At 47.1% G+C, this 70,774-nt stretch overlaps 3 protein-coding genes across 9 annotated transcripts in view; all 3 read right to left on the bottom strand.

Moving 5' to 3' along the window:
* Positions 1–34,338, bottom strand: part of WWOX (WW domain containing oxidoreductase) — a 471,276-nt gene extending 436,938 nt beyond the window's left edge. For 3 of the 4 annotated variants that reach the window (XM_009090740.4, XM_050979040.1, XM_050979039.1), the window contains exons 1-5: positions 34,191–34,338; positions 31,837–31,901; positions 30,539–30,596; positions 29,871–30,049; positions 13,198–13,304 (exon numbers count right to left, since the gene is read on the bottom strand). In XM_009090740.4, coding sequence (XP_009088988.1) covers positions 13,198–13,304; positions 29,871–30,049; positions 30,539–30,596; positions 31,837–31,901; positions 34,191–34,297 — 516 coding nt within the window. In that variant the 5' untranslated portion in view covers positions 34,298–34,338. The remainder of the gene's footprint in view (positions 1–13,197; positions 13,305–29,870; positions 30,050–30,538; positions 30,597–31,836; positions 31,902–34,190) is intronic. The other variant, XM_050979041.1, reaches the window with a different exon arrangement.
* Positions 34,339–36,946: 2,608 nt separating this feature from the next.
* NDRG4 (NDRG family member 4) lies at positions 36,947–55,588 on the bottom strand. Of its 4 annotated transcripts, XM_030227591.2 has the most exons (17): positions 55,529–55,588; positions 51,646–51,737; positions 51,233–51,277; positions 45,173–45,278; positions 43,861–43,981; positions 43,535–43,597; positions 43,280–43,340; positions 42,885–42,971; positions 42,734–42,790; positions 42,301–42,404; positions 41,718–41,774; positions 41,571–41,622; positions 40,951–40,998; positions 40,675–40,710; positions 40,441–40,492; positions 39,842–39,880; positions 36,947–39,243 (listed from the first exon to the last, which is right to left on the bottom strand). In XM_030227591.2, the coding sequence occupies exons 1-17, from the start codon at positions 55,563–55,565 to the stop codon at positions 39,089–39,091; spliced, it is 1,212 nt and encodes a 403-aa protein (XP_030083451.1). In that variant the 5' UTR covers positions 55,566–55,588; the 3' UTR covers positions 36,947–39,088. The 4 variants fall into 4 exon arrangements, with proteins under 4 accessions (XP_030083451.1, XP_030083452.1, XP_009088986.1 ...); XM_030227592.2 differs by lacking the exon at positions 39,842–39,880; XM_009090738.3 differs by lacking the exons at positions 51,233–51,277; positions 51,646–51,737; positions 55,529–55,588 and adding an exon at positions 47,439–47,569.
* Positions 55,589–65,144: 9,556 nt separating this feature from the next.
* Positions 65,145–70,469, bottom strand: GINS3 (GINS complex subunit 3). Its single transcript, XM_009090888.4, has 3 exons — positions 70,236–70,469; positions 69,491–69,724; positions 65,145–67,016 (listed from the first exon to the last, which is right to left on the bottom strand). The coding sequence occupies exons 1-3, from the start codon at positions 70,407–70,409 to the stop codon at positions 66,786–66,788; spliced, it is 639 nt and encodes a 212-aa protein (XP_009089136.2). The 5' UTR covers positions 70,410–70,469; the 3' UTR covers positions 65,145–66,785.
* Positions 70,470–70,774: the final 305 nt, after the last annotated feature.

Here is a 70,774-nt window from a genome sequence, read left to right as displayed (position 1 = left end):
AGGCAAAACATCAGGGTCAGAACATGCAGTACCTCTCTTCTTGCAATTTTTCATGTGGTGAGAAACATTCCCAGACTTTACTAAAGGGAAACAATTAGAAAAATTGGAAAATGCAACAGTAAGTTGACAGGATGTAAGCAACATCCATTCTGAGTTCAGCAACATCATCCCAGCAGGGAGAGCAGCTTCAGGATTAAATCTGTTTAAACACCTCTGACCTCCCCAGGCAGCTGCCAATTCTGCACAAAGTTTGTCTGTAGAACACCAAAATTAAGAAGCAAAGTCAGGCACTTACAAAGAGTGGATTTTGCTCTTTTATTTTGGTTTTGGAGTCACAAGACTTTCACCAGTTTGGTGGGATTTCAGCACCATGGGGAAAGGAGGTCTTTTGAAGCCATTAATGTTTTCTTACTAATGAAATGAATTCCTTTATACAGATGGAAACCCTCTTCTACTTCATAAAATTTGGTTGGAAAAAAAAGCCCCTCCCAGTCTCCTCAGATGCCACAGAGGCACCCAGATGAACCAAACTAAACCCAACCTCTATGAAAGATCTTTCTGCTCCAAGAGAAGACAACGGAGGAGTTTTTAAGCTTTACCATTTCCTTGAGACCCACCACATTTATGGAAAACACCACAGCCTGACATTTTTAAATTATTAACAAGTTTCAGACTTGCTTTGCTTTTTCTGAAGGTGAACTTTCAGCCCTGTAAGGAGCACCAAAAGGAAGAATTTTATCCCAAAGTATGACAACTGTAACAAGCTAGGTCTTAGAATAGTACATCTTTAATCTAACACCACAGTCCTAAATCTGTTCTGGTTCTACAAATGCCTCTAGTTATTTCCTTTTTATCAGTGAAGAAAATGAAATAAAAAGTATTTCATACTTAACACCAAACAGACCATGTTACCCCAGAAGACGTGCTTAAATAATTCAGCTGTTAAAAGGAATCTTTAACTATAAATGTACTAAATTCCAGTGCAAAAGATTAACTACAAAAGAAATTAACACTGCCTAAGGAGAAAGAGATAACATTTTTCTAAAGCATTTCTAAAGCTTTTTGATATGCTATTTTTTAGAATTATATCTGGAGAGAACTAATATTTTTAAATGAGACTTTCAGAGCTGCTCAAATTGTAAAGTACCATTTGTGCCAGTCCAAGAGTTCTGAGGAACTTGGTTTTCTCCCATGAAGAAAAATCAGTACCCAATCTTTAGCCACTAAAATCAGAATTTGATATTCAAATAATATTCACCTAAAAAAATGTTGTTCCTTCAACAATCTTGTCACAAAAATCAAAGCAAAATAACATTTTCTCCCCTCAACAACTTAGAAGTTTCCAGGGCTTTATCATCAGTCGAAGCAGTCTGTTTGCATTCTCCAATACAAACTGACAATCTAGTGATACAGTACATTAAAAATTCTCTGTAGTATTGACTGCCTGAAGCTGATGCTCCCTTGCTAAATGCAGTGCAGTTCAATTAACAGCTCTTCAATATACAATTTAATTTTTCTTTCATCTTGATCCACAGCCCAGCTTGAAATGAGGAATGTTGGAATAGATGTACTTTAAATATTGAAGCAAGTCCTTATAAATAAATCTATCAAACTCGTAATGATTTCTGTCAGAACAGGACCAAACAGATGAACCTGAATGTCTGTGACTTTCAGGTTTCTGCATTGTTTTTCTCAGCTTTATTCCCTCACTCAATTCCTGGCATGGGGGAAGGCTCCAAAAACTCCTCCAAAGGAGCAGAGGAGCTTTTCCTTTACTGCACCATTCTTAGAACTGAAAGGAACAGGTTTCTGCTGATGCTTTATTAAGTCTTTTGCATGTAAAAATCCAACTTATCACTTATGTCACAATATCTCAAGGACTTTTAATTTAAGAAGGTCATCAAACAGAGAAGTACGTGGCACCAGCTTCCATTGCCAAATCTGCACTCAACCAATCCTGAACTGAAAAATAAATATTTTATGCATAAATACTACCCTGGATACCATTCCCCCCCTGCAGTGTGAAAGTACATAGTACACTTCAAATTTTCTCTAGGTAGTCATGCCATTTCAGAGGAAAATGTAAGGTTAATTTAACCAGGACAGAATGAAATATTTCATTTCAAAGTTCCTCTAAGTGGGACACTGCTGAAGGCAGCTATTAATATCTCTTATAGCATGCATGCTCAAGGAAACACTGTGGGCCAGCTCCTTGCTCACAGGTATTCTCCACAGCTTTCCAAGTGGGAGGATTTACTCCAGTTCATCAGAAGGGAAAACACTCCTGTCTTAAACTAGAGGCACTTTCTACTCTTTAAACATTCACAGAATTCACCTGACAACACTCACTGCCTCAGACAGCAGAGAAGCACCACGGCCAGGGAGGGCTCCCAGCCTGCACCAGATGAGCTTGAAGCCAGAGAGGTTTGGCAGGAAAACATAAACAGCATTGCAAGAACAGAAATCCATTTCAGATGAGCTCAATCAAATGTTCTTAATTAATGCTTAAGTGCTTGGTGAAATATACAGCTTTACCTTGTTTGTGTCCATATTTATAATAGTGTTAGCTGAGATGGCAAGATTTTATTCTTAAATGTTACATTTCTTTCTTCTTCATGTATTTTTAATCGTTTTACCTAGATTATCACTTTGAATGCTGAAAAAAATCTTTATAAAATTAACCAGTCTCATTATTACCACCATTTCCTTTTTCCCTTTATTTCCAGTCCTACATTTTTAAAAAGTATCTCAGTACTGTATTTAAATTGTCACTGAAATAACATTCAGCATTTACAGCAATTAACTCATCATTACTGTGAATAACCACACTAATTGGGATGCTCTACAAACCTGCAACACTGCAGAATTAAAAATAAACATAACAAAGATACAATTTACAACTAATCTATACTTACAATTAAAGTTAGTTTCGAGATTTATTTCATTCTATTATTTTTTATTAGCTACAGCAGACAGTAAATGGGGTGTACTATGTTCTGCTTTGCAAACACCTAGATTATAAAACATAATTACACAAATTAATTAGAAATGAGTACATAGACTCATGTCTCTGTTTGTAGCCATAACATGTTAAACATGACCATATTAATGAACAGTTCCTAAAATGTATAAGCTGGTATAACTGAGGAAAACATTCAATCTCCCTGCCCACATCAGGCATAAATGTCACAGAGAGGGTCACCACCACTCCACATCTCCTGATGTTCTGTTTTGCAGCCGCAGGCAGTGTGCAGGTCCTTCCAAACAGCAGTGACAATTCCTGAGAACATCTCAGCACCCAAAGCAGAATACGAGTGCAGACTGACTTTTTCCCTGAACTGGGTTTTGTGCTTTATTTCCCACCTACTCTCAAGGGTTCTCTGATGTCTAAGAGCCTAAAGTCCCTTCAGTTCTGCCCACTGACTGCAAAGTTGGTTCAAAGCCTATTTTGCCTGGCTCTAGTAAAAACAAAGTAATAAAAACTACCCCCAATACTCATTTTGCTGCATTAATCCCATGCTTTTATTTGATAAGCAAGTTTTTTTGTTGAAGTTAATATTCTGTCTCGGTGACCCCCAATGAAACAGGGGAAAGAACAAGTTTAGCACACCACCTCCAAAGGTGATTACTAAGATAAAAGGGAATTAAAGGATGGGGAGAAATTAGAAAGGACAGTAAATTAAACAGAAAGTATGATGCTTTGGCTTTATAGTAATAAAAGGTTTACAAATATAACTGACAATCACAGAAATTATTAGCACTTTTTAAGCACTCTACTCAGCAAGTCTGTTTTCAAGACACCTCCTGCATTCCTGTTGAGCTCCAGCTATGCTTGTTTTATGTCACTTATGCTGCTCTGTACTCATATAAGCCTGATAATTATCTTCAGTTTTATAAGCTATTGTGGATCATGAAACAAGTCAGTGCTTCTTTTGATGCCCACACAGTAGTCCCTTGTCACTGTTAAAACTGCAAGTGATCCTGCAACCACTTTTTATTCTTTTTTTCCTTCTTTTTAATGCATAACAATCCTGCAGTTGTACTACACCATCCTGGAGTTACTGTTTTCCTGCCCTACATTAAGTGTCACAGTAAGACCTTGAGATTTTTGGGTTTATCATCAAGATTCCTTTAAACATTATCACCCTGTCACAGCACTGCAGATCCACAAGTAGGAAGAAAATAATCTCTCTACCTTTTTCTTCCCTGCACTGAGCTCAACCAAAATATATTTCTGTATTTCAGAAGAGTCATTAACCATATTGATAGACTTAGCTTACAAGCTTAAGAAAAATCTTAAAGAAATCTTAAGAATCATTGCAGGCTCTATGACCCATCAAATCAAATTCTTTGGGATCTGAAAAACATTTCTAAGTCTAAAACCACGAATGCTGAGTGACCTCTTTGGTGTTGTTTTCATTTCTGGGCAATTTTTAGGGTAAAGGCTCATTTTAGAATCGTGACAGAGAAAACTAAGACACAACTAAGAACACAACACACACCAGGTTAGCAACAAGTGTGCCCTGCACTTAACAAGCAAGAGTGTGTTTTGTTATGAAGCATTCTGCTTCTTCAATGAGCTGGAAGAGCTACAACCATTGCCCACTAACACTGCTTGCAATACCAACAGATATCCCATCCTGTTCACTTCTGCTGATGAAATAAACTAATAAAGTTGAGGAATTAATGGGAAAGCGTGATTCATGGAAATGTGTGACATCCTGAACACAAAAGCATGAGTCTTTTGTTTACTTTTAATAAAATTAAAGCAAAGAACGACTCTGGCGACAAAAACCACCCACCAGATTTTACCACGACTTCCACAAAAACAATGACCAGAGTGCCCATTAAATCCTGAGCCAGGCAGTTTTAACATGCAGGGAATGGAAGCCATGCAGAGGCAGAAGAGGAGCAGTGCTATAATTACAAGGCAGTGCTGTGCAGCCCAGCTAATGCCTGCTCTGACAGTGCAAGGCTATTCCTGCTCCCCCGAGCCCCGCCGCAGACAGGGCTCACTCTAATTGGGTCCAAAGCACAACCCACCAGCACAGCTCCTCCAGCCCAGGAATGGTAATTTCCACACCACTGTAAATAGTGTTTGCAAACAATACAAACACGGTAATAAGAGGCTAGGTGGGTAATTAATGTGGTTACAAAGCAGCTTATTTGCATTTTTATTTAAAACTGCCTTCTTTAAAAAGCTGCTCAGATTTCTTTTTGCAAGAGGAGCCTTGGTTAAGGAATAGAGCAGTAATTACTCTCTTTAGGGGTTCTTTTATACATTCTTTAGGGAATTAGAATGAAAAGATAAGCAGAATTATAAAGGGAATCATGTAAAATATGAAATGCACTATAAACACTTAGTACTGTATTTACCATAAGCTAAGCTTGTCTTCTTCATTAATGGAATATATTACAAGCTTATGTTACAATCAGATTAATTGTGAAGATGGTTTCAAATATATATACATATATCCAGACACTTTAATTCCTCCTCTCCCAGAACTGACAGCTAGAAATTCAGTGACAGCAGAACTCACCCAATGTAAGAACACATCTATCTGTACCACAGTAAAAAAGTTTTCAATGTCAGCAACATTAAATAGTTTTATAAAACACATTCTGAAAGGTTAATGAAAAACCCAAGTCACACTAAATATATAAATTAGCAGAGAAAACCCAAACTTTGCATCCTATAAGCTACACTCAAGTCAATGTACAAAGTCTATTTTTTTATAAAGACAGACATCCAGACAGCTTGGTGATATATTTGAGCACACAGTGTCTCCTAGTGACTTTAAACTGAAGACCAAGCATAAAGTGCAGTTTTTAAAGGGGTTATCCTAAGGTCTGTTGCTGTCTGGGGGGGGGGGGGGGGGGGATCTTAATTTTTTTTTTGTTAAAAAGCTCAAACTGCATTTAAGTAGTATTATTATAAAGCTTTAGGCATGGTAGGGATTTTGTGACTCACATTTCCAGATTAAGAACAGCAGGGCTGTGCTAAAGAAACAAATTACCAAAAAGATCACTTCAACATTTCTATGTATAAAATTCTGCTGACTGGAGGAAAAAATTAAGGAATAGTAAAATACTGTGACTTCTTTTCAAATTACATTTTAGAATTATTTTTTTTAACACACGTGTAACAGATATTGGAATGTGAAGAGAATTATGAGAGTAGAAGCAGTTAAGCCAACTCAAAAGACAACTTTTATCTTTACTGGAGGAAACCATGGCCAATTGTCTTACTATGCTAAAAACCCTGCAACCTGATAGCTCTGGGAGTGCTCAGTCCCTATCAGCTGGTACAGTCATTAACTCAGACACACCTGGGTGCTTTAGGGTGCAAACAGATTGTGGGTTTACTCCTGTGCAGAAACCCAGGGCACCAGGAATATTTCTCTGTCTGCTCTGGGGTGCCCTGACCCCCAGGGGAGCACTGACTTTGAACCTCATTCATGGAGAAAGTTTCCCAGACTTCAAGATAGACCAGAATCCACAAAAGTGTGAAATAGATTATAGAGAGTAGTGTAGGTGTGTCACTGGGTGAGAAATTTAGGGTTTGGGATTTTTAGTATGTTGTGGATGGAAGCAAAATGGAGGGCACAGGGTGTCATCCTGAGTTTCTTCTTCAGGCTTCCTGTTCCTTTTTCTCCATGGGTTTGGGAGGCATTTTGCAATTGGGCAGAAAAGTCCCCATTGCAGCTCTGTGGGATCAGTTATTGGGTTAAAAGGGAAAATACTCCAGGTGTCAGCTCTTAATTGGATAGTTCAGTCTTAAAAGACCCTGGAACAAGAGACTGTTGGCTATTTTGTGCCTTCTAATGAAAAGCTGCAGAACTCACAGCAGTGAGACTGTTTCACTGATAAGAAATAACAAACACTTGAGTCTGAACATGAACTACTGTCTCAAGTGCCTTCAATCCAGACCCAGAGAAACCCATACTCCTGGATTTGGGCAGGGGTCAAGGTCTAAGGGTTACCTCAGGTTTGGGGGTTGGAAGCTGTTAAAGGCAGCATGTCCCCAGTGGAAGCCTGGGAGGGGCTGGGCTGCTTGCTCAGTCATGATAAATAATCAAACTCTATCTGTTGTACATATCCATACAGCACCAGGGCTAAGTGCAGATGAAAATGTAAGTGTGAAACAGCTCAGCTGTAGCCAGCACATCAACTCTGCAAGTAACTGCTATCAGTATTCAGGAGGATGCCCAACCCTGAAAGTTAGGGGCTTAACACATCTGCTATATAATTCAGACTCTGTTTTACAGCAGTTTCATTACTAACCATAAAAACTGTAACAGTGGAACTGTATAAACAAACTGAACAGTGTTTTTACTGTAAAACATGAATGTAATATAAATATTTGCCTTCCCCTTTTCTCAGCATCTGTAATGAAATCAAATTCATGCCATATGTTTATGGTGTACAAAAAAAAAAAGATCTCAACAATCCATCCATGTAAATGTTGATTGTACTGTTCCATGTTTTTAACTTCATGTGGGAGGATTTTTAAGCATCTGTATTTGGAAAATAGCTTTGCAGCTCACATCACTCTCTTAAGGTTTCTCAACTGAGCAGATTACTCACAGAAACTTACTGAATTCTTAAACATTATGGCCAAAATCTGGTCATACATTCATATTGGTCCTAATGAGTTGCTGCCAGCAACAGGACTGGGTAATGCAACAGGACTGGGTAATGTTTATGCTGTCAATTCTCCACCAGTAACATACAGTCTGACTGCACTGCAATTAGTTAATTAAAAGATCCCTTCATTTCAGAAAAATCTGGATCACATCCTAAAGAATTAAACAAGGCCTTATACTCAGCAGAGGCAATAATTCTGTAGTTGGAGTGTCCACAGCTGGAAGTGAGACAAGTTGATGCAGATTTTTTTTTTTTTAATTGCATTAGCAATTCATTTAATACAAGATACTGCCCCTTCCTGCAAGGCCTTTTCCCCACAGCAAGGTTTGGATAAGTCCCTTTAACATGATTCTTCAGCATGGGCACTGCTCAAGCACTGGAAAATGAAATATGTCCATACAAGGCCTTTCTAAGTGTATATTACACTGCAATGGCATGTGAGCCAGCAATACAGAGTTTAGGATATCCTGCTTTGAAACAAGATCATTCTTTATCACAAAATAATAACAGAATATTGGAAGCAATATTCTCACAGAAGTTCGTGTGCTTTACTTGTAGGATACCCTGAAATATTTCCTATTTTGAGGATTATTTTTAAGAGCTGTTATTTAGCACCACTTTGAAACCCTTTGATTCTGTACTAACAGAATCAGTGGGGTTTCAGTCAGTATTTACTACATCTCCAAAGCCATCTCCTAGGTAGTCTCCAGCTTTTCCCATAAATGAAAACCTACCACTAACCATGAAGAGGTTTACAAAAAAACCTAAACCAAGAAGAGCAGTGGAGACAAAACACTTTCTGGGAAAACAGAGCCCTTTCCTCGAGGGGAAACACACACAGTGACCACATGAAAACTGCTGCCCATGGACTGGTAAATGTGCCCAGTTTGCTTCTGGTCTTTCTGCACTTCACAGGATCACAAGTGGAATACAAAGACTCACTTATCAGGTTTTAATTTCATTCAGTTACTTAATCAGCAAGAATATAAATCACTCCTTCGGTGAAGAATACTTCAGGGGAAAGGAGTACAGCAAGGAGTCATATTTGTTTGGTTGGTTTTCTTCACAGCTTTTCTCTCTTCTCTTGTCACATCTCTACCTTTGACTACTTAAAAAGCAAAGTCAAATGTTCTTTTTACAGTTTAATCTAATCTTTAATATAGAGGTAACACTGAGGAATAATTACCAAAGAAAAATTAGACTTTTTATGAAATATTAAACTTACAGTTTATCTTTTAATATGTACTTCAAAGACTACTTGACAGGAATAAATAAATGAGAACTTCTTGGCAAGAAAAGCTGTGATTTATGAAATATTTTATTCATTCATATTCTTAAGTATTTTCTTGAGAATACCACTAACATCTGGAGCTACGCAGTCTTATCCAAACATTCTGCTCATACTCAATTAGAAAATTATATCAATAATAATGTAAAATAAATTACCTAGCCTCTCTTCCTGGAGCATAGATTTCCATGTTTGTCAGAGCAACTATGTGTACAAACAGCACTGTAGTGTTTTTCATTAAGCCTCAAAGTCAATTAAGCTACGAATTGGAACAATCATTCCTCCTTTGCAAAGTATTGATATTTTTCTTGGCTGCTTTCAGGCCTTTTCAGTACTCAAGGAGAGATTTATGTTTGACAATTTCTTTCTGATTAAAATGAATCATAACTCTAGAATTCTAATTTCCTCTTTTCCGAGCAAGAAATTATCAAACAGTTTTAAATTGATATTGAACGTCATTGTGCATGAACACTCATTTTCCAGATATCAAATGGAAAGCTCTACTGATCTCTCTTTTTATCTGCTGCCTTTACACACTTTCTCTTCCTTTTTCTGTCTATATAAAAATGCATGTGTATAAACATTAGATTGCACCAATATAATCAACCATACCCCTCCATAAAAATTATATTTGATAGACCAGCCAGACCAATCACATTAAAACTTGTCACAATGCTTTACACAAGGCAATTACCCTTTATTTGCAATATTAGCAAAATTCTGCTGTAGTTTAGAAAGAAAATAACTGGAATACTGCAGGTTGCAAACAAATGTCACTTAACCAAAGTAATTAGCAAGTTTATATGGGTAATCCCCACTCAAATGGCTCAAATTCCCTATAAAACAGCTCTTCAGGCATAAATTGTTACAAACAAAGTTCTCTAGATTTGTCTACAACAGCCAGTTAAGATCAGTTTCCATTTGCTTTTTAAACATAATGGCAGCTAATCTGAAAAAAAATCTTATTTTCTCCCATTATTCCTGCTTTTTTCTCTAAATCTTAACAATTGGATTTTCCCAAGCCATTTAGCCATCCCATTTTGTCTTTATAAACTTGATTTTCAGCTTTCACTACAAGCAAACTGAAGCTGCATTTTTTGCCCAACAACTGATTTAGAAGTACAAGAGGCCCAGGGCAGAGAGGTGTCTCTGCAGACACTGAGTCTGTGGCATTCCAGACAGGGATGTCACAAATGGACTCACTGGGTGACCCAGCTGGGTGGTTTTCCTTATGTTGTTTTATGTACACTGAACTTAATCTTTAAATGCTGCATTACACTAGGTTTGATTTGGTTTTGGTTTTTTTCTGTTGTGGCTTGGCAGAGGTGGTGGTTGGGGTTTTAAAAATTACATTTTTTTTCCACATATATTTCAGGCTCTAGTTAATACAGGCCATCAATTAGACAATTGTATCAAAATTTGAAATCTCAAGTTGTTCTGTTACACAATTTTAATTATCTTCTCTTCTTGCAAAGTAGGTGGAACTCTTTTGTATGTACCAAGAGTGGAAAAAGAAATATTCTGTGTCCAACATCTAAACCTTGAGTATCAAAGGATACTGTCCCACAGAAAAGTCAGCACAGGGTTCACAGTGCTTTTGGTAATGTACATGTTTTTACAGAAACACCAATTATATTACAACAATTTAAAATAAAACTCCAAACTTAGGACAGGTAAACACACTAGAACTCCATTTGGCAATGGTTTGAGATTTTTTTGTTATAAGAGCATATTTCATGCAAATGGAGAGGTTTGGGAATTCAGTTGAAGAGTAGGAATGTATTTATCAGATTTCTACCCCTCAAATTACTGGAGGAACTTGTCTTTAATAGTGCAGTTCAGAGATTCAATCTCAAAGATTTACAAGAATATATAAACCAAGTAGGTAGCACCGTTGCTACTGAAAACACTACCTGAGTACCATGAACGTGAGTGAGGCTTGGTAAGGCTGCAACCTAACCAGTTTCATTTTTCTTTAAATTGATTCCAAATTGAAAAATAAGTCAACTTCCTTTCAATAATTTTGCTTTCCCCAGGAACAGAAGAGACAAAATTCTGTGCCTGCTTTGAAGCTCTTTCTAGTAGAACACTTGCAACTAAATATTGAGAATTCATCTCAATCAGATGCAGATGTTGTTGGCATTTTTTTAAACTCTTTCATTTTTAGGAAAAGAATTTTCAATTAACAACTTCCTGTAGTTACACCTATAAGCTAAAAATTAATATTTTACATCCATATTTTAATATTAGAAGCAAATCAGTCAAATTAATCTTTGTCTCTTTGTTTTCAGTAGCTGATTTTGGGGCTGGTTTTAGTGTTTGTTTTCCTCAAGACTGCTTACAATTTGATGTAAATTTTAAGCATCTTGTAATTCATCAACTAATTCTCTCCTGGTTATACACTCCAAGTAATTAAAGTTCAGTAATAACTTATTCTTTCTGCTCCAGCACCTGCATTTCATTTGTTTATTTTCCCAGAGTCATAAATCTGAGGGACTGTCAAAGTGCCATAATATTAGTGCAATAATCAAAGTTAATTAGTCCCTCTCAATAAACAACAACAAAGCCATTACAAAGATGCATTGAAGGTTTTCCAGCTACCGCTTTACAGATGAGACTCTTTTTCTGAACAATTAGAATTTGAAAACTGTTAGTAAATAAATGCACTGTTTCTGAAGTAATTTGACCTTCAATGTTCTTCATTCAATTAACAACTCATTAACTTTGGGTGAGATAATACAGGTATTTAAGACAAGTATTCTGAACTCCCATTGTCTTCAAAGTGGTCAGAGATAGGGTTAGGATGAAGAGGGTAATGGGATATTTTTCAAATAAAAGATGTTCACCACTGCCTAATTTTAGCTAGATAACACCCATATAAACAGCCATATTTAGCTGGACTGGGAACATCAAATTCAAATAGAGTATCACCAAATCCAGTTCTATTGGATGAGAATAGACACTGTGCTGGCCTCTGCTGGAATTCTCTTGGAATTCTATGCTTGTGAATGTTTTTTAATTTTTTTTTTAAATTTAAAAAATAAGAGAGCTTTAATGGGATGAAAACAGCAAGGAAGACATTTTTCCCAACCAACCCTTTACTGTAAATCATTCATATGATCTGGGCAAGAGAAAAAGGCCTAAATCCAAAGACTGATTCTTCATGAAACTTGTGGTTAAAAATTAGCAATATTGAAAGTATATCACTTATCTGGAAATACACGAAATAAGCACCATTTGTTTTGCATTAATAAATATTATAATTATCTTCAGACTACTTATGTGTAAATATTGATACTACTGAGTGCTCTCCCATGTCATTTGGGAGCAGCTGAAATACTTTGAGAGCTCAGGAAATAAAAGCAAAACACTCATCACTAATTTTAGCTGGAAAGAAATAAAAATCCAAGAATTTGATCCATTGGTCTTTTATTCATTTAAGTGTAGAGATGTCACCACATTCTCTCCTGGAAGTCAGCAGTCCCAGCAAGCTCAAACAAAAGTAGCCTGCAATCCTTGCCAGCAAATAAATGATTGTGGGAGGAATAAATTAGGACAGCTGAATATATTTTAATAAAGGCCTTAGAAGATGGTGTAAAAAAACGGGGATCAGGGAAAGGAATCAAAGAGCAACAAGGCAATAGATGGGACTGAAAAGCTGGTGCTTGTGTGACAAAAATGGGAGAAAAATGAAAGAAAGTGGGAAGAAGCTAGAAGGAAAAAACCACTGTGATAGCCTGGCAGCAGGGCATCACAGCCTGATGAACTCAGAAAAGGAGAAACATTCTTGTGTTTGGAAATTACAGAAATGACCCTCTGAAATCTCTCACTAAAGAAAAATTATGGGCAAAACAGTGGCTGTTTTGGAGGACTGTGCCCATCCTCCTTTGCGTAGTTATTCACTTTGGTTCTGGAATGTCCCTTCCAGACAAAAGGGACATTCCAAAACCAAAGTTCTGGAATGAAGCAAGCCTCAGTGGTTCTCCCAAACATTTTTTTTCCCTCACAAAGCATCCACAAACAACATGGATAAGATCACATCAAGCCTTGCAGTCCAACACACTGACAAGGAAGGAAAAACCTCAATCCCCCACGCAGCAGCAGCTGAGCAGGGCATTACCCAATAAGACCAATGACTTTTTGCACAGACTGTGGCACGTGCTCACGATTGTGGCAGCGCTGTGTGTGCCTGCTGGCAGTGCCCAGAGGATGTCAGACCTTGCAGAGCCCAGCCCCGTGCTGGGCACTGGATGTGCACTCACCCATTCCCCCAGGATGCGCTGCACGGCCGCGTCGCCTCGCGCCGGGCTCCTGCAGGCCAGGATGACACACGCCCCGTGCAGGGCCAGGGACTTGGCAGTTTCAAAACCTAGGATAAAACATGGTCCTAGTCACAAACAGATCCCAGGAGCAGCACAGAGCTATAAAATTACCTGAAAACATGAGCCACATATTTAAGTGCAGTTAGGCTACCTGCAGTCTGCTGACCTGAGAGTCACCTGGACTCAGCTTTTAAGAGAAATGACGAAACACAGAGACCTCAACTTGATCAGATCTTTTGGACAATAATTGTATGTATTTTCTGTAAAACAACTTTGGCATCTTCAAAAAACAGACTCAACTTCTCTGCCTACCAGTGTCCTCAGCTGTTGAAAGGGCAGGATTGGATGTGCCCCTTCCTTGTTTGACTGTGAACAATGTGCCACACAGAGAGACTGCAGAGCCACTGCGCCTGGCAACTTCATCTGGAAGTGACAGAGCGTCCAACACTGCGCTCCAGGCTCTTTAGATGCACAGTTGGCCTCAGAGTCATCAATCTGAGGACCACCTGTGGCAGGGGGAACAAAATGTTGTTTCACTGTTCAATTCACCAATGAAAAGCTGCATAGAAGTTGGTCCAAACTAAAGTTCATTAAATGGGAAAAAAAATCTGTGAGAATTTACAACAGGAGATGAGGACTTTTGGGGAGAGCAGAATGCCCATGAAGTGCAGAGAACTGAGCCAGAATCTGGGTTTCTACCAGTAGTCAGCTACTACATATTTATGATGCAGTTAATGGTATCACTGGGTGTCCATCTCCATGGAGAACTGTGCCAATGACAGGAATGGCCTTCTAGCTGAAAGAGGCATAACACAGCTTAATGAGTTCAATTAGAAAAGCCTAAACTATGAAAGGAAGAATCAAACTGAAATGCCTAACAATCTGTATATGTGAAGAATTCAAAGAGGAGAGGCATTTGTTTTAGTTTGATGACATTTAAAGCATGTTCATGATTTCCTGTTAAAAACTGTTTACCAAAAAGCCTATGAAGATGGGCTGTCTCACTTCCAAAACACCCTGGAGTAACAAAATCCAGTTACAGCACAAAACATAACTTACATTATAGAAACAACAGACACCAAGACAAATTCATACAATTTTCTGCAATTACATACTTACGGTATTTAAGTCCAAGCAATTTTCCTGTATCTCCTTTAAAGCCATTCACTGCACCAAGCAACTTTAATTACCTGGATAATTCATTGCATGCACATGAATTCAGCTACAGCATATGCAAAGATTTCCCTTGTTCCTAATTCCACTTTAAGCATATTTAACTAGAATTTTTCATGTAAAAAATGTAAGATGTACCATTAGCTAGATGTATGCTTCTTGTTTTGCACAAGAATACTCATTTTAACTATCTGACCATATTATTAAAAACTAGTTGGAATGCCTGGGAATAGTTTTGCTATTGTTAAACAAAGATTGAGAGGGGGTGGCCAGATTAATTAGCAAAGCATGATGATGTTTTGCTAACTCTACCCTATGTCACACTGTGCAAAAATAATCAACTGTGCAAAATAATAAATTCCATGCCATTCTCCCCTGTAGTTTATAACTTCATACTCATTACAAACTAAGTAAGTTACATGCTGTGAGTTTAGTTCATTTTATGCCAACTTGACTCTTCCCTGCAAATGTGGAGAGCAGTGTTAAGCACTTCTCTTTAGGATGTCCTTGATCTTCTCTGAGCTTCAAAGAGTGATTTTCACCCTTAGGCAGACATGTTCTGATCTTTACATGAAATCATGGGCTAAAAAACCTCCATCTGAATGCTGTCCCAGGTGAAGTGCTGACATGCCTCCCCATCAGACATTTTAAACTAATTTACAAACACTCCTGAACTTTACATAGCACAGTTAGATAGATACACATGCAGCTTCTAACTGGAACACCTGAAGGAGGAGCTTGGAAGCACCTCAGTATCCAAGTCTTTTTACAGCTTTAGCTCTGTTTCTTCTGTAACAATTAATGCTTCTTTTTCCCCCCCTAGACACAAAAAGCTTAGACAGATAAAGCTTCCCTTTTCCCTCAGCTTCTAGCAGGCTGGAAAACATTTCCTGTCAGATTCACTGTGTTAAACTAAGTCTATCAACAGCATTTATTTGTTCTTCAGCAAAATGCAGCTATATTTTCAATATACAGTAAATTTTAAAACCTCACCTAACACATGGATTGAGTAAAGTGCAAAACTATTTAAACTCTATAAATAAAAATCTTACCTCTCTATAAAAACTACCATTGACTCACAATCCACACTGAATGTGGTTTCATACACCAAAGTCAAACCACAAAGATCATAAACACCCAGACAGTAAAACCTTGAAAAAAAATCCCAGCAGGGTTATAGAAAGAGAAGCCTAAATAACTAGGTAAGGGACATGCACAATTAAGGAACCAGAGCAACCTTAATGCTTAATTACAAAAAACCTTAATTACAAAAGTAACTCTGTGGACTTCAAAAGAAGTAAAGATTTTTCCAATACTTCACTTAATCTGAGACTGCCATCACTTAGTGACACAGCCCTTCCACAGTGAGGGGACACTAACAACAATGACATTGGTTTCTTTTCCAAGGAACCAGTGATATTCTCCAGGGGTCAATCTTCCCTGTACCACAGCACTAGGCTATTGCAGAGCTATTTTAATACAGGTAAAAGAGATAGCACAAGTTGTACACTAGTTGTGGGGGTTTTAAAAGTAGGGAAAACTACACTAGAAAAACAGCACAGAATTACAGACTTGGGCATCAAGGTCAACCAACTACAAGAACTAAAAGAGACTCTTCCCCCAAATATGACAGGAGAATAATATACTTAACTAACATCCACTTTGGGAAAGTAATCACTGCATTGTATGGAGTATTTAAATAAACTATTTTGAGCAAATGTTTTACAAAACTAATTTCAAGCAATTGCCCTGGAAATCTCAAGTTTGTGCTGAGATCAACTACTCTTGCTGCTGGTGCTGTGGCTGAACGAGCTCTAATCCGACACTCAGAAGTGAAAATCCTCTTTAAGAATAAGACATACATGGGGATAAACATTATGGCACAGTTCTACATCACCAGCTAACCTAAAGGACTGGGAGCAGAACTAACAAGAGAGCTACAAGCACATGGGATTTGCGGGAGACATTTAAAACCCTTCAGCCCTTCCTTACAGCATTCCTTCACAAAGACTGAGAAATTAGCACTCAATTTCATTCTTCATCTTCTACCATGACTGCTCAATACTCTCACATTCCTGGCTATCTGCAGCCACTACTGCCACTGAATTTTGGTGCAGATTTTCAGCTAATGGTGTCAATTAAGAAGCAGTTAGCATCGCTCAATTAGTGCCAGCTACACTGTGTCAACACACACCAGATGAGAACAGGGCTCTGTCCTATGGTGCAACCTCCTCTATAAAACACAGAAAAGGATTCACTGAGTGGAAAAGTATTTCAGCTATTTCTTGTTTAAACAGAGAGCATACAGTCCATCAATCAGGGGGGACATTTTGTAAAGAATTTGCACCAGGCCATCACATGTTTTAAAACATTCCTTTATTTCAAATATAAGGAGGTTGGAATACACAAGAAAAATTTAAAAACATTTTAGACAACAGCAAGTTTTCTTAAGCTTCTCTACCTTTCCCCACATACTCCAGGATACCTTGGAGCTGTCCTTTACAGCCTATTTGAAACACAATTATGTCATCTTTCTTTGAACAGCTCAGTTCTCAGTGTAAAAGCCTACAGGGTTTGCTTGCAACATACAGTCTTTAAAACTCAAAATAGACTCATTCCAACTGCTGCATCTCAGCAAACAGATTGGTTTCTGATTCTGGGGACTCAAGAGAACTACACATAAACGAAACTTGTGTCCTAGAAATCACTTCAATTTCTTCAAATCTGGAAGACCTAAACACCGGTGAGAGTGAACCAGTTCATTATCTTCAACACTTCTTCAGAAAAGGAGTAAAGATGATTCAAATGTGCTACAAACAAAATGATAAAGAATTCTTTTCAGGCTGAAATACTGCAACACTGAGGTGTGATTTTGAGAAGAATCTTCTGCAACTGGGATCACTGCTGCCTGTGCTGGTGGATCCAGAGCGTAACATCCAACAGAGCTCACAGAGGCACATGCAGAACATCACATCACTGAGAAACTCACACATTCCAGAGCCAAAAAAGCACCACACATTCCACATCAGGACTGCTTGGCCTCATCCACTCTGCTTCAGTACAGATATTTAGGATAAAATCTTAAGAGTCACATTATTCACCTTGCTCCAAATGCAAGTTTTCAAGCAACTAAGATATTTCCAAGCTCTAAGATATTTTAAGAGACTCAATTTAAAACAAGCAATTCCCATGGAATAGTAATGCTGCCTTTGTTTCCATGTGTTTACAGGCACATGGCAATGACACATACTGGTATTTTTCACAGCAAAGTGTGATTTTATATGAAAGATACATCCTGCCCTCTCCCTTTGTGTGTAAATTGGACAAACGTGTTTTTCTTGGAGTCATGAAGTACAGAAAAAGCCAACACAAACGAAACAGGATGAGTAATGCACTGATCCTGTTTTCCATCTAACCAACCCAAAACTATGCACTCCTTACACTTTTTTGCAATACACTACCCTGGGTAAGGCCAAGTTATTCTTAACAGTAAGTGCACTGCTTTTGTCACTGACAAAACCCCAAAAGATCTTGTTTCCTCTGAAGGCAGCACGACACTAAACAAACATTTTAAAACACCCTTAAATTAATGGGATTATAAATATCTGTTACTTGTTGCTGTACAAAATTGAAAATGCATCCTTTGAGGGTAAAACACTGAATTTGTGATTGATGGTGCTGCAAGCAAGCAAGAACCCAGCACAGGGACCATGTCAGGCAAATACATCACAAATATGCTGCAACTAAGAGCCATGAGGCTGCAATTAGACCTGGTATCTCCTCCAGCTCACTGCCCAAAGACATCCACCAACCCAACTCTACAAAGTCCTCACACCAGACATGAAGGAAGCTGGCACTGGAGTTCCTTTCAGCTCTTTCACCCAACCCTGATCAGTATCTCAGCCAGCCAAAGGTCCCACAGCAGATCCAAACAGGCGCTGCTGATCCTTCAGGGTGTAGAGGAGCAACTTCCCAACATCAACACTGGAATAACAGCCAAGGGCTCCAGCCTGGAATGAGCCCTGGAGTGGGAATGCAGCACATTAAATCCAGAGCCAAGCTACCTCATGTCCCAAGGTAAGACCTTGTTGTGTCAAGGCAATTCCCACCAACCACTAAATGTCTGTCCCTAAAATACAAGGAGATGCTACTCAGAGTAACTGTGCTTTTCAGCTGAGCTAGAGTCTCTTAAAACAGCCTAATGGAAACATAAAGGGAAACAAAACTAAAGCTGAAATTTTATACTAAACTGCAGAGATCATCCCAATCAACATTCTTTTTCACTTCCCAAGTCATCTAAATGCAAACAGGTCCTGTAACATGCCTGAATAAAGCAACAGTGGCCAAGGATTAATCTGAAGGGAAGAGAAGGAGAATCAGAGATAAGAAGAGAATTTTCTATCAAATCCCAGTTCTATCTTTCATACCTGCTCCTTGCTGTAGATGCACATCAGTGACCAAAAATCACAGTCAAAAAGAGTTCAGATTTGCATCTTCCATTTCAACCAATCCCAAAGCTCTATTTAGATAAAATACACTCCTTTAAAAGGGAGTTAAAAAAACCCTCTCAGCCTTCATGTTTCATCTTCATCTTGCATTTCTTTATCTATTACAGGATCATGCTCCTACCAAATCCCAACAAATTTCTACTGAATATTTTTAAAGTGTATTGTGTAAGTCCAGTGGCCATCACATCTGGAACTAGGGATTATTCTGTTTGAGGTTTTTATTCTCTGTGTTTCTTCGAGAATAGAATAAATTCATTATTTCTTTTGATTGTCTTTAAAAATGGCAGCATGGCTTCCTGCAAGCAAGGCAGTCAGTTTTCCTAACACAAATCAATTACTGTATTTTTAAAAAATTCCAAATTTAGCATTTGGCTTTATAATTTAATGTTTAGAGAGAATTTATTAAAGAGCTTATTTTTCTGTTTGTATACTATTTTTTTCCATTGTAACAGGTAACATATGAAGGCAGACAGGCATCTGTATATGAAGCAACTCAACACACAACTTCACATTTTCTAAACAGAAACAACCTTTCCACCTGAAAACGTATTTAAATGTATTGTTACCAAGTCAAGTCAAATAGAGTTACACACATTTTAAAAGAAACCTGAAATAGCACTTTGTCTCAAAATAAGCAGAACTTATTTTAGTGTGACTCATATTCTTTATTTTAGTAAAATCCCTAAATTATTCAGAATCATAAGTGCCTATATTCATAAGGGATAAAAAAATATTTTGTTCGACTGTAGTTATGTTAACACACTACTTCTATTTTTACTGTGAAATAAACATTTCCAAATTAAACATTTAACTGAAATCTGGAGCAGCAGAAAACAACAGATCTGCCCATAATATAAGTCAGCATCAAACCAGCATCTTGATGAAACCTGGATCAGGTCTGAGCAGTCAAATTTGCTGTGACATTTAGGGCACTCCAAGTCTCAGCAGTAATTATTCCTGAAGGTTTAGCACCTGTGGGGAAAAGTGACCAGCTCCTTTGTTTATTTGCTTAAATAAAGCCAGTCTATTTATAAATACCAATACTTGAATACATTATTAAGGAAATAAATAACATTTCTGTGCATGCTGCTGTTAATCAGATATTTAAAAAAAAAAAAAATCCAAGCTCAGAGAAATAGGGTTGACAAACTTCTGTAAGCTGCTCTTTGCATCAGCAGCAGCTTTTGGCAACACAACACTTTTCCCACCAAAGCAAAAATAGAGAAAAAAAGCCAGAAATTGTCTAGTTTCTTTTCAAGTACACTTCTGTTCCTTGGTTGGCCAACACTATCATAGGTTTCTGTACTGCTGAGCTGAGCCCTAATTAAACATAATAAAAAAAATTAGTTGCATGTTTTGAGTCTCCTTTTGGCAAGTACAACAGTGCAATGTTAATAAAAGAAGTAAATTCAATAAAGAGGAATACTTCATCCAAGGCAGAATAATTAAAAGACATACTGTGCTGTCAGCTAAAGTGCTAGATCCTCCCAGCTTTAATCTCAAAGTCATTTCATGAGAAATGTTCACAGTTATGTAAAGATACAAAGAAAATGCTACAACATAAACTGGACCAATTTTTTTCTTAAAACAAACTTGATATTTATTTATATCAGTTACACAAACAGTGAAAGATTTTAAAATGCACACTAGACATTTTACAGAAAAATAATAAAACAAGGTTCTGTCTAAAAAGCTCACAGTTCAGATTACAAAAAAAAAAAAAAAAAAAAAGAGGTATCTTAGGGAATCAAACATACAGAGCCAGGTCCTGTTCTAAGGAGCTCACATTGTGTATCAAGGGAAAGGAACAGACTGAAAATTAAAACAACACTACCTGATTTCTGGCAGTCTCCACCCACCTCTGCCTTTGGGCCATAGGAGATAAGACAATTTGTTTAGTTTGGCAGCAAAGAAGAGTTTAATAAAAGAGTCATTTGAGGATCCTGCAGAAAGACCTGAGTACAGGAAAGATGCAGTTCACTGGTCTCTAGTTCAAACCTGGCAAACCTTTGGGTGTGCTTTAAACTACGAAGGGAAGAGGGAGGTGGGAAGCTGTTATGCTGTTATGTAACTCAAATGATCCATCATGTGCTTCCAACACACAAAGTAAGGCAGGAGATGGAGTTCTGAAACAAAAGATGGAGAATAAGAACAGTATTAACAAAAAGTGTCTGTACACAAAAGCAAGGAGAATGGATAACAAGCAAGAATTAGAAGTCAATTACATTGTAAGGCCATGGGCAAAAAAAAAAACCAAACCAAACTACAATTGAAGACCTCTTTGCCACACCTTCAAGAAGTGCATGAAAACATACCAGGCATCTTCCCACACCAAAATTAATTTGTGTCTTTTTAGGAGACATCTAAAGTCTCTCTGCTAACAGCTGGAACATCACCAGCCCACCCAAGAGCTCAGTGACAACCATCCTCTACAGCAAAGGACCAATAACAGATACACACTACAGACCAAGATTTATCCTCTATTCTTTTATGAAGCCTCTCTCTGCCTTACATTCCAGGTACACAACTTTTTGTTTTTCCAGAGATGAGTGTTTAAAGTACCAGATGGAAAGAGCAGAACCAAGAAGTCTCAGGCTCTATTCCCTGGACCACAGATTCAATTGAGAGACACAGAGACATCTCACAGATTACAGCCTTCATTCACTCATGATGCCTCAAGTGTGCTGCCAAATAGGTCATGCATGTTTTTATGCACTTCTCTTTGCTTAGCAAGGCACAAAATAATCCAATTTTACCTTCAGAACTAAAAATCTTTAAGCAAGAGTAAGTTTATACCCCTCAGCATGTGCTCACAGCTGGACACAGACCCAAACAAATAACGCTTTCTTAAAAAAGCTTTCTTTTTTAGTTGCTGTATTTTCTACTCTTAATATATCTTAATTAGTCTCTGCTGAAGAATCAGAATTGCATTCAGAGAAATACATATTTTATCTTGTGACAGAACAATCCAACTCCCACTTTTAACTGGAATATGGACACAATCTGTAAATATAGTAAATTACTGCATCCATACATTGCTCTATAACTAAAATAAGGCTAATAACACACTTCTCAAAATCTTCAGCAGCACAATCCATGTCTACAATGTACAAATGTACAGAAGCAGGACATGCTGCTCATGCTTGCCAGGGGCAGGAGAAGAACACAACCAGAATCTCCAAAGTTCCTGAATCTCTGAATACACAATGTGAGAGTGTCTCCTTCAATTTGGCTGTGACAGCAGAACTAGCAAACCCCCTCACAAACTTTTAAACTGTCATTTTTTGCACAAAGGCAGCATTTTGACTAACCAACACAAGAAGAAAATGCCCCAGAAGTTTTATGATTTTGATTTTCATATAAAAAATAAAGGAAATCAAATTAGAGAATGTATTGTGTTAAAGCTGCTTGGATAAGGAATAAATAGTGAGGAGGCACCAAATGTACCTTCTGCAAAGATAACAGAACCTGGGAAAAATATGAAAAAATTCTAAGCAACATTCATTGTTTGGAACCTTGAGTGACAGTGCATGAACAAGATTTCAATAAATACATCCAGAACTCAACTGTGACAACTCCTTTTTCACACACATTATTTCTGTCAAGATGGTATAACAATCAATCAGAAAACCTAATTTCACCAGTATCTTTAATACAAAGAAGACAAACTATGAATAGGAACTTAGGAACAGTGACTAAGATAATTATCATTAATTGAAGGAGAGGAAACAAAATCTGTTACTATGAAACTATTCAGATTTGAAGACAGACTGTAGGGAGTTTTCTGAAGCAACAGATGAAGTACTGAAATCCACAATGTAGAAGTACAGCAAGAAATCAAAACCAGCTGGATGGTACAGGAACAAAAATACTGAGGTTATGTAGCTGAACATAAAGCTACAGAGATCTCGCATATTAAAATGACAAGCCAACAGAATAAATGGAAAAAGGAGAAGAAAAAAATCTCCCCTTCAAAGAAGAAAAATAAAAACAAGAGAAAGGCTTATGAGTTTAACATGTGACCTAAAACTGCAATACTATTAACTAATTTTAAAAAGGAAGACAAAGGTACTTTTGTTTTTGATGGTCTTCCCTTGAGAACTCCTGAAAGAATGTAACACTTGACAAATTTATTTTCATAAATCACACACTGTCTTATAAAAAACTCTGTGTTGTAGACTTTAGGATGAGTCTAAGATCAGTTCCCTTCTCTCTGTACTATTCTTATTCTCTAATTCAGACAAAATTCTGGCATCACAAATTCTGAAGACCAAACTCCTTTTAATCAGGTCAGGATATTGATCTTTGTCTTCCCAGGTTTTTACCTGTCTCCTTTCACTTCCTTCTTGGTAGGGATTTACAGTTTCATGACTGTGTAACACCTTGACACAACCAAGCATGAGGAGCATAAAAGGGACACAGGATACTGAAATCCTTCCTTCTTGTGCACCTACTGAGCATTTATGTAATCACTAAAAACTTTCTGCTAGCAAGACAAGAACATCACATTAATGTACATCTCCAGACTATAACTAGAATTGTCAGCATCTACAAAAGCCCCTGCATGTTTCAGAAGATCCTGCTATTAGAAAACAAAACTCATTTAGCAACCTCTCCACTCACCAGCATCTAGCATTCCAAAATAATACAAATGTACATGTAGGTATTCAAAGAATTCTTGAAGCACAATGAGTTTTCAAAACATGAAGACACAAAATGATGCAAAGAGTAATCTCAATGCTGCAGCAATACAAACTGAATTATGCAAAAGGTCTTTACTCTGGACTATGAAGTATGCATAAAACAATACAAAAAACCTTTGTGAAATTAAATATTTCAATCAAGTTGAAAAGTCTTTCTAGCTCTTGGAGATGAGACAAGTAAGCACCACCTAGGAAGGCTCCCTGTTCTACAAATGTTTTTCCTCTGTAAAAGGAATACCTGAAAGTACAAGCCCACAGCTCAATCCCATCCTTTGTGAAAATATTCCCTTACAAGCAGTAATCATTATTGAACCTTTTAGCCCAGATGTAATTTCTTACATGTTACAACAAGTTCCACATGCACTGTGAATTTCAGCCAAGGTTGATGAAGTTCAATAACTTGGCTAACCAACCATGTGTACTACTCATTACACAAGTAATAAATAGATTCATCAAAATGGACATGAAAAAGCACTATGAACATCTGACACTATTTTCAGCTTACTCAATGAGAAATATAAATTACAGGAAGTCCAAGGGGACCTCTTAATATTTACAGTATGTAACAAGTAAGCAGTTGGAGCCTTATGTAAAGCAGAGAAATATTAATATTCCACAATATTAAGCCACAGTTAAAACAGAGTGATGGCACTCATAGAAAACTCACTCACTATGACCTGCCATAAATTTTAAGAATACAGTTCTGTAAGTTAAAGAGAACCCTCTTCTATTAATCCAATTTTGAAAATAAAAGCTATTAGTGGATTTTTATTTGTTCAAACTACATCAGTACTAATCCCTGACTGACAGCTACAAACATCCCACAACAGAAGGAGTTAAAAGTTCCACCCCAACCAAAGGCACACGCCCCTCCATAAATTGTGCTTTTCTGTATCAGTAACCTCAATACTCTACTCCAGCCAAAAACACATTTCCTGCAAGACCCAGGCTCTCCTGGAAAAGCACTGTACTCCCATTCCCTCAAAAAACTGGTACAACAAAATTCATGCCTGCTACAAAGGTCTGGACTTCCACAAAGGAGATGCCTGGCAAAAACAATAGCCAAGTGTAAGTTTAAGTAAGAAGAAAACAACAAAACTTCTACACAGGCACCAACATTTTCATGGCAGTGCTACTCATGGGGTGTAAGATAATTCATGATACATGGAGCTTAAGATTCACCAAAAACATCAAAATATACATCAAGGAACAGCTCTTCCATGCTTTTAAAAGCCAAATAAATACAAAAGCATCCCCTGAAACAATTCTCAGGGACAGCTAGGACTTGGCCAAGAAAAATAATCCAAGGTTAGATATTGCTGGTCTTTCTGTTTGCCTCACAATAAGCTTTGAGCCCAAACCTCCATAAATAAGCACCACTCCAGTTCTCCACAGGTGCAACACTTGCAGCATGGAAACCTCCAGCCAAGCAGAGGCTGCAGCAGCTCCTTCACCACAAGTTCTGCTCTGTACTGATATCATGAGATGCACCCCCTTAGCAAAACCCCAGCACTCCCTTCTCTGTGCACCACTGAGCTACACAACCATGCACAGAAATTCTTTAAAAAAAAAAAAACAGGCAGGAGTTTTATTAATCCACAGGATTTCACACATTTATGAACTTGAATTTTGGTTCAGACAAACTCTTTTCACTAAACTGGGGAAAAGACCATTCAAAGAGGCATTGTCACAAGTTTGCTGCCCCAGCTCACATCCCTTGTTCTGCTCCTGTAAGAAACAGGATGCAAATAATAATTACTAGAAAGCAAAGACCTTGCTCTTTTTTCATCATAATAAGTCATTTAAAAAAGAAGTTTACACTAAGAAATCTTAAAATCATCATATGAATAGAATTGAGTAAAATAACAATATGGACCAACAGCAGACAGATGTATTTTCTCTGAGAGCTTTTCCTCTTCCCAAAACAAACTATCCAACAAAAACAAGCTGGCTTTTTCAAGGCTGACAAAGTTCAGGTGTTCCAGCATATGAGAAATTCCAAAACCATACAAGAAGTCACAAAGTGAAGCTGAAACTCCAGGCAGTACAGCAAAAGACAATGAACATTTAAGACAGTCCAACTAACATTAATAAAATCAAGCACTCAGTGATATGTGAAGGGTCTGTTTAATTCCTCCCATATGATCAGAGTTTGACTTAAATAAGTAAAACAGAAAAACTGTTATAATCTATAAAAATTAAATGGCCAGGCCAGGAAAACAATTTCTTATAACATAAAGCAGATGTTTAATTGAGATAGATTATAAGCACACTTCCCAGCCTTTTGGACCAGTTTGACACAAATTGCTAACACTGAAGTTCTGTACAGAAATAAAAGAACCATGGTAACCTCTCACACCAAATATATGTACACACCAAAATCTTACTGGAGCAGGGACTCATCTTTTAAGCACTGATTTAGCATCTAATCCACAGCTTCTCTCCTGTCTAAGGATTCTCCATTGCACAGAAGAAAAAGTGCCAGAAAAAAAAAAGAATTCCAACAAAACACCCAACAAGCCACATTGTGGCTGGAACTTCTGGATTTTCTTCAGCCTCTGAAAAAAAAAAATTATCTGGTTGTTTTGGGCATCCCTTACAAAAGCAATGAACAGGCTTCTTTTGACCTTCATCTAGCAGAAAAATCAGAATCCCAGTTTGAGCAACTGCTTGGTTGTGAATATCAATACAGTTTTGTAATAAAATCTTGGAAAAGCAGTAAAACACCCTGCTTTGTGCAATCTGCCTGACTGGACAGAACAGACCCATTCTGCCCTTCCATTCTATTCTGCAACACCACTTGCACTTCACCCTCAGACATGCTCCAGTCACTGGGTTAGATCAGGTGCACCTGACACAGAAACCCCATCTCATCATGGTCCCATGGTCATACATGATCCTTAAAAACAGACAGCAATTTTTATGTAAGTCAGAAAATCATATTAGTTACACAACTGGCTCTCTGATACATTTTTTAAAAAATACTTTAACTTGGTTTTAGTATCATTTAAGATTGCTTACACATACAGTTGAAAATACCACATATCTCTGTGTAAAATTAAACCTAGAGAAACTGCTGACACACTTTTATAAATTAATAATTCTAGCCCTAATAATTAAGAACACAAACAACAGAATTGCAGGAGCAATTCCTAAGAACAGCAATAAGCACCAGGTTGCTTTTGTTCAGTATTTTCAAAGAGCAACACAGACCTCTACTGGCAACACTGGGGAGCAGGAATCAGCTCACACCAGCAGCAAGCTGTGGAAGGTCTGTTAGCTCATGCTGAGACCTCTAAACAGAAAAACCACACTCAAAATTGCACACACCTTCAATTCCTCCTAGTGCAATAAGTCTTACTGACTCTGACAGAACCAACTGACAATTTACACTATTCATGTTTAAATGTACAGAGAATAATATGTTTTTAAAACCAGGACTGACACACAAGACCAAACTGTTCAGTAAGTCTGTCCTACTTCTTTTTAATACACCAGCTTTACTGGGATCAAAAGTTACCTCAACTTTCTAATGTGATATTCAGACTAAAATTTTGATCGGGCTTTAAAGGTAGATGAGAAAACAAACCCTGAAGAACGCTTGGATTGCACTAACAGAAGAAAAAGCTTCCAAAATAAAAAAGAAAATATTTCACTAATAACTCTTGAGCTGCTAGGACCTCTTTGTATTGTAAGAACAGAATCATTTGTTAACCTTTTCCAAGTTGTTAATCAAAATTAAGTGTTAATAAATGTAATTTTTAGTACTTTCTCCCCCCCCCTCACAGTTTCAACAGCAATTTTAAGGATTACATTAAGAAAGTGGGTGTATAATCTAGGAAAGTTTTACAGACCACTTTCCTAATCAGGAATGAAAAGAACCAGCACAGGGAAGACAGTGTCCCTATTTACAGATAAATAATGGCAATGAGGCAATGTGTGACACCACTAGAACCTTAAAACTGCTGAAGGCATCCAAAGTATTCCCTCAGTAACTCAGCAATCTCAATTTTTTAAAAGTTTAGGAGATTTTCCAACTCTAAGGGAAAAAATTGCTCCTGACAAGCAAGATAGAAGTCCCTGTATTAGATTAACAAATAAAGTGAATTCAGATATCATTCCATCTCTGCTGATCTGTTTTTAACATTGCTATCTTAAAGCAGAGTATTACAGATGAATAAAAACATCATTTACGTGTTCATCCATCTTTCAAGGGATTCTCAGCATTTCCCAAAGTTTATCTTGAGCATCCAGCAATGCAGTAATTGAAAATGCATTTTTCTGACTGCAGTCTACCAAGGCACAGCTTGATCTTTGTTCTACCCATCCCAAAATGAAACATTTCTCAACAAATGGACAGACACCATAGCTAGTTATTTTCAAATATACCACTGAAACTCATTTGGACAACTATCAAAGGGTTCAGGTTTGGTTTTTTCCTTGCATTCTTGAGTACAAATGCTCAACAAGTGATACACTATTTTTATATATCTCTTTCTACTTCATGGACAACATTTCCCTCAAATTATTTACACTTACCTCCAAAAGAAAACATTCTGCTGTTCTGAAATCACAGGAATTGTTTACTCCTCAAAATACTCAGGGAGAAAACTATTATCTCTAACAGACACAGAAAATTTAAAAGATATATCTACAACACCAAGTGGAGCATAGCACTGAAATCCTAAACCAATTGAAAAATAAGCTCCAAAATTAGTAAGAGTCCCTTTGAACCAGCTAATGAATCCAGGCTCCATGGCAACTGGTAGGAAATATCAGACACTGAACAGGACTAAAGCAGCACTAAATGCAATGTGGAAGGCAAGAGTTGAGTTAGAGGCCCTAACACCATCTGGATCACAAATTTGCTACCTTCATATTTATGGCCTCTATGTCAAAGCAAAAAGTATTTCAAGCAAGGATATGATTGATTTCTTGTATCCAATCCAGATTATAAACTAAGGGAGAAACATGGGGAAAAAAATCTTGACAAAACCATCATGTATCTTGGATTAATCTTTTGCCAGATTTGAAACATCTCCCACTCATTCAGCAAGGCTGAATGGCAGCTCTGCTCCTGCTGAAGGCAAATCCCTTTGAGTCCAGGTAACTCTTGAAATGCTCAGAGACTGCAGATTGCATAAAGAGCAAATTGTGCTGCTGGATGTAATGTAGAGAAATGCTGCACCAAGAGTTTGGAACATAAACCTCACTAGAAAGCCCAAATTCATTGAGACAGGTAAGTACGACACTTGCTGCCCCAACTGCAGTGCCAGTGCAGCAGCACATCAGGCAGGGACAGCAGGATGTCCCTGCAAGGCACAGCAAAGCTCTAAATTTTTCATGTGACTCCTGTGCAGTAACACTCCCTTAAATAAGAAATAAAACCCAAGAAATTTCAGTGTTAAGTCCTGCTATTAACCCATTTTCCAGAAAGTCTTCAAGGTTTTCCAATGTCCTCAAAAATGCATTTAAGCTCAAATTCTGAACTAAAAGCCACCAAATAACTTGCATAAGTACTCCTTCCATAATTATGTAATCCCATCACAAAGAAAAATGTAAAAAACAAAAGGCAACAAAAGATCAACAGTTCCCTGAATCTCTCACTCACCCACTATAGAAGCAGTAATATTTAACAGATATCTAAAAAAGCTAGGTCTGAAAGGATTGATAAACCTGTGAGACAATATAACCAGCAGGGATTACTAAAGGACATAAATTGTATTTCCTTGAACATCAAGTAAAACATCCTGACACGAGTTCATCATCAAATTCACTGGATACTACCTTCAGAGATAAAAATTCCACAGCCTCCTGGGAAAATCTTTACCTGAATTTACTTGCTAGCATTAGGAAGTTTTTCTGAGTACTTTACCTGAATTACCCTGCAGCCATACAAACCTCACTCCTTGTCCTAGCCACCAAGATCATAAAAATAAAATTCCCTTCTTTCACAGCCATCCTTTATACATTTGCATAATGTAAAATGCCTCCATCAATATTTCCTAAACAAAAATCAATTGTTTCAGCACTTGATGTCTTTCCTGTAGCTCTCCTGTAAGCTCCAAATTCTCCACACATTTGTAAAAAACACCTTTCTAACTAGTGGTTTTATATGAAAAAAGTGCAAATCAAGTTTGAAAACAAGAAATACAGAGATATTTAAATAAGCAAGTAGGCTGTAAGACAAAGTTTGCCACATTTTACCTTCTGTGCCATGTTAACCTACCTATTCCTGAATTGGCTCCCGTGATTATTGCCACCTTCCCACTCAAGTCACGGCCCTGCAGAATTTCCATTGCAGTACTGTTCCCATCATATTTTTGTCTAGTAGTAGGTTTTACTGGATTATCCTCTACTGTAAAGGCCAGTCTTGGGTCAAGGTAGGTAGTCCTTTTGTTTATGTGGCTGCAAAAGAACACAAAAACTCAACTGTTTGAACCCTTCTGTTCTCTGCATTTAGGTTTTAGCTGTATTTCAACCACTGCTGTGTACAATTCCAGTGGATTATTTAGATTCCCAAAAATCAATTTTTTTTTTCAGTTTGGTTGAAATTCTCCCAATTTTTTTTTAATCAACTTTTTTTTCCAGTTGTGACATACTTCACAAGCCATTCTGAACTTCATGTGAACCCCTGACATAAAAGGCAGAACTTTGTCAGGGAGGAAAAAAGAAAAAAATCTTGTTTTATTAGAGAAGATCATGTTCTCTTAGCAAGTCTATAAAAGGATGCCACAATTGTAGACACTGCAGTATCTGCATTTGGATTCTGAAGCTGCATTTATTAATCTTTTTGTCTTTCCAGCTGATATTCTCACAGTATCATAACTCAGGAGGCTACTCAGCATGTAACACAGCTGTCCCTCTCCTACATACTCCACAATTTGAGATACTTACTCTACAAAATAGACTTGTCCATTTTCATCAGTCTCTTGCTCCCATCCATATGGCAGATCTAGGGAGCACATAAAACATTAACTTTATTCTCAGGCATTAGAATACTCTTCAGTTTGAAGTTTAAGTGATTTCTCAGAGCGATGAGACAATTCTGCATGGTTTTCTGTAGGTGGTGCAGCTACCTGCTGCCCTTGAATACAGAACTTGACAGAAGGATTGCTTCCCTAATCACAATTGCTCTCTCATGGAAGCACAATACACAGAAGATCTGGTACAAGTGCAGTGACTGGCAGATTAAGTATAAGGAAAGTCTAAAAAAAAAAAAATCTTTATAAAGATTATTTCATGTTATAGCACAAAAAAAGAACCCAGCAAAATGCAACCATGCTTCCAAGCACATACAGCTCTACACTACAATAGATACACTAATCAGTATCTATCCCTGCTAAAATAAATAGCAAAAGTTATGTGTAACACATACCAAAAGCTGAAAGATCAGAGCCCTCAATGGGCATGAGATACAATAAATCAAACCTAAATGACTCAATGAAGTTGGAAGGACAGATGGAAGAAAAATGGCAAATCTTTACATAACAAATTCTTATAGAAAAGATTCTACAAAGGTAGTTAACAGATGGCATTCAGAGTATTTCTAACCTTAGCTGGAAAGCATTCATTTCTCTTTGATTGACTCAAGACTTAGTGAAAATATTCCACTTACAGTCAGATTGCCAATGCCAAAAGAAACATGGCTTAACAACAGTGTGGTGTCCCCAGGTACAGAAGCTTCTGGGAAGATCTGATTTAAGGCACTGACCCAAGGTCCTTGAGAAGATTTTCCTCTGGAAGTGTCCTGCCTTCTGCTCTGGCACAAATACTCAGATGGGTTGGGACAAACAGGTAAAATGAGAACTAATGAGGCTTCCCTCTGTGCCAGGGATACTCCTTGATGAAATGCATTCATGAAGAATATAATGCAATTATAAATATTATCTGATGGACACCAGGAACACAGAACTCCAGCTTCTGACTATGTGCTTTACAAGCCACCCTTAAACAAACTCTGTAACCTGGAATTAGTACTTTGGCTTTATGGAGCAATACAGGAAAACCATAAATCTGCAAAGTGATCACTCTACACAGACAATCACAGAGGTAAAACACCACTGGAATCAGCCATATTCTGCAAGCACAGAATCAGTGACAACTAGGAGATCAAAATGAGATTAGTTGGAGTTTATGGAGGCACCAAGTGTTTGTAAGATAATGTCAGTTCATTAGAAAAGTTTAACACAAACCTCCTGCAACACGTTTCCTCTTCCCAGACTTGGGATGTTCCCACTGTGTTTTTTCTTCTAGGTGGCTGCAGGAAAAGAAAAAGTTTAAGATTTTTAAAAATGGCCTAATTATCTTTCTGATGTAACCCAAAATATCCCTACAGTTCTGAAAGTAACTAATCAGAGAGCACAGGAGTCTATAACAATTCAAATAAATGTCTGACTTCCATCCCAAGTTCTGTTGCTTATGAGAAAGAAAAGAAAACCAAAAACTAATTTAAAAATAACATAAACAGACTCAGAAAACACCTCAAAAAGACAACAATCCTTGGCAGGACTAAGGAAGAAAGAAGCAAGAAAAGAATTTATCACCAGCTACTAATAATAAGTCTTCAAATTACAAAAGCACCTTTACAAACCAATATTGTTAGGTAGGAGTTTTAGAAAGATGCTTTTGAAAAGCTTTGAAAGGTGCTTTAGAAGGGTTACTTATATTATACTCTCCAAATCTATATTGTTAGGAGTTTTAGAGAGTATAATATAAGTAAGTTGGATTTCTATGAGCAATTGTAGCTTTGGACAAGTAAGTTTATGCACAGGCCTTGACTAGCAGGAGTATTTATTTAATATACATAACAATGGTATCCCACCTTTTCTTCCAACTCAGAGACTATTTATTTAAATCACTGGCAAATACTCCATCATAAGATTTTCTGCACTATAGACTAATAAGCAAAGTCATGAGCACATCAACAAGGTCTTAAAATAACCAAAGTGCTGAATCGAGTTGGACATTAAACTCTCATCTTTCACTGAGTATTTTTAAATAACAACCAAGTTTTAAGAGTCAGGCAGGGATTAATTGAGTGCCCAAATTGATAGCTGCCCAAGTGTGAAATAAAGAGTGACAACAGCAATAAGTAACACACAAATAAGTACAAATAACCTATAGGCCCAACAGCCATTTACACACAACAAAAGTAACTTTCCCTTCCTACAGCAAGGGCACAATGAGAGCTCATGGTATTACAGGGATCGGAGCTGGGACTAAACAAGTGCACCTGTGTGACCTGAAAATAGGAGATATTTCACCAAATTACAGCAGCCTGACAAACAAATGCTAGCTAGGTGTCCACCTGTGTGCACACCTAACTCATCAGAAACACCTTTAAAAGTCTTCAACAAAATAATCTCATGCCAGTTAAAAGTTCATATTGGTGATGAGGTTTAAAGTAAATTCCCAGAATACGCAGAAGAATCACACATATAGAGTGTACAATTAAAGGCAGCAACAGTGCAACACCTTTTCACATCAAATATATTTTTAGACACCCTGGGCAAGATTTTCAGAGAGTAAAGATATATATTATGCTGTCAAACTGAACCAGTCCAGTTTCACAAGAGTTCAGAAACTGACCTGTTGAACTGACTGCGTAACAATTATGCAAAACAATACCTTGTTATTTCATAAGTTTGTTACTTTCACCTAGTGACTCCTTCCTGAAAGAGCTTTTGAAATCAAAGGAAATATACAAGCAATTGACCTAAGAAAAACAAACACCTAGAGAGAAACTGCAGTGTTTACAAAGTGTGGGTAAACCAAAGCATTCTGTCCAGCGTTTTTAAGAGCAGAACTTGGGAGGAGAGGACAAAGCACCGGCGAGACTGAACCATACTTTTCCACCTTTTTGTGGAAGGGAATAACTTTTGTGGCTTTAAACAGACAGAAGGAGATCTCAAGATCAGCACGGCTACAGAAACCACACAAGAGGAGAGAGTGTATAAACACATATTCTACTGAGTTAGCTCATCCTGCGGCACATTTCATCTGTAACCCGGGAGGATGGGATCCTGTCCAGCAGCACGGGCAGGAGGTGCTCAGTGCAATTCTTCATCTCTTGCCCCAGGTGTACCGAAGAGTTGAGGAGCAGCACGCACAGCGTTTCACTTCCACCGCACCTGTTTCTCCTCTACTCCCACAAGGAAGCAAACCGACCAATCTGCAATATTGTGTGAGCCTTAACCAGCACGCACAAAGATCGCCCCCGGAACCCCGAGGGGGGCTGGAGCTGCTCCGGCTCCCGAGCCCTGAACAGCTCCGGGCCGGCTCCCGGCCGCTCCCCCGAGCGGTTCCGGCATCACCCCCAGACGGGGCAGGTCCCGCGGCTTCGCAGGGGCGGCTGCGACTGTCAGAGCCTTCGGAGCCCGTCCCGCACACCCAGCCCAGCGCTCCCGCACCCGGGCGGGCACCGCACACGGACCCCGCGTCCCGCACCCGCTCCAGCCCCGCGGTCCGTCCGTGAGGGGCGGCTCCTGCCCCGCACCGAGGGGCGGTCAGAGCGCTCCGGGCGGGCTGGCCCCGCTCCCGCCCTTACTTGGCGTAGTAAACCCAGCCGTCCTTGGTGGTGCGCTCCTCCCAACCCGGCGGCAGCTCCTCCTCGCTGTCCGTGTCCTCCAGCCCCGCGTACTTGAGCGCGGCCATGGGCTCAGCGCAGCCCCGCTCCGCCGGCGCGCCCCGCTTCCGCCCGGCCCCGCGGCACTATGGGAGCTGTAGTTCCCGCCGCATCGCCCGGTGTGGCCGGGACACTGCGGTCACCGACAGCGCAAAGGGCCCCGGCTGAGCTCGGAACAGGGGCCGCAAGGGTTTAGGCTGCTCTGCTCAGCCCTAGTGAGGCACATCTGGAGTGCTCAGTCGAGCTCTGGGATCTTCAGTACAAGGGAGACGAGGAGCTAGCGGAGAGGGTCCGATGATGAGGGGTCTGGAGCGCCTCATGCGAGGACGCACCGCGGGAGCTCTGCATGGTCTGGGGAAGACTGAGAGGGGATCTCATTAATGCATAGAAATATCTCAAAGGTCGGTGCAAAGGGGATGGTGCAAGGCTCTTTTCTGTCGTGCCCAGCAGTGGGACGAGGAGCAATGGCCATAAACAAAAACACAAGTTCCACCTCAACATGGGGAAGAGCTTTTTACATGGAGGGTGACAGAGCCCTGGAATAGCTGCCCAAGGAGGTTGTGAATTCTTCCTCTCTGGAGACATTCAAAACACACCTGGACATGTTCCTGTGCCACCTGCTCCAGGTGACTGTGCCTCGAAAGGGGGATTGGAATGGATGATCTCCCAAGGTGTGTTCCCATCTGAGCAGTTCAGTGATTTTCAGGGCATCAGGTGCTTCCAGCCCTCTGTTTTCAGAGCAGTGAATACAGCGAGGCCCTGGGAAGCAATGGGAAAGGAACTGTTCCTGAAGCTTTCTGCCCTTAGCTGTCCCCACCTCATCTCGGGGATGAGATTCTTCCTCATTAGTGAGGGATCCTTGGTGAGGAAGGCCTGGCTGGAGAGAAGAACCTGGCTGTGCCAGCACCCACCTGGGACTTTGCAGGTGCCTCCACCTGCTCGGAGGCACAAACACAGTCACCTTTGCCAAGCCTGGCTCACTGGTGACACAGCGCAGTCCGCTGCAAAGGCTGAAGCATTCAGTGGGTTGGCAGAAAGCTGCAGTAACTCTGTGCTGGCAGCTGCAGCCCTCTCCCCTGTGCAGCTGTGACAGATGGAGGGGGAACGGCTGCCACCATTGCTCAGCTGCTTCTGATTCCCAGACCCGTGTGCTGTCATATCCCTGTCTGTTTACATAACCAAACCCAGCAGCCAGCGGTTGTAACAGCATTGTTGTCCTTTGGTGGGGTGTTTTAAACAAAATCAAGGCAAAGGCGGCTGGGCAGAGGCTGTGAGCACTTCAGACCGCATTAGGTGGCAGTGCAGCCTCACAGATGCACCGCAGGCTCGAAGTCGAATTTTCATGCACTATTTGAGACACTGACCTATATCGTTCCCTCACTCCCCACTAATGGCATCCATATCTGGCCAGAAAAAATAGCCTGAATTTTTTTCTGCCCTGCTGCTCCCATTGCTTTGCAGGTTCCCCCCAGGGATAACACATACCAAATGTTCTCCTCTTGCTAGAAATAAAAACTCATGCATCATCAACAGCCTATTCTCCTGAGAGTATTACTGGCAGTATTAAAAAAAGCTATGACTGTACTTTTTTGGGTAAACATTTGGGAAGGAAGGCTTCCGTGACATACTTGCTTCTGGTCCAAGAAGAGGTAACTGAATGGTGAGATGGGCCAGGTCCCAAGAAAATAGATTATTTAATCTGAAGTACAGAAACAGAGTATTAATTTAGCAGTAGTACTGTAGGGATATGGTGTTGTTAGTTTTCTTCCTGTTGCAGTCGGTCAGTATTCAGAATCCAGCACTCCATGAATTGCATTCAGTGGGAATGTGGAAATCATTTGTCTGACATCCTATCCCAGCTATCTGTACAGCATAAAGTCTGCATTATACCCTGGCTGGATACAGCAGCATTTCTGCATTTCAGTGATAAGGGTGTGTGCAGAGTACCCCATTACCCGAGGTGAGGCTCACCCTGACCAGCAGAACCAATCCAGCCAAGAGAGGCTCCTGGGCTGCCTGCCCACACCTCAGCTCAGCCTTGGCCCTCTGCATTCCCCCCACATGTCCAGGCTTTCTGTGCCCACCCCAGGCAGCCATGAGTGTGGACCACACAGCCACAGTGTCTCCATGCTTTGGCTCTGGGCCCCTCTGCAGGGACTGGGCCCACTCTGGAGTGACCCAGCACGAGGCAGACACTGACACACTCTAGCAGGGACAAGGACTAGGATGTAGGGAGGGGATCCTTCCCAGGTAGGACTTCATGCACTCGGAAAGGGCTGTGGCCTGAGACACTCAGACCTTGATGGGGAGACAAACAGGGAGTGACAGGGAAGCTGAGTCTCCCAAGGACGCTGCTCATCCTCAGAGCTGTGCAGCCACAGATCTTTTTTTCCCCCAGTGGACACCCTTTGGATCCAACCTCACTGTGCTACAACTGGCAACTTTCCAGCCTCCATCCACTCTTTACATAGAGGGCAGCCTGGCTCTGGCTACCCTAAAGCCAAAGCAACCAACAGCTTTCCTCCACGGGGTCCTGTGGGCATCACTTGTGGGGTTGGTGGCCAAGGTATGTCCCCCTTGTCCTCCGTGCCTGCCAGGTCTCTGCAGGCAGGGCCCAGGTGGGCTCAGACCCATTTTCTTGCAGCATGTTGTAAAGAGCACAGCAGGTTCTTAACATCTTTATTAGTTAGTTGGTTTATTTCCAACACAGTAACTCCTCTCTACAGCAACAGGTTAGTTAGATCCGGTTTACATATTGCTGTCTCATGAGTGCTGCGGCCTCTGTGCCGCTGTGACAAAACCAGGCTGCACTCCGACAGGAAAATGTGTTAAATTCCGCTGTGACTGGGAAAAAAAGGAAAACCAACAAAAATCAAAAGAACAAACCACCAGGGAAAACCAAACCAACCAACCAACAAAACCAAGGTGAGGAACTGAAGGCGAGCACGGCCACACCACCTCCAGGGAAACCACACGGCACTGCTTGGACAAGAATGCAAGGAGGAGTGAACCCAAAAAGGTCAGGGATTGGGCAAACCCTTATATATATATTATGTATAGGTATTTTTATATATATATCATCTGGAAGGACACGCTGAGAAAACAAGAGATCGCAGCGGTATCTACCGTAAAAAGGAGCTACGTAGCTTTCAGTCACACCAAGAAGGAAGCACACAGCAGAACAAAGTGGGGGACAAAGGGGCACACTGGTGTTCTGGGGTGGCCTTTTACTAGGGGAGGGTTTGGGTGGGGCACGGGTCTCAGGGCCAAAAGCCCTCATACACCCGCTGGGAGCCCCAGGAGCTCTGTGCCCTTCACTGGGGAGCAGGGATGGGGTCTGAGGATAGAATGCTTTTGTGGGGCTGGCTGGGACCTGCTCCAGCGGGCTGGTTCTGCTCGCCCAGGCAGTGGCACCTGGTGGGTTCCCTGCTCAGGTCCCCCATGGACCACCTACAGAGACCTGAGCACCCATCAGCAGAGGCAGGGCCATCCTTACCTGTGCCAGGAGGGGCTGGGCATGGCTGCTCCAGCAGCAGAGGCTGGGTGGCCATCACTGGGGTTATGCAATGACAGGGGTCTCTGTGCTGAGTGAGAGAGGCAAGAGCCACCTGGAGTTGGTGGCCAGAGGGGCCCCACGGCCTGGGGGAAGCCAAGCCCTTGAGAGAGGCCCCGCTCAGTGCACAGGCAAAGTGCTGGAGGTGGGGTGTGGATTTGGGGAGCCATGGTGGGTCTGGGCAGCCATGTGGGCAAAGCCAGACCATGGAGTGCTCCCCACATCCCATAGGTCACCCCACAGTGTCAGCACCTTGTGATGAGGCACCCTGCAGGGCAGAGGGTGCTGAGGGCTCCCCAGCATGGCGGGGGGAGTGTCTCATCTTATTGCTAATGGCTCCCCGGTGATGACATCCACAGGTTGTGGCAGAACTTGAGGTGGGATTTGCTGTGTGACATCCCCTAAAACAGTGGCCTCTGGACCCTGGCAGGCTCAGCCCAAGAGCTGGGAGTGGAACTGATAGTGTGACAGGGGCCAAGCGAGCCAATGCCCCCCTCCCCTGTGCATTTCTGGTGGCAGGCGGTAATTGTCCTTCTTGCAACAAGGGACCAAGGAAGTGCCACCATCGGTGGCAGGGGGACACTCATGCCACCCTTCTGCCCTTACAGCTTCTGGAGGGCTGATCTCTCTTCAGTTGCCCCAGGGCAGCCCTCAGGATACATGACCAGGGCGAAAGGACAGTTTGGGATGTGATTTCTCATGAGGCTTGGCCAGCTCTGGGGTAGCAAGTCCTGGGTGTGCAGGAGAATCCTGTGCTAGCTCTCCCTAGAGAGGGCCATCAGGGAGAAATGAAAACTGCATCCCTAGGAACAGACCAGTGACCTCCCAGTAAGCGCTGCTCCCTGTTCCTGTCTTCCTTTTGGTCAGCCATCAGTTGAACTTGGGAGACCAACCTACCTTCTGTGTCCTCTCCACGTGCTGTCCCATCCCATCATCCCATCCCATCCCAACATCCTGTCCCCATCTCACCACCCTGACCCTGCTACCCCATCCTGGCCCTGTCCCCCTGCCACCCACCCTCCCAAGCCGGGGCCAAGCCGATGCTCGGGAGGGTGAGGACCAGTGCAGAACCATGTGTGACTGCTGGACGAAGCCCCTCTCCTTCTCCTGTACCAGACAAGGGGATGAGGCCAACGTCAAAGAAGACAAATTGACCCTGAAGAAGCGAGGGCCCTGGTGGAGGATGTCCACGGGGCGGGTGGGTGCTGGCGGGATGCTGACGGATGGGAGATGGCTCTGAAGGAGACGTCGGCAGCGGGTGTGGACCTCAGCACGATACCTCCATGGTGTGGTTGATCTGCCCCATGGCCTCGGTGCTCTCCGAGTGGGTGCAGGCACGCGGGCGGGTGCCATCCACGGAGCTGGCACTGGTGAGGGAGGCCGTGCGGGAGCGTGCCAGGCGGGTCATGCTGGCAGATGGCACTGCACGGGCACAGAGAGACAGCCGGGGTGCTCAGATCCCTCTGAAAACCTGAGGGACTGAGCCAACATTGCCGGCAGCCCTGCTCCCCAATGCGACTGAGCCTGGGCATAAGCTTGCAGCAAGCGGTGCTGTGACAACATGAGCAGCTCCAGGTAAGGGACAGCAGGACAGGGCTGCTCTGGGCAGGCTGAACATCGGGCTCACTCCTGGGCATGCAACCTCTGGGCATCAGGCAGTAGGAACCCCTGACTACCATGCTCCAGGAAAAGAGTGAGCTGGGATCAGAGCTCCCCCGGCTGCCCAGGGTGTGCAGGGAAGGTGGCACCCTCCCCCAGTGGGCATAGCTCTGGTCTGCTTGGAGGAGGGCACAGTGGGCACACTGCCGAGACTGTGCCTGCACGGCAGGGGAATTCTCAGAATGCCATTTCTCAGCCCCAAGCCCTGGCTTAGGGTGCCATCTCAGGCAAAGCAGAGCAAGGCAGTGGGCATCTGTCAGGAAAGGGCCAGTCCTGCACCCAGGCTGCTCCCAAAGGTGCCCAGGCAGCTGGAGGGCACAGGCCAGGCAGGCACCATGCAGCAGTGGGCACTGAGCGGTACCTGTGCCTCCACTCAGTCTCCGATCCTTCAGGTGGGTGACTGGCAGGGGCAGGAGAAGGGCAGGGAGGGCAGAGAGAGAGTGTCAGCCCTGTCAGCTGCTCCTCTGGGCCAGGAGCCCCTGCCCAGCCCACGTGTGCCTGCACACGGAGCTGTCCCTGTGCACACAGACTGCACACACACAGACACACACACACAGAGACACACACACGTGCAACAGACCTGCAAACACACACAACACATGCACATGGACTTTTGCAAGCATGCACACACAGGTCAACATGTACACACACATGGTCTTAAACTATGCACACACACACACACACACACACAGACTTCTGCATGTGAGCTCTGCTTGTCTTTGTTGCACACACACAGCCCCTGCTCGCGCATGCCCACAAACACACACATACACACCAACACGGGGAGCCTGACACACACATTTGTACACACAGAGCCCTTGTACACACATCTGTGTGCACACAGAGCCTGTACACCCCACTCCCCTGTGGACACACGGACAGACAGACCTGCAGCAGTTCAACACATACACATAGGCACACTCAGACCCACACCAGCCCCAACCCAGCCCCAGCACTCACTGTAGCCCATGCCTTGCAGGAAGTACTTGAAGGCTTCGGTCAGCTTGCCTGGCTGTAGGGAGAGAGCAGAGTGAGCTGAGCTGAGGCAGCACTGAGGCTGAGATCCCCTCTCAGGCCCAAGCAGCTTCTGGCAGCCCCAGTGTGAAATCCCTATCAGCCCACCCCAGCTAGCCAAGGACAGCATGTCTCAGGGCCCAGTATGCCCAGGTAACTGGGGAAATTGTGAGGGCTCACCTGTGTGACCTGGGGCAGCCCACCAGAGTCAGCCATCTGCAAAGAGAAGGTCCTGCTTAGTTTGGGAGGGTGCCTGTACTGCCCACCAGCCCCCTGTACCCACTGGCAGGATCCCACTGCTGGGGTCACCCTGGTCTCCCCATACACCCCCAACTCCAAGGGCCATGATGGACCTGGTATAGAGAGATGGGGACACTCTGCAGCCCTGGGGCAGACGGCAATGGGGCACTTCATAGGCAGCAGGAACGTCCCTACTGCCCCTTGCTACCAGCCTACCTTCAGGAATGTGGTGTTGGTGGGATCCAGCTTGGAGTTACACTCCACCTGCAGGCAAGAGAGATGATATTAGCACCCTAAGAAGCCAGCAGAAGTCTTCCACATGTACCACCACTGGCCCACTGGAATTTGCCATTCCAGCTGGCAAATCTCACCCCAGCCAGGAGCAGACAGGGCACTAGGTGAGCCCTGCACCTGCAGGACCATCATCCCATGGGACAGAGGGGACTTTCCTTCCATGAGTCTGGGCAAGGTCGGGGACTGGAACAGGAGGTGAGGGGGACTGCTGAGTCACTCTGTGTCACACGTGTGTGTACAGGCACACAAGTGTGCCAGCAGCTGTGTGGGTGCACGTGGCCAAGGAGGGAGTGCCCGTGTACCGACACATCTGAGCGTGCACGGTGTGAGCACATCTGGGCATAGAAGAAGGGGAAGTTTTCCAGGTGTGCAACCATGCAGAGCTGCGTGTGCACAGGTGCCCACACGAGCAGGCAGGTCTGCACACGAGCAGGCTCCCACCCCCAGGAGCTTCTGTGTGTCTGAGCAGGCAGTGAACATGAGCGTGCTCGTGCGTGGGCATCGCCTGCCCGCCGCCCTGCAGGCGCTGCCCCAGTACTCACCACCCCCTCCTCAGCAGGCGCGTTGTCTCCAACCACCAGCATCACGGGGCAGCTGGAAGTGACAGGAGAAGGGGCCTGGTCAGGGTTGGGTCTGAGTGAATTCCCCTGCCCCAGGACCCCTCCATGATTTGCTAATGTGACTCTTACCGCAGCGTCTTGGCATTGGGCACAGTCCCAGGCCGGTTGATGTCCAGGTCCCTGCGGCTGATGGAGGAGAAAGGCCAGTGTGAGCTCATGAGCAGGTGTCACCACTGATGCCACAGCACAAGAACCAGGCCACTGCCAGCCCCGAGAAGCCACACCCTGCCCCGCTGTCGCAGCACCTTGTGCATGGAGGATGCTGTGGCCATCTCTGCCACAGCCCAAGCACAGCCTGTGCCATAGGATGCGGCACCCAGCAGAGTGGCAGGGCTCCCAAGCCCCTGCATGCATGGGACAGCATCTCTGCCCTCTTTCCCTAGCCTGTACCAGCACCCAGTGCAGGAGGAGACATGGGAATGTGTATCCATGGTGGTGGGCTCTGGGACATGGCAAGGCTTTGGCTCAGGCACCACCATTCCCACATCCCCAGCCAGCAGTGCCAGACAGCTTTGCACTGCTGCCTGCCAGCACTGGAGGGTGATGACAGCACCCAACAGGGGCCTGGGTTCTCACAGTGACCTCAGAGCCACCCAGCAGCACTGCACAGACAGGGACACAGCCTCGCAGTGGGGCTGCCTGGAGCACTCACCCATTGTACATGTTGAGGAAGAGCTGGAGGTTGAACTGGTTCACCACACTGCCGATCTGCTGCCGGTAACTCTGCACCAGCTCCGTGTTGTTCATCAGCTCCTCCTGTGCCAGCAGGGGATGGAGGTCAGGGCAGGTGCTGGGGACACACCCTGCTCCCCAAGTCCTGCCCATGCCAGCCAGCACGGATGAGAAGGGGGATGCTGGGCAATGCAGCTGAGCACACTGGTGCTGCAGGCAGCACAGCCAGGCAGGCCACGGGCACGGCTCACACACTCATCAGGGTTAAGCCTCAGACCAGGCAGGGCTTGACTGAACCCAACCCTGTAGAAGGGACAGGCCCAGTGGCACTGGCATGGCACAGCCCAGGTGACCCAGCTGGGATGCTGGGCCAGGGGCTGGTGGCAGGGGCCTGGAGGATGCACAGCCCTTACCTGGCTGAACAGGTGGGACAGGACAATGTCTGGCAGCGTGCTGGTGAGGCCGGAGAGCTGCAGAGGGAGCACAGGGGGTTACTGCACTGCCGTGGCGGCCTCCTGCCCCAGGAAGCCACCAGGACTGGAGGAGGGGTCAGGGCCTGCCCACCTTGGCAGCTGCCCAGTCAATCCAGCCTTTGCCGTTGGGGTCGATGTTCATCAGGACCAGCCCTTCGACCAGGTCAGGGAAGATGAGCTGCAGTGAGCAGGAGGGGAGAGGCTCAGAGGGGAGAGAAGATGTGCCCTGGGCAGCCCCCCACCAGAGCCACTGCACAGGCATTGCATGGAGCTGATGTGACCCTGTCCTGGGAGCAACGGGAGACCTGTGGCAAGACTGCCCAGCCACTGTGGCCTTGGCACTGCTGTCCTGGGTCCTCCAATCCCCCAGGAGCCTTTGCAGCAGCAGAGACTGCCTGGAGGTATCAGCTCCTGCTCTTCCCCATGCCTTGGACTGACAGCAGGTACAAACAACTCAAGTCCAGCCCATCCCAGCCCCAGGCTCACCGCAAACTTGGCCAGCACGTAGGCTCCTGCCCCAACACCGATCCCGATCACATACTTGAACCTGGAAATATGGAGAAGTCCATATGAGGGACAGCAGGCTCCAACACGTTCCCTGGGACACCCCTCCACCCACAGCAAGAAGACTTGCAGGATGCCAGCTTACAGGGACAAAGTCCCAGCCCCAAATCCTTGTCTTCTGTCCATCTCCATGCCCAGGACCCTCAGCCAGCAGCTGTGGAAGAGAGGCTGACTCACCCGAAATGCTGCACCACACTGGGTAACATGGCAGCCAGCTGGTCCATGGATGGATACTGGTACCTGTGGCACAGGGAGGCACAGGATGGTGGTTATGGAACCTGTTCAGAGCACAGTGTCTGGGACAGGGCAGCTGGGCTGCCTGAAATGGGCAGGAAAATGCCACCCACCTGCAAACCACCCACCCTGGGCCAGTCATCTGCCACAGGCTTCGGCACAGTTTGGAAAGACCCACAGGCAGGGCACAACTGCCAGGCAGCAACAACCCAAGGGGCAGGGAGGTGACACCCCAGCAGGCACAGTGAGCCCCTGCAGCTGGCACCTACCCCTGAGGGAACTGTGAGGCTCCTGCCTGCTGTCCTGGTGCATCCACATGGCACACCACAAAGTGCTTCGTGATCTCCTGCATGTCCTCATAGTTGAAGAAGGTGTTGAAACAAAGCTTGTCTGTCAAAGGGCAGGTGGGTATCAGAGACCAAACACCCCAACTCTGGGGCCTGCTGGGCCAGGGAAGCATGGACAGCAGCTGCCCATCCTGCCACTGCCCTTCAGCCAGGAAGTGACATGCCACCAAAACCATCCCATCCCCTTCCCTCCAGGCTCCTTGTCCTCCCAGCAGGGACCACAGTAGTTGCTGTTAGCAAGGGCTGCATCCCTACAGGTGTCAGGAGGCATGAGAATGGACAGACACAGCCAGAATGAAGAGTCTGGGGTGACCTCATTGGGGAGCCTCAGAAGGATGGGACTGAGGGATGCAGAGCCCAGGACTGCAAGACCTCCCAGTGGGCAGCAGATTAGCAGCCTGGGGTATTAGCCCTGTCCTCAAGCAAACACAGGATTTGAGGAACAGCTGCAAATCTCCCTGCTTGGAAAGAGTCAAAGAAACAGCCCAAGCTGTGGAGAAGACCCCAGCATTGCAGTGGGATACAAACACTGCTGGGGCTTGGAGGGGTCTGTCCCATGGCATCAGTGCTGGGACATGCCTCCCAACACGTGGGATGAGGCAGGTTGTGAGGCCCATTGCAGCCAGCGTGACGTGTACCTGAACAGCCAGAGCTGCTGCAATGGTGACACAGCTCATGTGCCATGTCAGTGACTCAGCCTCAGCCGCCAGCGGAGCAGGAGATGCTTCTCCCCACTCGCAGGGAATTGGGCATTCTGGCTCAGCTGGAGGGACAGGGCTCTGGGTGCAGGTCTAGGGCTGCAGGCTTACAGAATGTGCAGCATCTCCACATCAGAGCCCCAGCTCAGAGTCCCTCCTTCCCTGCTATTCCCAGTCTCTTTTGTCCCCCGCTCTGCCCTGCTGCCAGCTGGGTACATGCTCTGAATACCAAGGGGCTGGCAGCGGCAGTGAGGACCAGCCCAGCATCCCCCATGTCCCATCCCTGCTGTTGTGGGCAGCATCCCCCATGTCCCATCCCTGCTGTGGGCAGGCAGGCAGCCAGCACCAGGATGGCCAAGCACTCCTGGCTGTGCCTGGCCTGGGCTTTGTGTCCAGCTGAGCATCCCAACTCCCCTGGTGCTTTCAAATGCAGCCACGGCTGGAGGCAAAGGAGCTGAGCTAGGGGGGAATGTCCTGGCACCCCCTGGGGCTCAGCCCTGCCTGCCCTGCAGCCCCAGGCCAGGAGCAGCACTCACGGTTGAGGCCCACATCGTGGTAGGTCAGGATGGCCGGGCGGTTCCCCTTGGGAGAGCCCCGGATGACCACGTGCAGCAGCCCGTAGGGGGTCTCAATGTCGTGTTCCTGGGGAAGAGGAGAGATGGGGTGATGCCCACCTGCCCTAAGGTTTTCTTCCATCCTCTCCTGCCCTGCCATCACACCCTTCCCTGCTGCTTCCCCAAATGGCTGGGTCCCGTGGGAAGACATGGGAAAGAGGAGCAGCTGTCCCAGGAAGAAAAAACAGCTCTGGATATCCCAGAGCAGGTAGAAAGCAGGACAAATCATGTGGGAAGGGGAAGGGGAAGGGGAAGGGGAAGGGGAAGGGGAAGGGGAAGGGGAAGGGGAAGGGGAAGGGAAGAATGGTATCAAGGGATGAATCCAAGAGGGCTTGAGAGAGAAGGATAATAGGATGGGACAGGTGAGGATCTCCAGAAGAGGAGATCATCAAGGGCTTTAGACAGAGAAAATTTAGGCAATATGCTAGGGGCTCACAGCATGGCCCAGTTGGGTGCAGATTTGATGTATCTGGGACAAACAGGGAGAGGTCAGACCATGGACAGCACTCCAGGAAATGCTGCAACTGATCCCAAAATTACAACTAAAGTAACTTTAAAACCCCTGGTCTGAAATGGCAGTGCTCCCACAAAAACTACCCTGTGCCTCAGTTTCCCTGTCTAGGAGGGCTCCTTTCCTTCCACATCCTGGCCCTTGCTGCCAGCCAGCACAGGAAACTGAGCCCAGGTGCTCCCCAAGGACAAGGGACCAGAGGTCCCCTCCAGATGCCCGTGCCCACCAGCCAATCCAGCAGCAGTGACCCCAAGACTGGGATCTGCTGGGTGCAGGAGCAGCACGTGCTGAGCAGGGCAGGGCAGGGGATGGTGGCAGGGTGCCCAAGCATCACAGTCCTCACTGCTGGCACTGGCAGCCCCATGGCTGGGCTGGTGGGAGGGGAGCAGGTACGTGGATGCTCACGCGGGTTACACGCCACCAAGGACTCTGAAGGACACGGGCCTGGGTGGGAGGAACAGCCTGGGGACAGGGTCTCCTCACTGCAGTGCCTCTCCTCACTGAGACCTGCTGTCCCTGGGGAAACACGGTGGCCAAAAGCAGATCCAGGGCTCTGTGGAGACATCTCTTCACACCCAAGGGCACCCTGACCCCAGCCCTCATTCACAGCTGTCCCTCCACTCCCTGCAGCTGCATCAGGCAGAAGTGCATGAGCAGTGACATCCCTCTGCAACAACAGATTGGGACACTGAGGCAGAGCAAGGGCCTGGCCCAAGGTCACAGAGCAGGAGACATCCATGTGGTCTGGTCCTGGGCACAGGGCTGCCTCCTTGCCATCACCATCCCCGCGGTCCCCATCACATGCCCAACAGCTCAGCTTTCAATCCTACCAAAATCACCTGCCCACGGTAGCAGATCCAGCCTCAGCACTGCTCCTTCCTGCCCCCCGCCCTCCACCAAGCCAGGCACATCCTGCCCGTGGTGCAGCCTCTGCAGCACCGCTGGCTACCACAGCCCTGCCCTTTGCCGCAGGGATGCTCGCTGGGGGAACAGCCTCGGGATGCAGGGGGTGCACGCAGCAAGGAGAGAGGGGCACAGACAACCCACAGCAAGGAGAGAGGGGCACAGACAACCCACAGCAAGCAGAGAGGGGCACAGACAACCCACAGCCCCAGCGAGGAGGGGCATGGGGGTCTCAGCACGCATAGGTGTCTGACAGAGCCCACCCATGTCCAGGCTACCTGCTCACCGCTGCAGTGCCCCCACCTCACTCACCCCCTCTGCACCAGCCTGTTGCCATCGGGTGCTGCCATCACCGCAGAGGCCAGAAAGCAACTGAGGGCTTGCTTCAAAACAGCCAGAGACCCTCTCCCTCTGCAGCTCAGGGGGTGGGCAAGGGGCAGTGTGCCCCCGACAGCACGCAGCCCCAGCACAGGCCACAGCTGCTCACCCTCCGCCTGGGCACAGCATCTCTGCCCGCCTCGGGGAGGACACGCTCAAGGACAATGCGTCCCCAAAACCTGCAGCACATCAGGGATGCGGCAGCAGGGCTGTGGGAAGGAAGGAAGGGCTCCCCAGCCGTGGGTCCTCCCTGCCCCAATGCCCGCCTGACCCACGCCGAGCCCTGCTGGCTGCAAAGGCCCAGCCTGGGCAAGCAGGAGAGACGCTGGGACAAAACACCTGGGGAGGGAGGGAGGGAGGGAAGGAAGGCAGCGATACGGGAGCGGCGGTACCTACCCCATCCCAGCACTCCGGCATGGTGAGGAGCTGCGCGAACGAGGATGCTCAGGCAGCGTGGGCCAAGCTGGAGGCGCGGGTGCGGGTGTGGGGCACTGTAACGCAGCGGCCGGGGCTAAGCAGAGCTCTGCGCTGGCTCAGCCCCTCGCCTGGATTTATAGCGGAGCCCCAGCCCTGCGCTGAGCCCTCCCTCGCCCTTCCCCCTCGGCAGGTTTGGCCTCCATTGCAGGCGAGCGCCGCGATGGAGCCAGCACTCAGCCATTGGCTGCCGCGGGAATTATTCATGCTCCAATTGGCCCCAAATACCCTTGTTTATGAAGAAAAAACGCCTGGCACCGTGCGGTACCTTCTCCATCTTCCCTCTTTCGGCAGACGGAGACAGGCGGGGTGTCTGGACTGGCATCCCGCGGAGCAGCCCCGGCACGGCCAGGGCAGCGCTCGCTGTGCCCGCGGCACACACCTGGCTGTGCCACACAGAGCCACGGCTGAGCCCGCAGCCGCCCGGGCCAGGGCCCTGCAGCCGTGCCCGGGCAGGGCAGCGCGCACACAGCCACAGAGGGACACGGGCACACGCGAAAAAGCAGGAGAGGGACACGGCAGGCGTGCTGTGCCACGTGCACGTGATCACGCGTGTGCATGCACACGAACACGTACCAACACAGACACACACGGGCCGGGCAAAACCCTGTCTGCCAGGGGAAAAACTGGAACAGTTAATACCATACCCACACCGAAGCACATGCACCCCACAAAATGCTGTGGCACATCCCCCAGGCCAGGCCCTGTGTGTGTCAGTACCTGTTCCTGTATATGTGCACACCAGGAGCACACCTGCTGCATCCTCCTCCCTTGTGCTCAGCATGGATGTCACGGCCATCACTAGTGCTGGGGGATGCACAGTGAGCTGCACACCTGCAGAACCTTGTACAGGTGTGCACAGAAGGGCACACACATGTCCACGCCTGTGTCACCTCACCCAGCAGCACACTTGTCCCACCTGCCGCGGGATGATGGCAGGCAAGGGATGTGCAGCATTCCTCCCTGACCTGGGCATCACCAGTGGCAGGCAAATAAAGCAGGAGGAGGGAAAATCCAGCAGCTCCAAGGGGTTGGATTGTGTCCCTGGACTGACACATGCTGTGTGCATGCACACACATGTGAATATTCCCATGCAGGCAGATGATTTCTTCCCTGATTCCAACAAGGCCTCTTAGCACCACAGCCCTCAGCAGTCTGAGGGTGCCCTCCCCCTGCACCCTGCCTGCCCCTGCCCAGCCCAACACCACTGCCCAGCTTGGCATGACCAGCATGAAGTTGGGCAATTGTGGATGGAGAAGGAGTCCCACAGTCCCCTCACTGCCTTTCAGGACCCCACTGAAAGCCATGTCCTACAAACAAGCCAGGGCTGCACAGGCAGAAGGTCTGGATGCGGGAGAAAGGACAGGCAGGCAGAGGGATGACATTCACACTGCCTCCACCAGGCTTTACTCTGACTGCTTTGTCCCGTGGGGAGCTCAGACCCAGGCCTGGAAAGAGGCATCTCTGCAAATGAAGGACTGAGTGTGATAGGGAAGTTCCCAGGAGGTTCCTGGCACTCCAGGTGCCATTTTTGGTTTCCCTAGCCCTGCTGCCTGTAGAGCCAAAGACCATGACAGCCACAGTGCCCAGAAGAAAACAAGAGATGAAGAGGGACAAAAAAAGACAGAAAGTGGTTAAGAAGACAGAAGGGGTAGAAGAGCCAACAAGGTGAATGCAAAAGGGCTTCAGGGAGATGGGAGGGCTGAGCAAGGCTGACTTCGCTGGAGTAGCATCAAATGGGATCACCACTGCCTTGGCTACTAGCCCACTTGCCAGGTGGGTGGCCCAGACTTCTTGCAGGATCCAGGGCACCCGAGTCCCAGGGCACCTTCCCCCAGCTCTCCTGCACCTTGGCTATGTCTCAAGGGCTTTACTTTGGCTGGTGGCAGAAGTGGGGGCTCCCCAGGCCTCCCACTGCCCCAGCCACCCTGAGCATCCCATCAATGACTGCCTCTAGGGAGGAGCAGACAGTGAAGAGTTAAGCTGGGGGCTGGATTGGATTATCCCAAGGAGGTGAGCCTAGAAAATTGGGTAAGACCTCCCCAAGGAATGGCAGGCAGCCCCCAGCCTTTGCACTGCACTAACTTGCAAATGTCAGAGTGGAGAAAAGGAGATGCTGCCCTGGCACAACCCAGGAAACTCAGCCCATCCCTGCCCAGAGGCTCTTGGAGGGAAACCAAGAGGTTGAAGGGTCTGGCTGGCTTGGGAAAAGCTGCCTTGGTTGTTGCCCAATTCCTTTTTTAGGTCCTGAGGGCATGGAGGTGCATCCCTGTGGCATTTGCTGTCCAGAACTGCTCCACTTGGGCACCACCAGGGACACAGTTCAGTGCCACAGTGGGCCAACCCCTGAAATACACAATGATTGTCCTGGGAGGGTCATTGCTCTTTAATATCCCCTGTGCCAACCAAGCCCTGCCCCTGCACAGCTGAGCCAGAGCCATTCTGGTGCCTCTGGTGCTACTGAAAGCTCTGGGCAGCCTGGCACTGCCACCTCCCTCCCTCCTCACCTCCCTCTCCCTTCTCTCTCTCACTCTGGTGACACCAGGAGGTTTGGTTTCCCCTCCAGTGGCCAACAGAAGCCTTGAGCAAGCAGAGAAGGGAGCAGCCCAGCCCTGCACACCCTGCTGCTCCCAGCCCCAGCACCTCACCAGCTTTGGAGCTGTTGGGGAGGGCACCATTGTAATTATTTTGTGGCTTTTGAGAGGGCCATCAGGTATGTCCCACTCTGTGAACCACTGCAGGCAGCACCCAGCACCCTGCCAAAGGCCTTGCTCCCTTACCAGCTGCACCCTCCCACCTGCATAGGAGTGGGCCAGCCCCCAAATTCTGGTCCTGCTAAAACAGGGACCTGTGCTCCCCTGCCCTTATCCCAGGATGAATTAATTCCACATTTATTTTGTCCTTACAGGTGCTTTGTTTCAGTGCTGTACCTGCAAGGGCTCAGCCATGACCACCCAATCCCACTCTCCCCATGGTCCCACTGCTGGCAAAGTGGCAGCACACAACCTGAAGTTGTGACAATCACTGGTGTCCCCTGGCAGGGGAACACTTTGGGAGGGGGACAGGCAGCACTACACACTACCCTCCCTCCCCAGGGAGCCTGGTGCAGGATGAGCCTTGGCAGGGGTGTGAGAGGGATGCAGACCAACGTGAGAGCCAGGCATGAGCTGAGCTCCCATGAGTGCTGGAGCATGGGGCTCCTCTGGAGAGCAGAAATGGAGGTACAAGATGGGCAGGTGCCAGCCAAGGGAGCAAAGGGGCCCTGCTCTCCAAGAGAGGTGGGTGGTAGAGGGGACAATGCCCCAGCCCTCCAAAAGAGAAAGAGGCTTTCAAACATCCTTATGTAAGCAGGGAGCTGGCATCGCCTGGGAAACCATTGCCATGGCAATGGTAGAGGGGCTGGAAAAGCAGCTCAGTCTTCCTGAGAAGAAATTGCCTGGTTTAAAGGTTTTGTCCCCAGCCCATGGCCAAGTGCCCACCAGCCACATCTGAGCGCCAGCACAGAGATGCCTGGCAGCATCCCCCTGTCCCCTTCTGACAAGGACCATGATGGATGTGCAGCCTCATGCACAGACACTGACCAGGCACTGCATCCCATGAAAAAAGGGACAGCAACACCCCTGAGTCCACTGAGTGCCCCCCAGCCTTCCCCAGGCATAGGCTGCTGTTCCATGTGAAACCCGGGGGTGGGCAGCACTTCCCGTGGCTGGTCCTACCTTCCAGTCTGCGTCCACAGTGGAGAGGAAGACATCTGAGTTCTCCTGGGATGAGAAGGAGCCATTAGGGACAGAGACACCTCTCACTTCTGCAGTGCAGTGTGCAAACACACACACACCCCCCTCCACAACAGCTGCACCCATGTGCATGTGTTACCTGAGTGTAATGTAGCATGATGTGCAACCTCTGCACACACATCCGTCATCCCTCCAGACCTCACCTGTGCTCAGCCACGCGGGCTCATCACTGCCAGCACGCACACACCGAGGAGCACTAATGAGCACCCAAAACCAGCACACACACACACAGAATACCACCCCAGTACCAGCACACCAGCCCTTCACCCCTCCCAAGCTCCCCTGTCCTGGTCCCCACGTGCAGGAGCCAGAGCCAGCGTGGTCACCAAACTCACCAGCTCAGCGTCCTGTCCCCGCAGCAGCGGCTTCTCCTCGGTGAAGCGCAGCTCGTGCAGCCCTGCCATGGTCATCTCCTGCAGCAGCAGCCCTGCCAGGGCAAGGCACAGGTCAGGGCAGGTCCTTTCCTTGGTCCTCTTTGCCCCAGCCCTCCAGAGCTTCATGGGGCTCCCTCCCATAGGGATGGGACCCAAATCAGCTTCACTCCACCCATCTACTATGGGCACTTGGTGTTTCAGTCATCCAGGGCTGCAGTGAGCCCCTCTGCACAGAGCAGACAGTGCCTAGATAAGCTCAGCTCCCAGCTCCTACCCAGGTCCAGTTCTCCCAGTTAAGGACAAACCTATCTCCAGGGCATGATCTTGGGCACACTGAAGGGCCAGCCTCATCTGTCCATGCTGGTGACCTCAGTAAGCACCCAACCCAGAGCAAGAACATCCAAATTTCCATCCCAGCTTTCAGCATCAGTCAAAGATAGAAAATCCAAAATTTTGGCCAGTTTTAGGCTGCAGATAGGCATGGATGGGACAGAGGGAGATCTCCCTGCACAGGCAGGATGAGGGGTGATGTTTCTCAGCCATGCTGGGAGGCAGAGGGATGTTCCAAGCAGAAAGAGAACAGCGAGACAGCCTGAAGTTTGTATAGCAGTGATGGAAGAAATCCAAATGTGAAGCCTTTGCTCCCAAAGCCTTCTCCTTGCCTGTGAATCAGCTGCTGGCCTGTTGGTACCTCAGCCCCACGACGTGGAGGGACATACTTCTCCATGGAGCCACTGCTCAGCAGCAGTGTGACACTGGGTGCTGCTGACCTCAACCAACACTGACATCTCCAAAAACACCCCCAGGCACAAGCTCAGCTCAGAGAGCAAAAGAGAGCAAGGAGATCAGCAGCTGGCTGCACACAGAAGGTGAAAGACATTGGGACTCAGGGAGCAGTCCAGGCTCCCCTGTGTTTGGATGATATGGGTACCTGGCAAATCCCAGTGCCAGGGGATTATCTGCACTCAGACCTCAGGTATTGCCTTTGCAGCCTCTGTGTTCACCCCTTCCACAAGACCAAGCCTTCAGACAAGCTGTTGCTTCTCCAAATGAGCTAGCACTGATCCCACATCCTCCCAGCTGTCTCCCCCCCCGTGCAATCTCCCTGGATATAACAGGGATGCTCTGGGCTGTAGGAGCACCGCAGCAGACACAGACCCACTCCATCCACACAGCCTCAGCCGAGCCTGCTTCACACTTTGTCCACCTCCAAACCCAGGTGAGCCCAGGCTGACAATGTGGGAAGGACAAGAAATGCCACAAATATTGCAAAGCCACCAGGAATACAGGAGCTGGTCATAAACTCCCCTCCAAAGTTGGGTTTTGCTCCTCCGACTGGGTTTTCCATTCAAAACTCGAGCAGGCTGTGCCACCTGCCTGCTCCCTGCAGACACGGCACATTGCCTTGCTCCTCGGGAGCCATCCAACAGTCCAGAACTGTTGGGAGGGAGAAACACCACTGCAAAGCCTCTCAAGATTCCCAGGCCACCCAGCACCAGCAGTCTCCATGTCACCCCCTGCCCAGAGGGTCCCACCAGGCTGGGGGATGTCGAGAGGTGCCATCAGCCCCAAGGAGAGGCACAGGAGAGGGACACACTGCTCCAAGCTGAGCTGTGCTGCTGGGGAGATGGCTCTGTGGCACAGGGACAGCCCTGGCCAGCAGCCCACCAGCACAGCCAAGACAACACAGCCTGCAGAGCCACCAACGGAGCAACCCCACAACCCCAGGGGAAAAAAACAGGAGAAAAATCAGCCTCACCAATAGCTGGGTCTGGAGGAGAGCAGGAGAGTTCCACGCTGAGCACACCAACCCACAGTGTGGCCACGGCCCCAGGGTGGCTGGGAACAGCACTTAGTGTATGGTGAATGCCTTTATTAATTACAGCCTGCAGCTAATATGGGAGGGAGGGAGGGTGGCTGAGCCATGAGGAAAGGCCCCGTGACCTTGCTTGTGTGGTGGGGGCAAAGCTGGCTCAGGGGGGACGTGGCAGAGCCCTGCCCCAACAGCATCCCCTGCAGAGGGTGGACAGTCTCCCAAAGTGGTGCCGAGTGTGGGAATAGAGGAAGGATCAGTAAGTCAGGGTCACTAAGCAGGGTCACAGCCATGCTTCCACCTGTCCTGGGTGCTCTGCATCTCACGCCACCCCACCCCACAGGAACCCCTGTCCCTCCTCAGCAGCGTACCTGTGGGGCTGTGGGCAGTCTCACCCAGCCCCACTGGACCACCATCACTGTGGAGGGCTGGTGAGGAAGCCACAGCTCCAGGTTTCCTAGCCAAAACAACTTGGCTCCCATCTTCTGCCAGGGTAATGTGCCCAGCAATGAGCCCCTTTCCTTGCAGCTCACCCCAGTGCTCCCCATCAAGCACCCATTCCCAGGGTACCACCACAAACACACCCATCTCTGCTCCCACTCTGCCTTCCCAGTGCGGTGCCACAGTTTCCTTGGCACAGCCAGGACATGTCTCTTCCCTAGTTCCCAATCAGTTCCAAACCCAGCAGGATATATCTGATCTGGGACTAGTGCTCTGCCCCACCAGGGCCCTGGCACTGTGCATGTAGATGGGACAGGAACAGCCACATTGCCTTCCCTACCCCAGGGATCTGCAGCCCATTGCTGGCTAACTGGAGGAGAACCAGCTTGTAGCACTATTGTTGTTGTTACTATTATTATTATTATTATTATTATTATTATTATTATTATTATTATTATTATTATTATTATTATTATTATTATTATTATTATTATTATTATTATTATTATTATTATTATTATTATTATTATATCATGATCGCGACAAGGCTTTGAGCTCCATTTCACACTTGGGAGTGTGTTGGGTCACAGGGCAGGAATTCCTCAGATGTTGCCTCAGTCTCACAGGAATGCCCACACTGACTACCTGCCTGCTGCCCTGGCACGGATGTGGTGCCCACAGGATGTTGGCACGGATACCTCAGGCTGACTGAGCAGCAACAAACAGGCAGACAAATCGGGAGAAGTGAGGGCTGGCCCATGCCAGGCAGTGAAGCCAAGGCAGCCTTCAGTGAGGCTGGGAGAGGGAGGAAGGGAACTTGCAGCTCAGTCTGAGCCACGGCCGTGTGCCCACAGCATTGCCCCCGAACAGGACAGATGGGGGACCACGATGGGGTGAAGGAAAAGCCCAGTGTGACAGAGTCTGGCCACAGAAGGAACAGCCACAGCTTCCTCTGAACCCGTGAGGGACACAGGACCCCAGCAAACCCCACAAACCAGCCCAAGAGTGAGGTCCAGCTGAGGGTGCAGGACCGGGCAGCCACACCACGGGAGCCGCCAGGCCGGGGGACACGGTGCCACTGATGAGGGGCTGAGCAGCGCCGGGTCTGGGGGTGGCGGTGGCAGCAGGGGGCTTTGGAGGGGCTCAGGCTGTCTCGCAGTGGCTGTTGCTAAGAGCAGCCTCCTTCCCAGCCCAGCGCATTCGTCGGAGCAGCGGGGAGACTCCCAGGGGAGGCTGGCTGAGGAGCCAGGAGGCACCGCAGGGATGCTCTAGCAATCCCCCGGGCCACCCCAGCCCCGGCTGTCTGCTGGCCGCTCTCTTCGCCAGGAGCGGCCGACTCCGTTCCCCCTTCCCCAGCACCCCCGGGCTGGGCTTTCCCCGCTGCAGCAAGGAATCACCTCCCGGAGCCCGGGAAGGACCCGACCCCGGCACCCACAGCCGGGGAGCAAAGGCAGGGTGAGGGTGTGGGGGCAGCTCCATCTCCTCAGCGGGGACTGAGGGGATGAAGGCTCTCGCCACCGCCGGCCCCACCGCCCCACCGCCCCTCCGGGTTTCGCAGCCGCCGCTCCCGGCACCGCGGCCGGGCCGTACCTGTCAGGAGCTCGATCTTGTGCCGGAGCACCTTCATGCCGGGGCGGCGGGTCCCGGCGAGCGGGGCGGGCTCCGAGGGGCGGCGGCGGCCCCGGCGCGGGGGGCGAGCGGAGCCGGTGCCGGTGCCGGTGCCGGTGCGAGGTGCGCGGGGCGGCGCAGGGGCTGGGCTGGGCACGGCCCCGCCGGCCGGATCCTCCTCCCCTCGCCGGGGCCGGAGGGGAGGGACGGGGCCGGGATCGGGAACGGGGGCACCGGGAGAACAACGGTGCTGAGGGAGGCGGGAGCGAACGGGAGATGGAGACTGCGGGGGTTTCGCGGAGAGCGGGGGGCTGCGGGGGTTGCACGGGTGATGGAGGCTGCCGAGGACACAGATCACCCTCTGGGGAACCATTTCGGTCCCAGGGTGGGACCGTGATGGCCAACAGGTCCAACAGGTCCCTGTGGTCGTGGAGTCCCAGAAGCAGGGGAGAGTGGGAGCCTTCGGGAGCCCCAGGTATGGCACAAGGGGTCTGGGGCTCCCTGAGAGCAGGGGAAGGTGATAATCAAGGTGCTCGGGGAGGATCTGGGACAAGAAGGGACCTGTGCACAACAATGATACCTGGAACGCAGCCTTTGGTGGCCAGGGGATGTAGGGAGTCCTGGAGAGTGGGGCCGTGAAGGACAAAGAGCTTGGGAGTATCCAGGAACAAAACCACGGATGACAAGGGACCTGAGGGTCCTCTGGGGCATGGGAATGCAGGTTCCCCTGAGCATAGGATGGTCCTGATCAAGGTTGCCAGGTGGTTGCAGGATAAGAAGGACCTGTGCAATGAAGATCCCCACAGCAGGGCCATCATGGTCTGGGGCTGTGAGGGAATGGGGATCATGACAGTCAAGAAAGATCACCCAGGAGCGGAGGCTGTGGCTGGGGTCATGATGACCCCGTGCACAGTGATGCTGGAGGTGTAGGGTGGCAGCTGTTTGGGGCAGAGCAGGAAGTTGTGAATCACTTGAAATCTCCTGAATTGGGACAATTGGGACATTGAGAACACAGGGCCTTGGCCTGCCCCAGAGCAAGGATTGAATCCTGCTAGTGTCCAGGCTAGACAAGCCCATCCTGCCACTGTTCCTTCCTCTGCACTTCTTTGATTTCATTTTAACTGATTTTTTTCCCCCACACCTAGGGATGTAACAGCCTCCACTCCCATGCTCCCTGAGGCAAGTGCACAGGACATACCATCCAAAACTGGCTCTTATCAAAACATGGGGAGCTCCTGAGGACCCCATCACCTCCTCTCAGTGGGGTTGGTTTCTCAGCACCTGGGTTGAATCAGGTATCTCAGAGCTCAGCCTCATTGCCCCTCAGCCAGTCACAGTGGCCAACAGACCCCTCTGCTTCAGGGCACCTTTGCCTGCTGGGCCAGGGGGTGCCTTGAGAGCAGCCACAGGCAGTCATCCTACAAACAGCTGCTGAGGGGCTGGAGAAATGTCTGCTCATACTGACATTCATCCCTGGTACATCAATTTTAACAGCTTGTCCCAGGCTTTTTGGATGGCAACCAAAATTCAGCTGATTTCAACCTCTCCCGCTGAGTCACCACGAGTTCTGCATCCAGGCTGCATTCATTCGCCTTTTCACCTCAAAGAGAGGAAAAGCCCATGATGTCAGGGAGCTCAGGGGCTCTTAAATCCCTCAGGCAGGAGCTAGCCCCTCACCTAGCCCTTCAATGGGATCTGATCTTTCCTGCCTTCAGCGCTGCTTTTCCCCCTCTTCTGTGGGTCCCGCAGCCAAGGGGTTTTCTCTGAACTGGTCAGGGATGAGACAATGTTGGTTCTGATCTTCCTGACATTGCACACCTTTAAACCTCCTCCTCCTCTTCCTTCAGTTGCCAGGGGTTTCTATGGGAATAAATACTTTTTCATGCTTGGGATTTATCTTCTCCTCAGCAGTCACACCTCCAAGTAGAGGCCGAGGGGGCCAGAATTGCAGAACCCATGGATGCCATTGGTGGCAAGAGGGAGGTGGAAGGACTAAAAGGCCCTGGGATCTTTCATTTTCCCTGTCTCTGGAAGAAACCTGGAAAGATTCCATGAAAAAGGCAGAGAACATAAAAGTCCCAACAAAAATGCTCCAGCATGACCCTGCTCCCCCTCCCAAATTCCTGTTGCAGTGGTGCCATCTCGACCTGGCAGAGGTGAGCTGGGACCCCTAACCCTGCTGCAGGCAGCTCTGCACCCCTTGGCCACCCTTCCCACAGTGGCACCCAGTGCTGGCAGTGCCACAAGGACCCCTCCTGAGGTGGACAGAGCCCACAGCTGCCATCAGCAGAGAGGGAGGTAGAGGTGACCAGCCGGGAAGCAGAGGCCTGAATCCAAGCCCCGAGGCAGGGCAGGGTTTGACAGCCATCCACAGCTCCAGGCTGCAGCCTGTGCTGCACACAGGGCTGATCTGGGGGCAGGAGGGGAAGCAGCCTGGGGCAGATGTGCTGGCTGCCCAGGCTGGCTGTGCAGGCTCAATGTGGCAGGATCAATGTGCCTGTATTGAAGGGCTTCATGGGGATCGGGTACCACCCCAGGCACAGGCAGTGCAGTGACGATGTGCAGAGGAGTCACAGCTAAATTTAGCCTCATTTGTGCGTGAGTGTGATGTTTTTATTCTTGCCCTTAAATAAAAACATTGTTTGGAGGCAGTGGCTGCTGGTTCTGCTTTGCTCAGCCCTGGACCTTGGATGGGTTGTTTCAGTCAAGCTATTCAAAAGAGGGAGAAACGAGAATAAGCAGTTGGTGAGACAGATCCCAAAGACCTATTTTCAAAAATGCTCAGGAGCCATTTCCCAGAATCCAGCAGGGCACACAAAGCAGTGGGAGTGTGACTTTGGTGGCTGTGGGGATGTGCTGGTGCTGAGGGAGAGGTGTCTTCCAGGTAAAGCTGCTCCATGGGCATGGGATGACATGATGGAGTCTTGACCATAGTGAGGGGTGTCTTGAGTGTGAGGCAGCAGCACTGGAGTACCAGCTTTGGGTGATGGGCGCCATCCTGCATCCCACCTTGGCTGGACATCCTACCCCTAGAGCAGGCACATTCTGCCCCAGTCTTACATCCCCAGGGCAGCAAAAGGCACACACCTTGCTGGCTCCAAAATAATCAGAACCAGAATGACAGATCTTGGGTGCCTCAAAAGAGACACCTCAAACCTTGCCCAGAGGTCCCAGATTGGTACCAGGATGGGTTGGTGTCCCCAGAACTGCTGGGCTGCACAGGGCAGGGCTGCACTGTGGGCTGTGGGCACGGACAGGGACAGGGACGGGGACAGGGACAGGGACAGGGACAGGCAGGAGCCAGCCCTGCTGCTCCACATCCTGACACCACACATTCCACTGAAGCTGCCTGGGAAGGTAAAATCCTGCAGGGAGCTCAGCATCCTCTGCGTGCCACACAGCCCCCGAGCCCAGGATGGGAGCAGAGACTCTGTGACCTGGCCCAGGGCAGAGCTGGGCTGTGCCCTGTGTGCCCCACAAAGCATGTGCTGGGGCTGGCGAGCTGCCCGTCCCCCCCGGCTGCCTCCTGCCCTCCAAACACAGGGCTGCCAGTAATTTTCCATCCTGGCTGTGAGCTCTGCCCTAACGAGATGTTCTCCTATGTCCCTCTAACAGGGCTGGGCCCCATTCAAGTTTCTCTGTTCATTCAGACCCTGAGTCCCCTCACTGTTTTGCTGTTCAAGCTGCCCACCAGTCCTGCAGGATGGCTGCTCCTCTGAGCCCTTTTCCTCACAGTGCTCACAGCCCCTCTGCCTCAGGGCAATAGGATGATTTTGTTCAAAAGCCAGGGGAGAAAAAAAGAAAAAAAAAAAAGAGCAGCAACAAGCCAAGAAAAATTCCCATGGCTCAGCTGCACTAGGGCCAGGAACAAGGCAGCCCTGGGGACTTTGCCCTCAGCCATTTCCAAAGCTGCCTCTGCACAGGCACCTCTGCCTGGAAATGAAGGTCTGGTCCATCAGCTGCACTGGCTGGCCAAGCACATCAGACTAAAGTTGATTTCCAGAGGAAGGTACCTGGCCCTGGAGGGTGCCTGCAGGGTGTGTGCCTGCAGGGTGTGTGCAGCAATGTGCTGCCTTCAACTCCTTCCCCTTGCAATGAAGCTGCTCAACTCTGACCTCACTTAAGGCAATCATTTTGTTGGCCTGGAGACACTACCAGGAGACACCTCTTCCAGAGGCAGAATTCTGAGCCCATCTCTCCAGAGCAGGCCCCTCCATCCCCTCCTGCCTCCCCCCCAGCCACAGGAGCCAGCAGCAGCACTGCCCAGGCCCCCTGTGCTGCTTCTGCCACAGCTTCTTCTCGGAGCCAAGCCAGGCTTTAAATAAACACCTGTCAGCAGAGCCCAGCCACGCTCAGAGTGAGGCATGTGTGTGTTTAGCAGGTTGATAGGCGTGAGACAGAGCAGAGACAGCAGGGGCTCTCTCCTCAGAGGCCAGAGACTGGCACATTCTCAAAGGCAGCATTAATCAGCATTTTCAACTGCAAAGCACTTGTCACAGCACAGCAGAGTTGCCCACTCTTACCTTCCCTTGGAGGACGGAATAATGCCATTTCCAAGAGCTGACCTCTCTAGCTGCAAGCTGCTGTGATGCTTTAGGGGGAAAGTGATGGATTTGGAACACTGAACTTCTGTTCTCAGAGTTTCCACAGTTCCCTAGTCCCCACCAGCTGCAGCCACCTCCAGTTCCTCCTCCTTGCTGGTCAAGAAAGCCCTCACAGGAGCAGCCTAACACCCAGCTCCCCTTGCCTTGCACCCCACCAGCTCTGCCCCTGACCTTCTCCTTGGCCGTCAGCTGATCAATACCTCTAGCTCTGGTCCATTGATCCTAACGATTTCATCCCACTTCTCACTAATGCACTCTCTTGTTATGGGCCACGTTATGGGTATTTGGGCCATGGACCAGGCAGATGCTGGGAGAGGGGCAGAGGGCTGGCCAAAGGTGTGTCACTGCTGTCCCAGCACAGCACTGACTCTGAAACACCAGCCTCTCTCACTTCCTAAGGCAGGCCTTCATCTCTTCCTCCCACAGCTCTTGGCTCACTGGACATCCACAAACCTCCCTCCCTCAGCTCTCCAGCTCCCTGCACACTCATCTTCTCCTTCCCTTTTTAGCCCTGTCCTTTGTAGAAGCCTAAGACAAAAGATGAAGTCCCCAAAGTTGTTTGGGGAGAGCTGGATACCAAGTGCTGCCCTGGCCTGTGCATTTTCCCACCTCAGGGGCTTTAAATCCAATCTTTGTATCACCCAGACCCAGAAAGAGTGGCTTGCACCAGTGGGTGCCAGATACCTACCCAAACCCACTTTTCTTGGAGTCTCCATGTGCTCCTGAGTCAGGGTGTTGCAGACTCTGTGGTTAAATGCCCCCTGAGGTGGCTGCTGCTCTGCAGCTGATCCTGGCAGGGCTCCTGGAGCCCCCTCCACATGCTGGGGTTCACCAAACAAGGGGCTCTGGGCCATCCTGGCACTGACCTTCCCTGCCAACCCAGTCACACACACCCCATCAATAACAAAGTGCAAGATAACAAAATGAGCTGTCACAGCCAATTAACATGCTGGGCTTAATCGGCTTGTGGGCTTTCAGGGTGGAGGTGAGGGGCTGGCTCCAGGCTGGAAGGGCCAGAGGGAGGCAGGGTAAGACATTTCATATATTGCAGCCACCCCTCTCTGCTGGCTCCCTGGCCAAGAGCCAGGAGTGGGAGGCCAGGGCAGTGCTTCCACAGCCATGGCATCATCTCAGGGGTGTGTGGGCACCCCAGCCCTGGGCACGGCCAGCAGAGAGGGACAGACAGCCCGAGGTGACTGGTGTCAGAACCCCACACAGGGCTTTAGCCCCAAGGCAGACCCTCCTGCTAGGAGAGCAGCCAGCACAAATGGCAAACCCAAAAGGCTTCCACTTAAAGCCAGGAGGGATCTCAATGGCTGTCGCTGAGCACCTCTCAATTAATTAGCATCCTGCTGATTCTACAATTGAGACGATTGCTAAGGAGATTAAATCGGTCCCTGCCATAAAGCAGATGCTGTTCCCAAGGCCTGATTTGCAGTGATTTTCCTTTCCTAGAGCCTTTTTCCTGCCCTGTTGAGTCAGCTGAAGCCCCAGGGTGCTGGGTGCAGCCAGGACACAGCAGAGCTCCAGAGGGTGATGAGGGTGGGACCACTCAGTTAAATGTCACTGCACGCCCCAGGACGGCTCACTTGGAGGATGCTGTGTGAATCCAGAGCAGTGCTGGGTGAACAGAGCCTGGCCATCCAGGGAGGCCGTGGTCTGGTCACCCCATTCCGCCTGCATCAGCAGGGACAGACTCAGCTGGGCAGCCAGAGCTGCATTTGTGCATCTGAGAGCCCAAACTGAAAGGGAAAATAACAGCTCAGCCTCCAGGCAGAGCTCAGTAAATCCACCACGACTGCAATAAACCCTGCTGATTTGGTGCAAACTTGGAGTAACCCCAAATGCACAGGGCAGTAGTACATGAGTACAGAGTACAGCCCTGCCCACAGGCTTGGCTCCACTCCATCAGCACTCCTTGGGTCTCCACCATCACAGCTGAGGAGAGGGAGGACTTTTCTCTGGAAGCCTTTGCAAAGGGTGTGACTCTCACAGTTGGTTTGTTAGTGCTGCCCAGGGCCTGTGTGTGGCTTGTTCCCTCACCCCAGCAGAGAAATGGCCATTCAGCCACCCATGGACACAAAGAGCACTTAGGAAAGGGGCTGCAGGATGTCAACTAAACAGCCAAAAACCTGCAAATCTGGTATTTGTGAGGTGAAGGCAAGAAACTCCTCTTAAATCCTTGCTGTGATGAGAGCCTGTCTGCAAAGATACACCCACCCTGCCCAGGATGGTCCCACAGCAAGAGAAATAAGCACATGAGAGGGCGGCTTTGATTACTCTGATTACTGCATCTGCTTCACTGCTTCCTCCCATGTGCATCGCTGCCAAGTCCCACAGCCACCTCCTCACTCCACTTCTCTCTAACGCCTGAGGAAAAAAACCACCACACTACATCCTCAGCATTTGGCAGCTTCCTGGTCTGAAGGCAGGGGGAAAATTGTCTTTTGTGTTCGGCAAGGGTTTGTGAGAATTTGTCACAATCCTCCTCTGCTTTCCCTGGGGAGAACCCAGGGCCCTCCAGGGACCAAAGGGACAGCAAGGGACAAGCCCTGTCCTACAAGCCACACAAGCTAAGAGTCCAGTTTTCAATCTCCATTTGAATTCTGCCTTTTTTTAATACCTTTTTTTTTTTTTTTTATCACAGCATCACAACAGAAATGGAACAGCACCACTGTGACCTTCAGGTGACATCTCCTTACCACTGCCCATTTCCAGACACAGAAATCACAGGAGGGTGTCTGGGACTGTCTTTAGGGTTGCAATTTCTCAAGCTCATCTGCAGGCAAACTGGGATTCCTTATTCTGTGTCCCTCAATGCTCCTCGCCCCCAACCCTGCTCAGCCCATCTGCTGCCTGTGCAGTGCCTCGACCCAGCAGCAGAAAAGTGACTTTTTTCCTACAACAGAGGAGATTTCTGCCTTCCACAGGTCCAGGTGGGAATCCCAAAGAAGATGCATTTTCCCCAAGGTGTGGGGGAAGCACTGCAAAGAGCTGCAGCTGTAAATCCTCACAAAGGCTAATGAAAGGCAATGGACCAGTGTGCCCTGCCAATCCTGGTAGAAAGGATACTGAGGCTGCTGGCCCAGCCTGGCAGCCTGCCATGAGGAATAACTCTTCAAAAATAGAAGCATGCTAATCTGAGGAACTGCTGGTATTGTCAATGACATTAATGAAGTGTTTGGAAAACCAGAACAAATGCCTTGGCTTTTTGGGGCTGTGCCCCTTGTAATTTTCCACAGCAGCTGAGGAGTGCTCAGGCAAACAGCACAGTGCTCCTGGTGCTGTCCTGCTCCCCAGAGCAGAGCAAGGACTCAGCCCTGGGGGCTCCCAGCAAGCCTGGCCCAGTGCAGCAGAGCCTGGCCAGCCCTCAGGGAACAGGCTCCCCAGAGCAATTTCCACTGGGAAACAAAGCCCATCAAGCAGCCTCAGTGTGCCCAGGGGGAGCTCACTGACTCCTCTTCCTTCTTGTTTTCATTCCTTGTCTCAAGCCCCCTCTGGGTTCTTTTTCACCACCATGGTCAAGACCTGTGGGGTTGCAAATTTCTCCCTGGCAGAAGGGTTTTGGATTCCACAGCTTTCTCACCCCTTCCCTCCTGCAGCAGCAGTCAGTAATTCTTTATTTTCATTGCCAACCATGACATCCACTCCTCATGTATGCTCTAATCTAGGACAAGGTAGTGCAACCTACCAAACCCAGATTTCAATTAAAATTTTGAACGAAACTTCTGTTGTAAAAGGTAGAAAATCACTGGTTGAAGATCAGAACAGCTTGTGCTCCTAACTCAGTCAGGTGCCACAATGTCTTTCATAAAAATAATACTTTGTGTTACAGTATGTCAGTTCCCAGAACACTTCTTGTTGTTGTTCCTCCTGGTTGCTGCTCAAATTTTGCCTATTTTTTCACTTGATTGCAATTAAAACATTTGTGGCAATACTGTAAAATGTGTCTATGAAGTGATTTGTCATAAATACCAGCAGTCCTTCAATTTAAAAGCTGAAGGACATGGGAGAAATAAAATTGAAAAGTCCTTTTCAGACCTTTCCCAGGTAGTTCTGTAATGAAGCTTTATTGTACCATTCTGAAAACACACAAGTTCAAACTCCTCTAACTTAAAGCTTGCTGCAGTGCCATGGAAAAGGACAGCTGTGTTCACAAAAACTAAAGAGACAGAAAAAAACCTAAGCAATACTGTAATTTAAAATTACAGGATCAGATTTTTAAGGGTCCTTAACTCATGGTTACGAGAAGTGGCATTGCCTTCTTAAAAAAAGCCAATGACATTGAAGACTACTTCAGGGATATTTTTCCTCCCTACTCTGAAGGCTGTTGCACAAAATGTTGGCGAGTGAGCAACCTTCTGCTTGCATTTTGCATCCAGCAGTAGAGAAGAAAAACGTTCTTACAAATGCAGGAAAATTAGCTTGGATAGTCACCAAAACCAGTCCAGAAACTGATGAAACTCATGATTTTGGTTATAAACCAGCTACATCCCAAAGCCACAGGTCAGTAAATTAGTATTTCCAATTGAAAGATGCTTCTTGTCACAGATGGACTTCAACTTGCTGCCCTTGCAGCACTGATCACAGCTCTGCCATGGTACACAAAGTGTTTGCTACAGTGCCTGGAGCAGCAGGATCTGGATAGAGACTGCCAATTCCCACCTCCCACCAGCACTACAACAAAGCTGAGGTAACACAGAGTCATCTCTACCCATCTTATGTTCCTAAAAATGCAATTCATTAAAGCAATAGCTTATTGATTGGCTGGCAGGGTGTCTGCCACAGGCTGTCCAAGCTGCCAGACCCCACCTGGGCTAAGTCAGACAGGAACTATTTCTACACTAGTACAACTGCACAAGTTAGCTCCTGACCACATTACCTGTAAGAGCAGAGGGATTATCTACCATGGCCACACTTGTGTAGAGACCTGGACTTTCCCATTTGATTTTTCTGCTGCGGTGCAATAAACAACAGACTTTTCACATTATGAGCATTCCCTTACAAAACATTTATTCAAGATAAAAACCCAGAAATGGACAACTGCCAAATGCATAAGCCATTATGTGCCATTAAGTCATTAAGTGCAGCAGCATTTCATCCTGCACATACTTCAAATACTTTGTCAGGCAAGCTTCCAGCCAGTCTCCTGTGGCAGGGCAGCTGGCCCTGTGCAGCTGAGGGGAGACACTGAGACAGTTGTGAAGGCACAACACTGTCCCCTCTGACCACCTCCACAGGCTGAGCTTCAACATCTCTGGCCAAGGAACAGCCCTTTGTGCTCGAGGTCTTGTTTGAAGCATCCAACATCCAGGTGCATCTGCAAGTCCAGTAAGAGCTCCTTTGAGACTTGGATCTTGCTGTCACCTCCCAAGGAGGTGAAATAAACTTCCCACAGAAGTGAAAGTGCTCAGCAGCATCAGGATCCAGCTCCTCTGCTTAGGTTCTTTTTCCACAGAGGCACAGAAGCACCTATAAGGAAGGTGTCTAATACTGCTCCCAAAGGACAACCATCCTGATGACTGCAGGAACTAAGCCCTACAGAGATAACCCCATCTTCTGTCTCCATCCCATGGGACTTGAGATGACCTAGGTTTAAGGGCATCCACACGGGATGATAATCCCTGTGCTGTTTAGCAAGTCCCAAATCCAGTTACTCCTACTGGCAAGGATGACATTTACCAGGATCATATTCCTAGATTCATTTGGATGGATCAGAAGGAAGGAAACTCAGTTCATTTGCTCTGTCCCTTCTACTAACCAAATTTAGAAACTGACGAATTTCTCACGGAGGAACAAGTATCTCAAAGGTTGATAATGGGGCAGAGTTTCCATTGAAGTTTCTGCTTTTGATCTGGTCCAGACTTTACTCTTTGCTGCCTTCTGCTTCCTCCTCTGTAGAACACCCATCACAGAGACAAATCCAGCACAAAAGCCACAGGCATCAAACAAGAACACTCTTTACTGCATAGAACCAAGGTCACAAGGGCCATAAAGGGAGAGAGGACAAGGCGGCACGAGACCTGTGCAGCCACTTGCTGTGTGGGTTTGAGGAGGTATTTCTCTCCAGGGCACTGGTACTGTGTACAGGAGTCAGCAAAGAAAAACATTCCTGCCTCACTAAGAGCACCTGTTCCACCTCAGTGTATAAGAAATGAAAAAAAATTAATGTGTATCACATTTTTTCCACATCACTGGGGCTCTCTAAAGACCAGGGAACCTGGAAACAGCTGTTCAAAGAATCAATAACTTTTTCGAGCAGGCTGGGATGGGAAGGACAAGATGAAATACATAAATTACATTTCTGTCCAGATCTAGTATTGTAAATATCAATTTGGAGCAATAATTAGTATTTATTACCCTTTCAGAAAGTCCTTTCATAGCCTTTCAGCCACCTAGCAAACACTTAAGCTGCAACTCTTCAGGAGTGCTATGAGTAAGCAGTGGTGTCATCTGGTTTTTGTACCCTTGCCCTCTGCCTTTAAAATTTTCATTAGTTTTACCCAAAGCTGCTACAGAGAAGAATGCCCATTAATGGACAGGGAGCCCGTCCTTCCCTAAATTGATTGATTTTTCTCTTCTACAACAGGCTGTAAATCTGCATTCCCCACTGCAACTTCATGTTCTTCAGGCTTTCAACCATCCACTTCTGTGAGCTTTCTTTTCCCGTAGTTCTGCACCAGACTGGAAGCTGTGATTTGAGAAGCCTGTCCCTTTTCCCAGCACTGGAAGTCATTCAGGCCTTTCTGGCCCACTTGAAAGAGAGCCCGTTCCAGCTCATCCAGCCGTGCCACCAGAGCAGATGTGTCCTCATTGTAGGCGTTCTGAGAGGAGTCCATGATGCGGCGGAAACGGGCAACGAACGTCTGAAGGGAACAAACAGAGTCACTGACAGCTAACACAGAGCCACACCAGCTCACACCTGGAGGCCTGAGCTTTCAGAACTGAAAAGCCAAAGTTTAGGCTGCTGTTCACAACAGGCCAAGGGTCTGCAACCAGCACAGCACTTGTTGAGCATGGCTACAGAGACAAAACCACTTCATGCCTGGGACGTCAAATACCTGCTACCGGATGGGAAGCAAACACAAAATTGGATTTTGGCTGCTTCCTCACAACAGGCTTGAGGAGACCACAGGATATAACACAATTATGATCTATTCTCCCTTCTCAAGCAATCGCTGCTTTAGAGCAGGAGGAATGAATCTTGTTCCACAGCAGCTGCTGCAGGAATGTACAAGCTGCAAGCTGTGAATGTCCTGGAAGCTGAGCCAAACTGCTGCTGAAAAGCATTCAGCATGCTAGAAAAACAATTAACCACGAAAAAGGTGAAAATCCAAACCAATGTTCAACCTATAAATAGCATTTTGAAAAGCTAAGCAACAAGACATATCTAAGGCATTTCATTTTCCTCTCTATCTTTGCTTTTGGGAACCGGAAAAAAAAAAGGGTCAGAACTCTTTGAAAACTGTGCCCTGTTATTTCAGAAGTTGATTTTAGAATTGCCAGAACTTATAGGATAAAGTAATAGGTTAAATAACAATAAACTTATAGGTTTTCAACTCAGCACAACTCCCCCCTTGTTTGCTTTTAAAAAGAGAAATCAAACCTGGCATGCTTTGATTTTTCTGTCAATAAGTAATGAATTCTACTGTGGCTTTTTTCCCTCAGATGTCCATTAGCACAAACAGAAAAGACAAGGAAAGGCATGGGCACCTCCTCAATGCACAAAGCACATGTTCAGTGGACAGCTCCAAGAAAGCAGCAGCACTTTAAAGCCTCTCTGAATCAGCCTTAATGTAAAGCACAGAGAAAAAGAAAAAATGCAATAAAAACCATCCCAGCCCACTTAAAGACCAGGCTGAAGAGATCTCAGAGCTGTTAGTGGTTATGTTTAAAAGCTCAAGTAGACTGAAGTCTGGAAATAGACAAAGATAACATCTATCTTTTAAAAGAGAAAGGGGAGATGGAGAGGGAGAAGGGAAGAGCCAGGGAATTATAAATCCATCAGCATCAATTCCTGGAAGCATACTGGAACAAAGAAGCAATACAGAAACTTCTGCAAGATAATAAAAGAATCTCAGCCACCATGGACTTGCCAAGAACAAATTCCCAGGGCCCAGCCTGGTTTCTGCTAGGGCAGGGTGCCAGGCCTTGCACAGGCAGGAAGAGCAGCAGAGGGGTATCTGTCATGGGGCACTGCTGGAAGATGTAGCCAGACCACCCAAAGATGGTCAGGAGAGACAGCAATCATCCACAGCTCCTGTCAGGAGGGAAGAACACACTGAGTGGAGTTCCACTGGGGTCTCTGTGCAACCAGCTACTGTTGTTGAGATGCTAATTAATGAGCTTACTAAAGGAATAGAAGCTGTGCTTATTAAATCAGCCTGCAATATGCAGGAGAAGGAGAAGGGCTGACTACAGGCATGTCGGGGAGCAGAGCTCTTAATTCGTAACAATCCTGACTAATTAGAAGGATGGTGTGAAAACAATAGGCTGTCATTCACCCAGGACTAACAGAAGGTTTTACATTAAGGCAGAAATAGTACAGAGTCAGGAAATTATTTGTTCACAGATGCAACCTGTACCATCTCACTGTGGTCTGCAAGCCAAACACAGACCCGTGTGACTGCATCGTGACAAACCAGATGCTGCACCAAGATGAGCCAAGAGCATCACAGCCACACAAAACTCACAAAGTGATCCTTTTGTTTTCAGCAGCACAAGTCCTGAGCATGAGACTTCACTGCTGTTCAGGGCACGGCGTGGTGGATGCAGATCCACTGGAGAGGCACCAGCAGTGCACAAGGAGGGCACTGAGGTTAGGGAGCATGACCCATAGAGAAACATCAAATGAACTGGGACTGCTGCAGGAAGGAAGAGAATAAGTTGTCCTCAGCATTTACTTTGTATGAGACAAACAGAACAGAGCTTGTATTGCTGTGAAGGAGCTTTGGTTCAGACATTGGAGCAAACCTCCTGCAGTGAGGCTGGCAAGGTACTGAAAGAGATTGCCCAGAGCAGGGTGAGCTCTCAGTGTTAGAGAGATTTAAAGACAGGTATAGTTTTATAACCCTACGTCTCCTCTAGTCCTGTTTTTACAGGATTTTATGAAACACCATATTTACAGTGTGGAAACACCAAGCTAAAATTACACTCCTGGATGCACAGTGGAGGCTTCCAGCCCCAGCCTGTGTAGCTGCCAAAAGGGACATCCATATTCAATCCAGAAGTCATCGGGATTAAACCAGGATATTTTTCCTGAATACTGCTAAGCAGCTGGGAGCTAAATGAAGACAGAAAAACGCAAATCTAAGTTTCAAGACCTGATTCAGATACTTGCCTGCAGGATAGTCTGAGCTATCTCAGGATTCTCTGGATTCTCAAAATTCAGGAGCTGTGAGCCAAATCCATAGTAGTAGGGCCCCATTTTATGCAGATCAACTACATTGGCATCAGCACTGAACACCGTCCTCCAGGCTTCCTTGTAAATCTTTGGCAGCTCCACAGAGATGATTCTCCTTTTGCTGTCATGCAGCCCTTTAGCCAGCCACAGGGGGATTTCCAGCTTTGACCCCTGGAGGAATCAGAGAAGCCAAAAGTTATCCTTGCCATGAAAGTACTCCTGAAGCAGCCCCAAAGACATAGAGTGAACTTTATTAATGAAGATCCAGCATTAAACAAGTCAGTTTTGTTTTCAGAACAGTCCTTTGTTAGTGCAGCATAAACCAGACACATTTTAGAGGCCTTATTACTGCAAAACTCAGAAAGTGGACTTAAAGTGATGCTGTATGGCTTCAGAATTGTCAGCTGATGAAACAGCAAGAGAAAAAGAAGGAAAAAAAACCCCAAACAAGCAAAGTGTGTATAATAAAAGCAAAAATAACTTTAAAGTAGCAGAGACATCCTTGCAGCAACCACGAAGAGAGGGCGCCCGGGCCTGGGAGGCGCGACAGGAGGCGGGGGCGAGGCGGCGGCCCCGGGGCAGAGCCGCCAGCGCCCTGTCCCCTCCCGAGAGCGACACTCCCGTGTCCCGTGTCCCGTGTCCCCCTCCCGAGAGCGACACTCCCGTGTCCCCTCCCCGTTACCTCCGGGATGGACTCGGCGCTGCTGGCGCCCTGCCCCATCAACAGGGCCAGGCGCGGCAGCGCGCTCTCGGCGCGCCCCGGCAGCTTCTCCTGTGACATCAGGATATCGTCCAGCGAGAGGAAATTCTCCTCCATGCCCAGCCCGGGGCCCACGGGGAAATACGCCTCGGACATGGCCGGGCCGCGGCTCCCGCCAGCCCGTGAAGAGCCGCCCGCCACCGGCACCGCGCATGCGCCAGGCCCGCCCCGCGTCCGTCCGCGCCCGGCGCCGCTGATGGGGGCACGGGACCGAGGATCGGGACTGGGACCGGGACCGAGGATCGGGACTGGGGATTGAGGATTCGGACCAGGACCGGGATGGGGAGCGGGATCGGGATCGGCACAGGCATCGTCGCCGCGGCTGCCCCACAGCCGGGGCTCCGCAGGCGGTGCCGTCCGTCCCCCCGCGCCTCAGCCCGAGGTGCTGCGTTTAAGAGGAGTCTCGGAGCTCTGTCAGGACAGCCCCACACTGGGATTGGGTTTTGCGGGGAATTCCTCGC

Source organism: Serinus canaria, chromosome 11, assembly GCF_022539315.1.
Source record: "Serinus canaria isolate serCan28SL12 chromosome 11, serCan2020, whole genome shotgun sequence".
NCBI classification, from domain to species: Eukaryota; Metazoa; Chordata; class Aves; order Passeriformes; family Fringillidae; genus Serinus; species Serinus canaria.
This window is presented reverse-complemented; position numbering and strand designations above follow the sequence as displayed.

What these genes read in the sequence shown, in the direction of transcription:
- GINS3 (XM_009090888.4), bottom strand. Translation starts at nt 70,409, where the DNA reads ATGTCCGAGGCGTATTTCCCCGTGGGCCCCGGGCTGGGCATGGAGGAG. An exon ending in GCGCCGAGTCCATCCCGGAG is followed by an intron (nt 69,725 to 70,235) that starts GTAACGGGGAGG and finishes TGATTCCTCCAG; the next exon opens with GGGTCAAAGCTGGAAATCCC. An exon ending in TAGCTCAGACTATCCTGCAG is followed by an intron (nt 67,017 to 69,490) that starts GCAAGTATCTGA and finishes TGTTCCCTTCAG; the next exon opens with ACGTTCGTTGCCCGTTTCCG.
- NDRG4 (XM_030227591.2), bottom strand. Translation starts at nt 55,565, where the DNA reads ATGAAGGTGCTCCGGCACAAGATCGAGCTCCTGACAG. An exon ending in GCCTCACAGTTCCCTCAGGG is followed by an intron (nt 43,598 to 43,860) that starts GTAGGTGCCAGC and finishes CCTGTGCCACAG; the next exon opens with GTACCAGTATCCATCCATGG. An exon ending in CGCCTGCTGAGGAGGGGGTG is followed by an intron (nt 40,999 to 41,570) that starts GTGAGTACTGGG and finishes TCTTGCCTGCAG; the next exon opens with GTGGAGTGTAACTCCAAGCT.